At 38.5% G+C, this 72,089-nt stretch overlaps 4 protein-coding genes and 1 long non-coding RNA gene across 7 annotated transcripts; 3 read left to right on the top strand and 2 right to left on the bottom strand.

Moving 5' to 3' along the window:
• Nucleotides 1-16,192: 16,192 nt before the first annotated feature.
• LOC145789027 (small ribosomal subunit protein eS24z-like) lies at nt 16,193-18,844 on the top strand. Of its 3 annotated transcripts, none has more exons than XM_082906245.1 (6): nt 16,193-16,521; nt 16,614-16,692; nt 16,794-16,835; nt 17,265-17,435; nt 18,439-18,525; nt 18,613-18,844. In XM_082906245.1, the coding sequence occupies exons 2-6, from the start codon at nt 16,618-16,620 to the stop codon at nt 18,652-18,654; spliced, it is 417 nt and encodes a 138-aa protein (XP_082762371.1). In that variant the 5' UTR covers nt 16,193-16,521; nt 16,614-16,617; the 3' UTR covers nt 18,655-18,844. The 3 variants fall into 3 exon arrangements, with proteins under 3 accessions (XP_082762371.1, XP_082762372.1, XP_082762373.1); XM_082906246.1 differs by having other exon boundaries at nt 16,324-16,543; XM_082906247.1 differs by having other exon boundaries at nt 16,504-16,535.
• A 1,250-nt stretch (nt 18,845-20,094) lies between these two features.
• LOC114317647 (uncharacterized) lies at nt 20,095-42,063 on the top strand. The gene is made up of 10 exons (XM_028264414.2): nt 20,095-22,790; nt 22,933-25,125; nt 27,164-27,305; nt 27,428-27,510; nt 28,983-29,218; nt 30,459-30,545; nt 37,119-37,218; nt 38,843-39,056; nt 39,137-40,371; nt 41,745-42,063. The coding sequence occupies exons 2-10, from the start codon at nt 23,035-23,037 to the stop codon at nt 41,784-41,786; spliced, it is 4,230 nt and encodes a 1,409-aa protein (XP_028120215.2). The 5' UTR covers nt 20,095-22,790; nt 22,933-23,034; the 3' UTR covers nt 41,787-42,063.
• A 5,226-nt stretch (nt 42,064-47,289) lies between these two features.
• Nucleotides 47,290-49,737, top strand: LOC114317646 (small ribosomal subunit protein uS13z/uS13y/uS13x). The gene is made up of 4 exons (XM_028264413.2): nt 47,290-47,552; nt 47,652-47,812; nt 48,597-48,785; nt 49,405-49,737. The coding sequence occupies exons 1-4, from the start codon at nt 47,550-47,552 to the stop codon at nt 49,508-49,510; spliced, it is 459 nt and encodes a 152-aa protein (XP_028120214.1). The 5' UTR covers nt 47,290-47,549; the 3' UTR covers nt 49,511-49,737.
• A 16,336-nt stretch (nt 49,738-66,073) lies between these two features.
• Nucleotides 66,074-68,060, bottom strand: LOC145807664 (uncharacterized). The gene is made up of 3 exons (XR_014350935.1): nt 67,938-68,060; nt 67,690-67,805; nt 66,074-66,500 (listed from the first exon to the last, which is right to left on the bottom strand). It is a non-coding gene; the product is annotated as an uncharacterized LOC145807664 (long non-coding RNA).
• A 329-nt stretch (nt 68,061-68,389) lies between these two features.
• On the bottom strand, nt 68,390-69,474 carry HSP1 (17.6 kDa class II heat shock protein). Its single transcript, XM_028264412.2, has one exon. It carries the CDS (start codon nt 69,049-69,051, stop codon nt 68,530-68,532), a length of 522 nt encoding a protein of 173 aa, XP_028120213.1. The 5' UTR covers nt 69,052-69,474; the 3' UTR covers nt 68,390-68,529.
• Between the last annotated feature and the right edge of the window lie 2,615 nt (nt 69,475-72,089).

The raw sequence follows: 72,089 nt of genomic DNA on the forward strand, positions 1-72,089 counted from the left end.
TTCCAAAAATTTGACCCACGCTCGAGCGGGGACTTTCACGCTCGAGCGTGAACTCTGAGTACATGTATTCCGCTCGAGCGGCGAGAGTTACACTCGAGCGTGAAATGCATATACCCAGAAGTTTGTGTGTTTTGTAGTCCACTCGAGCGGGGGAACCCACGCTCGAGCGAGACTCTAAGTCTCACGCTAGTCTCGCTCGAGCGTAGGTCGAGCGCTCGTCGAGCGTGAAAATCTTGCATCCAGCACTTTTGTCAAATTTTACAGTCCGCTCGAGCGGGGAAGTCCACGCTCGAGCAGAGCTTCGACATCTGCATGTCCGCTCGAGCGTGGACCTTATTTCAACAAATTTTATAAAATGTTTTCCAATGCATTCTTGCATCCTCATTCCATCCTATAGGCCATGTTTAAGACTCCATAATGAGGATTGAAGGTTAGAAACACACTAAGAGCAAACGAAACAGGTTGTGTTCAATTCGAAAGTATGTTTCAAGTGTGTATCTGTTATGTGTTCTGTAGGTCACGCGCCATACACTGTTAACCAATCTGCTTCGTCTGTCTGTCTCAAGGCCAACTGTGAGTAATAACTTAGTAAAGTTATGTTCAACTGTATTTATTTTCTGTGTGATAAAATGAGATCTGTTTTCTGAAATGATATGTTATGTTCAATAAATGATGGTCCAATTTCTGATATGTATTTGTGACATCCTTAGCATCATGTGATATCTGTTGGCTGTTACCCGGTATCGGAGGTTCCTTTATGGAACTTAATCTGTTAGCACTCTGTTACCCGTACCGGAGGCCCCGTCACGGGGGCTCATCATATTTATGTTCTGTTCTGTTACCCAGATCCGGAGATTCCTTTATGGAACTGGTTATTCTTAACCTCACATGTATACGTTCTGTTCTGTTCTGTTAATGCTAATGGATGTATCACGTATTCTTGCGCATGACTTATGATTTCTGTCTTTATATGACCTGGACAAATTATGATTTTGATATGAAACTGAATTATGATTTCTGAATCTTTGCGGACTCATTCATTGAAACCCCTTTACTCTGTTATTGTTCACTGGGCTTTCGCTCACAATTTATATTATTTATGTAGGTGAATCGGCGTGTGACCAGGGCCAGAGTTGACAGCCTTCGTTTCTGTTTTTGTTAGCCAACCGTTGTGCCTCCTGAGGAGGTCCCGATTGAAGTCTATTTCCATGGTTGTTTTTGTGCTTATGCTAGTCTCTGTGACTACTTTGTAAAGTCAGGTCTTGGGAAGTTCACTTATGTAAATATTTTGTAAATATTGGTGTCCTTGACTGGCATGCTTATGTATATATATAAGTTTAGAAACGTTCTGTCCTATGTATGTTATCACAGCTTATTGGACCTTATTTATTTTGTATAACTGCTTCCGCAGCCCCTTACTATTTGCTAATCTGTTCAGAGGCCTTCGGTAATCCACGGATTACTGGCCGGTTACGATGCTAAACCTACAGGGGCCGGTTTGGATCGTGACAGAGTCGTATCAGAGCACGTGTTCTACCGCACACATAGGTCCGTATGAGCTTAGGATGTCCTAGTAAGAATTAGGGGCATTCTATCTGCATGTGTGAGTGTGTGGTAATCTAAATGAACATGAAAACTGAATGTAAATTTGAACAAATGAATTAAAGGGAACGAATAAGATTATGCCTGTGTTTATTATCATTTGATGTCTGTATAGTAAGATGGAGAATGCAAGGGGAAGTGATGTAAGTGAATCTTCAGAGGCTCGCATTGGCCGAATGGAACAGGTGCTTACAGCATTGACTGAAACCTTGACACAACAGCAAAGGTAACAACCTTTACCCCCTCTGCCTCCACGGGCACAAGTCGAGGCAAATAATAATGACATCATCAACTTGACACAGAAATTCATGAAAATGAAACCGCCGACATTCTATGGTGGAATTGAACCGTTGAAAGCAAAGACGTGGTTGCTTGAAATGGAGAAGCTGTATGAAGTATTACCTTGTTCTAAAGTTCAGAAAGTCCTCCTAGCCACCTATACTTTGAAAGATGAAGCTCGAAGGTGGTGGTTACTAATTCAAAGTGGCAATGGGAATATGACGTGGGCACAGTTTAATGCGGTCTTTTATGATAAATATTTTCCCCAATGTTTCAGGGATCGAAAAGTGTCTGAATTTCAGGAACTCAAGCAGGGAAGAATGTCTGTGGCAGAGTATGAAGCTAAATTCACCGAACTGGCACGGTTTGCTCCACATATGGTGGAAACTGATTACAAGAAAGCACGAAAGTTTGAAGGTGGACTGGATTTGGAAGTGTTTGATCGGGTAAGCGTATTGATATTGCTTACTTATGTGGAAGTTTTAGACAGATACTTAATGGCGGAAGCCACCATAGCCGCCATGAAACAAAGTCAAGCCCCAGTAGCTACAACAAATGATCGGAGAGGAAAAAGGTCTGGGTTTAGTTTTAAAAGGGGCCGGTCTTTTGTCAGTAAGAAGCAGAATACGGGGTCTATAAGCAGCTCGAGCTAGAGTGGTGGGTCTATTCTAGTCTGTGCTGATTATGGTAAAAGGCACAGGGGTGTGTGCTACCGAGTGTCCGGTGCTTGTTTCCGATGCGGCCAGGCAGGTCATGTAGTGAAAGATTGCCCACTCAGGTCTAAGACTACTAACCGTCCCGCAGCAAGTTCAACTGGATCCGTCTCTGTGGCCAAAACAAATGCAAAGGCCAATACTGGGAAAAAACCCCTGAGACATGGTCGAGTGTTCGCCTTAGTGCCCAGCGATGTACCAAAGACCTATACTGTGGTGTCAGGTACACTCCCTATATGTTCTCAAAATGCGTGTGTACTGATAGATTCTGGTTCTACACATTCCTTTGTATCACATGCTTTCTCTCAAAAATTGACTAGACCATTAGAACTTATAACATACGTGTTATCCGTGTCTACACCATCTGGGGATTCTATGATGTGTGCTCATGTTTATCCAGCATGTGATATTATGATTGGCGATATAATGTTATATGTTGACTTATTACCCTTGAACATTAGTCATTTTGACTGTATTTTGGGAATAGACTGGTTAACTAAATATTGTGCTACTATTGACTGTGCATGTAAATCTGTTGTGTTTAGACCACCGGGTATGCCTGAATTTATTTTTACTGGAGATGGGGTAGTCCCTCCCCCATATCTGATTTCTGCTATGAAAGCTGTGAAACTGTTTAGGAAGGGATGTAGGGGTTACTTGTGTTGTATACTGACTGCACCATTTGACAGTACTAATGTAGAAACTATCCATGTTGCTTGTGAATTTCCCGATGTGTTTCCAAATGACTTACCTGGGGACTTAGTTGATAGGGAAATTGAATTCACTGTTGAGGTGTTTCTGGGGACACAACTTATTTCCAAGACTCCCTATAGAATGTCTACCTCAGAATTGAAAGAATTGAAAACCCAAGTGTAGGAGCTGTTGAATAAGAAATTTATCCGTCCGAGCACTTCACCATGGGGTGCTCCGGTCCTATTTGTCAAAAAGAAAGATGGGTCTTTGAGGCTATGTATAGACTACCGGGAATTGAACAAAGTAACTATCAAGAACAAATATCCTCTGCCCCGAATAGATGACTTATTTGATCAATTTCAGGGAGCCCAAATATTTTCCAAAATTAACCTCAGGTCCGGGTATCATCAATTAAAGGTTAGAGCCGAGGACATAGAGAAAACTGCATTCCGAACTAGATATGGACATTATGAATTTTTAGTAATGCCGTTTGGGATGACCAATGCACCTGCTGCTTTCATGGATCTTATGAACAGAGTGTTTAAATCATTTCTAGATGAATTTATTGTTGTGTTTATCGATGACATTTTGATTTATTTCAAAGACAGGGAAGAACATGAGAACCATCTCAAAACTACTTTGCAGATTTTGAGAGAAAAGAAATTATATGCTAAATTGTCCAAGTGTGAATTCTGGCTTGACAGCATAGCATTTTTGGGCCATGTAATCAACAAAAATGGTGTTTCCATTGACCCTCAGAAAATCGAAGCTATTGTGGATTGGCCTAGACCAACAAATGTGACAGAGATTAGAAGTTTTCTGGGACTTGCAGGTTACTACAGGAGATTTGTGAAAGACTTTTCCAAGCTTTCTATGCCATTGACCCAGTTAACTCAGAAAAATATGCCATTTAACTGGAACGAACAAAGAGAGGCAGCCTTCCAAGAACTGAAAACCAGGTTAGTGACTGCACCAATTTTAACCTTGCCTAATGGTATTGATTGGTTTCAAGTTTACAGTGATGCTTCCTACAAAGGCTTGGGATGTGTGCTAATGCAAAACAGAAAGGTGATTGCCTATGCTTCTAGACAACTCCGACCTCATGAAAAGAATTATCTAACACATGGTCTTGAATTAGCAGCCGTGGTGTTTGCTTTGAAAATATGACGTCACTATTTGTATGGGGTAACTTATGAGGTGTATACGGACCATAAGAGCTTGAAATATTTCTTCACCAAAAAGGAATTGAACATAAGGTAGAGGCGATGGTTAGAACTAATCAATGATTATGACTTGCAGATCCTATATCATCCAGGGAAAGCTAATACCGTAGCAGATGCCTTGAGCCGAAAATCCAGTGCAAATTTGTTATGTTTGCTGCCCAATCGAAAAAAATTACTGAATGACCTAAAACAATATGGGCTGTTAACTGCTATTGCCGCTCAACCTACAATTCTTGACGAGATCAAACAGAAATAGTGCGAAGATGACTACTTGAAAAAGATCACGGAGGAATTTGATTCAAAGCCGAGGCCAGGATTTGTGTTTGAGAAGGATGTGCTGAAATTTCAGAACCGTCTTTGTGTACCCGATTGTGGTGATTTGAGAAAACGTGTTATGACCAAAGCTCACAGTAGTAAGTTTGCTATGCATCCGGGGAACACGAAAATGTATCATAATTTGAAACAGAATTTTTGGTGGCCTGGAATGAAAAAGAGTATTGCAGACTTTGTGGCTGGATACCTACATTGCCAACAGGTTAAAGCTGAACATCAACGACCCACTAATTTGATTTGCTACAACCACTCCCAATACTGGAATGGAAATGAGAGCACATTACCATGGACTTCATAGTGGGATTGCCTCGTTCTTCTCGAGGTATGGACTCTATCTGGGTTATAGTTGAACATTTAACTAAATCTGCCCATTTTCTGCCTGTCAAAACTATTTATAATGCTGACAAATTGGCCAAGATCTATATGACTGAAATTGTGAGATTACATGGAGTGCCAGTATCTATTGTGTCTGACAGGGACTCAAAGTTTGTATCGAGATTTTGGTAGAGTTTGTAACAGGCTTTGGGGACTAAACTGAGAGTGAGTAGTGCCTACCACCCACAGACAGATGGACAAACTAAACGAATTAATCAGACTCTAGAGGATATGCTCAGAATGTGTGTGTTAGACTTCCAAGGGAATTGGGAGACTTATTTGCCATTAGTTGAATTTGTGTACAACAACAGTTACCATTCAAGCATTGAAATGGCACCTTACGAGGCTTTGTATGGAAGAAAATGTTGTTCTCCGATATGTTGGGCTGAAGTAGGTGATCGACCTTTGTTGGGACCGAAACTTGTGCAAGAAACAACCGAGAAAGTGAAACTAATCTAGCAACGTCTGAAAACTACACAGAGTCGGCAGAAGAGCTACGCTGATGTTCAAAGAAGAGATAGGGAATACGAAGTTGGGGACCATGTGTTCATTAAAGTGACCCCGATGAAGGGCCAAATTCGGTTTGGTGTTAAGGGCAAGTTGGTGCCAAGGTACGTTGGACCTTATGAAATCCTTGAAAAGATCAATCCAGTATCGTATTGGGTAGCTCTACCACCGGTAATGGAGCATATGCACAATGTATTTCATGTGTCGATGCTTCGAGAATATTTGAGAGATCCACTCCACGTCATTGAGCCAACACATGTGCTTTTGAAAGATGATTACACCTACGAGGAAAGACCTATCCAGATTGTGAATCAGAGGATCAAAAGATTGAGAAATAAAGAAATACCGTTGGTAAAAGTTGATTGGCAAAACCATGGAGGAACTTATGCAGCCTGGGAAACCGAGGAAGACATGATGAAGAGATATCCAGATTTATTCCAATTAGACCCAATGTTGTCCCGGAATGAATGTAATTCGAGTTTGAAGGACCAATCTCTTTTAAGGAGGGAAGACTGTAATAACCCCGACCTCTGATTAATGTTAATTCGCACTTAATTATGCCTAACAGTAGATTAGGAGGAATTTGGAATTAATTTGCATGTGTGTTGTTTGATTTTTGTGTTCTATCTGTTCGGTGTAAAATGATCTGTTCATGTTTTGACTTTGAACTGCGAATTGAAAGCCTTATTGGCGCCCGATTCCGAAATTGATTAATGTTATGTGTTAATTAGAATTTATATGATTTTATGTTAGATTTAATTTAAATTTGATTTGGTATGATTAAATAAAGTTAAATTACATCAACTTGAATTAATTGCATCTTTGCCACTAGTGGGCACTTTAGGCCATTAACAGATTTTATATCTTTTTGCATCATTCCTTCATTCTTTCTTAGACCAATTCGAGAGAGAGAAGGAGAGTAGAAGAATTTGAGTTCAATAAGAGATTTAGCTTGGAGACTTAGAAGAAATTAAAGAAGAATTGCATATTTGAGCTCCTACACCTAGAATTCAAGACCTAAGGTAGAGATTTCATCCCCTTAAACTTGAATTTGAATTGTTTCTTTCAGGGTTCATGGTTAATTAGTGTCTAAAGCTAGGAATTGGGTTAAAATGTTGAATTGAGGATTAATTCATGCATGCATGCATGTTTCATAGCATTTTGAAGGATGAGTTTCAAGAATTTCTTCATGCATGTGTTGATTTCATTCTAATGTTGTTTGTTAGCATTTGATCATGTTTTGGAGAGCCTTAGCTCAAAAATGCACATGCATGTCATGTTTTGGATCATCTATAAAGTTTAAGTTGAGTTTGTGCCTAATTGGTTTGCTCTTGGACCATGATTTCTTGAAATGATGCTTTTAACATGTTATTTTATGGGTTACCAAGTGTTTTCCAAAGTTTTGGCCTAGAAAAATGAGTTTTGGATGGTTGAATGTTGAATTTCATGTTTGGAGGTCAATCTGGATTTTTCAAAAATTTGACCCACGCTCGAGCGGGGACTTTCATGCTCGAGCGTGAACCCTGAGTACATGTATTCCGCTCGAGCGGCGAGAGTTACGCTCGAGCGTGAAATGCGTATACTCAGAAGTTTGTGTGTTTTGCAGCCCGCTCGAGCGGGGGAACCCACGCTCGAGCGAGACTCTGAGTCTCACGCTCGAGCGTAGGTCGAAAGCTCGTCAAGCGTGAAAATCTTGCATCCAGCACTTTTGTCAAATTTTACAGTCCGCTCGAGTGGGGAAGTCCACGCTCGAGCGGAGCTTCGACATCTGCATGTCCGCTCGAGCAGGAAAAGCCACGCTCGAGCGTGGACCTTATTTCAGCAAATTTTATGAAATGTTTTCCAATGCATTCTTGCATCCTCATTCCATCCTAGGCATTCCTAGGCCATGTTTAAGACTCCATAATGAGGATTGAAGGTTAGAAACACACTAAGAGCAAACGAAACAGGTTGTGTTCAATTCGAAAGTATGTTTCAAGTGTGTATCTGTTATGTGTTCTGTAGGTCACGCGCCATACACTGTTAACCAATCTGCTCCGTCTGTCTGTCTCAAGGCCAACTGTGAGTAATAACTTAGTAAAGTTATGTTCAACTGTATTTATTTTCTCTGTTTTCTGAAATGATATGTTCTGTTCAATGAATGATTATCCAATTTCTGATATGTATTTGTGACATCCTTAGCATCATGTGATATCCGTTGGCTGTTACCCGGTATTGGAGGTTCCTTTATGGAACTTAATCTGTTAGCACTCTGTTACCCGTACCAGAGGCCCCGTCACGGGGGCTCATCATATTTATGTTCTGTTCTGTTTCCCAGATCCGGAGGTTCGTTTATGGAACTGGTTATTCTTAACCTCACGTATATACGTTCTGTTCTGTTCTGTTAATGCTAATGCTAATGGATGTATCACGTATGCTTGCGCATGACTTATGATTTCTGTCTTTATATGATCTGGACAAATTATGATTTTGATATGAAACTGAATTATGATTTCTGAATCTTTGCGGACTCATTCATTGAAACCCCTTTACTCTGTTATTGTTCACTGGGCTTTCGCTCACAATTTATATTATTTATGTAGGTGAGTCGGCGTGTGACCAGGGCCAGAGTTGACAGCCTTCGTTTCTGTTTTTGTTAGCCAACCGTTGTGCCTCCTGAGGAGGTCCCGATTGAAGTCTATTTCCATGGTTGTTTTTGTGCTTATGCTAGTCTCTGTGACTACTTTGTAAAGTCAGGTCTTGGCAAGTTCACTTATGTAAATATTTTGTAAATATTGATGTCCTTGACTGGCATGCTTATGTATATATATAAGTTTTGAGATGTTATGTCCCATGTATGTTATCACAGCTCATTGGACCTTGTCTATTTTGTATAATTGCTTTCGCAGCCCCTTACTATTTGTTAATCTGTTCAGAGGCCTTCGGTAATCCACGGATTACTGGCCGGTTACGATGCTAAACCTACAGGGGCAGGTTTGGGTCGTGACACCACCCTATATGCATACAAATGAATTTCAACTTTCTCTATGATTTTTTGAATATGTTGTTGCATCTATAACATGGACACCAAATCTTATCTGCCCCTGGTTTCATATGATCATGAGCAAACAAGATAAATTCCCTCAACCTATCAATGTATTGAGGTGACCTTTTATTGTGAAGTTGCATCCAACTTCTTCCATGGTGCAAAAGAACTAAAGAAGAGAGAGAGAGAGAGAGAGAGAGAGAGAGAGAGAGAGAGAAGAGGTAAAAGCTTAAAAAATAGGATATACTAAAAATAGGAAGTATGATGCTAGAATTTTCAACTCTAATAAAACAAGCGAATCAAAGTAAATATAACAGTGCAATCAATCGAATTGGCATCTACATTTCCAAATAACACAAATATAATCAAATCAAACAAATCAGGATTAGATCAGACCATATTAAGACAGACTTGAAATGAACTCACAGTTGACTAGACTAAACCGTCTAATTACATATTCCAATTAGGGATCATCTAATTCCATATATATATGTATATATATATATATATAGAGAGAGAGAGAGAGAGAGAGAGAGAAAGAGAGAGTAATAGAGTAAATTACAAATACACCTCCTGAAGTTTGCTTAAAGTACAAATTGCCCCCTGTAGTTTGAAAAATTACAAATACTTCATTGTTAGAATTTTTTATTTAACAGAATTAACTAAAAAAATTAATTCATAATTGCTCTCTTATATATTTATAATTTATCCTTACTAATATATAAAGCAGTCATCAATGTGAGTATATATATTACAAAAATAAAAATTTAAAAATGTACTAAAAAGTTATGATTATTATAAATTACTTCAATTATGTTAATGACTATTTTGACAAGAAGTTAAAATAGTCACCTCTGAGTTTTGCCTTGGTGTAAATTTGAAATTTTTTGAATTTTCACAATTCAAAGTGCTTTACAATAATTGTTATACTTTTCTTAACTTGAATTTTCCCAATTCAAAGTGGTTAACGGTAATTGTTAATACTTATCTTATACTGCTCTCTCTTTACAAATTTGGCTTTAGGTATGTATCTATATGCACATACATGTTCTTATATTTATATTTCTATTTATATATACTTGTGTGCACTTATATTGATTATTCGAAATTTAAATTAATGAAGAGAATTGAAACCACACATCAATCTTTCATTGATCTCGTTATTGCTTAATTATAATTTATTTGCAGTGTTGAAGCCATATATGTTCATCACCCTGTTAAGAAATTACAAAAACTAATCAACTAATACAATTTGAGATTGCTTCTAATAACGACAACATTCATTGTATAACAAAATGCTAATAATGATGTGATAAGATTAAAAAATGCACGATTTAGATATTTTCTTATACTATGAACCCTAAAAACCAAAAACGCTTAATTATTGACGATTACTATAAACACTTCACTGAAACAGATTGATTGAACAAACACATGAATCTATACATGTATACAAAATCATGTACGAAACCGAGGGCTAAAATATCAAATCGATTATACAGATATATACATATATGTGTATATATATGGTACCTGATCGGAATCGCTACCGGAGAGTCGTTGGGAAATCGGAGAATCGATGAGAGATGGGCGGCAACGGAGCATGTTTTCTGATCTCCTGCAAGTTTTTGAGGCTCCAAATAGCTAAAATATCTCCTTTTTTGATATACGAAAATCATCTGATATCGTCAATCTCCGTTGAATCTATACAGTACAAAGCAGGGAAACTTCAATAATCAATAACAAAACACCAAAAAAACTTTTCCAAAAAACACAAAGCAATACGCATTGCAATCTGCATTATACCTATAGACTTCAACAATCGATTAAATCCCACTGAACTGAGCCAAATCTGAATAAAAAAACATAGAATCACTAGATTAAAAGCATATCGTAATGAGGAGGAACAGTAGTAGTAGTGCCTAATCCACTTACCTTTTTGAGATGGATCATGAGAGGGGAGGTAGAGGATGAGGAAGCAAAAGACGGTGAGAAGAGGAATGAGGTGAATGAATTTCTCAGGTCTTGGAGGCGATTTGTGAGAGAAAAAGAAATTAGGGATTTGAGAGAAAGGGGGAGAGAGAGAGGGATGAAACCTGGATGCTTTTTTTGTTTTTGTTTTTGATAGTCCCAACTATTGAGTTCATAAATTAAGATATAAAATAATATACGATTTGGGTTTGTTAGGGACCAATTAAAATTGTAGGTAAAAGTGACTAATCTTTTTACAACCAAATAAATTTGTCTAAAAAATGTAATAACATAATTAAATATATATATTTTTAAATTATTTCATTTTGTCCTTAAAAGTATAATTTTTGCAGACAAATTATTTTTGTCTTTAAAATCTTAATTTCTTGTAGTGTATAGACCAATATCATACACTAATTTATGAGTAAATCTACATTACATGGGTATTACCTTAGTCAAGTAGAGTTTGATTTATTTTTGCGTGATGAGGACTGCGACATATAAATGGATTGTAATAAGAATGAGAGTTTGTAGAAAGTTATAATGACTTTTGGTTGGCATGTTTATTGTTTTATCTTCATGTTTCTTTCTTAAATGAAGGTTAATTTTTCCTTCCTTTTATGAAAGCTTTTTATCTCGTTTTTGTTATGTGGTTTCACTTTTCAATTTGAGAACTTTATTATACTTTGATATATTTAATTGATCAATTTATGATTGGATGTGCAATGAATTGAGACTTTTCTTTCAATTATTTATTTAAAAAAAAATTGTACTATATTAAGAGTTTATTTTAGATCCCTGTAACATGTCCGCGAGGGACCCCGCTACAGTTCGGACTCGATTTGTGTCACGGTTCTAAATCTGAACTAAAGAGTCCAAATCCGGCAAATCGTTTTGAGAAATAGATTTTGAAAAGAAGTGCGAAACATGGACTGCTTTGCCAGATACAGAGTCGCCACCTAAATATTTTTTATAGGGGAATTTAGGAAACCCTGACTCGGTGCCAAAGGCCACATGTCCGTCATCACCAAAGTTGCCTCGGCTCGGGAGCTAGGGTACGATTGGGGAAGGTCAGCTATGAGCACCCCCTCTCGCCCGATCCGAAGATCGGCCTTTACTAACCGTGATATCCGTTTTTGAAAATGTTATGTGTTCTTATCCCGATTATTAGCCTAGAATTACTATGTTATGCGCACAACACAAAAGTATAGACTAGATCGCCTAATTTGGAAATAAGCATTGCATATCCGTTGTTTTGAAAAATGTTTTGGAATTTGCTACTCGTAAGTAGGCTTAAACACGGATTTCAATGAGCTATTCCAACTCAGACAATCCAACCTTCATCCGCAGGCATTAAGGCAATTATATCACATAAGCAACTAGCCTCATGGTAATCATGCTATCAATGGAACACTCACACGCATGCAAGGATGCTAAAGCATAAATACTTATATCGTACTCCGTGCCAAAACAAGGAACTCGTTAGCAATCAATGTATGATCCAAGTCCATGTTTAAATGCCTAATGCAACGCATACGGAATGTCACTAGAGTAGGCTCGGCTAGTCTATGAATGACATGTGAAAATGCACAGGTAGCATGTATTCAAGTTAGATTTGAAATACTAATGTTGTTAGTATGATGCGCCGAGCCCGGTGCATGCAAGACAAATGCATGAATGCACGCATGCATAGCATAAGGTATGCTAATTTAAATATGCCCTAGTCTACCATCATAAGCGGGTAAATAAAAGGGAAGAAAGACGTGGGGTTGGAAGACATACACACACTCACGCACACTTATTACACAATTGCCCTCACTCGGATGGTCCGAATAAATATTACAGTCCGAATAAATAATGCATTAATTATTTACAGAATTTCTAATTAATTAATAGAATGAATGCAAAAAGAAAGGTAGCCACAGCCCCCGCCTCGGGATGCGCGAATGATGCATGCTTGAACCCGTCTCGTCCGGAAAGTCCGTACCATACCACTGCCGCCTCGGTTTACACTGCCTTGCTTCTCTGAAAATTGCCAAAGTTCTGGGACAGGTCCCCTGAACATTGTGGAACACCATCGGCTAAAGGAAATGTCCACCGGCCATTGAAGATATCCATCGGCTTCTGATGAAGTAATCGGCCATTAACCAATGGCTGGTCGGCACTCTATACTACCGGTCGGCCAAAAATCCCTGCAGAATCTGGTTTTTGACAGCAACAAGGACAGACAGTGTATGGCATGGAATTTCAAGCAAGTGTATGCATGGCTACTCTCCCAATCATGTATCGGACTCAAGGGAGTATGGCCCTCAACCCTCGGGCTATCAATCGTGCATTTGATGCATGATAGCCTAAGGAGCCAAGGTTGCAATTCAATGTAAAAATGCATGCAACACACAAATGAGGACCAAGATCCTATCATGCCAACGTCAAGGGCCTCGGTGACCAAGGGTTGAGGTGTGTTTTGCCACTCGAAGTACAAGCACCCCTCATCCTTCAAGTTTGGTTTGACACCCCAAACCAAACAATGTAATGCATGTATGCACTTGTGATTCAAATTGTGCAACATGAGGCTAAGTAAACAAACATGCCAAATGCACAATGCTAGGCATGCAAGGTGTAATGCGATGCATTCAAACGTGTGACCTAAAACATGACATGCAACTTAGCCAATAATATGCAATCGTGCAAATAAGATACCATAGGTAACATGAATCCTATGCAACATGATCATGCGATGGTGGATCCAAACCACAAAAAATGAGGGAGGGGGACCTCAGCCCAGCCAAAACAGTGACCAAAAATGTCCAAAAAAGTGGACAAACACCCAATGCAAACAAGCATGCCAATAGGCCCAAGGACTAAGGCACAGAGTGGAGCACTTTGTTACCACTAACAAGGCCACTCATGGCATGAACTAAGCAACAAAAAAAAAAGGGTTTTAACATGTGAAATGAGTCCCCGCGGCCCCATGATATGGCAGCCCAAATGCTTAAGCATGGTAGCATACACAATGACCACCCTTTAAGGCGCAAAACTACAACACTTCAAGGCAATGAATGAGACACAAATGACAATGTAAGATCACATTATATGGATTGAAACATGATATTAAATGATGTCGAATGATGATAACAAGCTTATGCTAAGCATGTTGGTGACCCATACAACCAAGGCTTACAAGCCAAAATGCAAAGCAACTATGTCAAGCATGCCAAACATGACAAAATCAGTGGCCAACAGACTTTAAGCATGACAAAACATGGCCAAATACTTCACAAGGTTAAGTCAAAACAAGAGGATATGCTAGGCTAAACACATAGCACACTTCTAGGCAAGATGGAGAATTACAAAGCAAGTATAAAATGCATGCTAAGGGCCAACAAACCACCATTGGACAGAGATATAATATGACCCAAAACACCCAAAAAACTTCTGAAATGGGACCAAAAATAATCAAGCATGCATGTTGCCCTTTTAAGCCAAAACAAAGGTAAAAGAAGGACAAAGGGGAGAGGGGTGTCCCTCCCCTACACAGGACTTCAAAATCACTCCCTCACCACTGAAAATCCACTGGATTTCAGTGGTGAGAAGACCAACACAACAAAGTAAACAAAGCTTAAAGAAAAGGGCACCAAAATAAGCCAAAAGAGGCCTAAGGGGAGGAGTTCGACCCCCAATGCCAAAACACCCTTAATGAAAGATGTTAAGCAGGAAAATACAAGGCTTTTTCATGTTAAACACAAAGCCTAAATCAACATGCAAGACAGGTAGAAAACTAGTGCAAGATTGGGGAAACTAAAGCAAGTGTCTCACCCTTGAAGAAGCCTTGAAGAACAGATGATCCAGCCACTCTCTACTGATCAAAATCAGTCCAAAACCTCAACAAACAACCCTCAATGCCTCTCAATCTCGGAGCAAGGTGTAATGGTGTGTGTTTTAGTGCAAAAGTAAGGTCAAAATGCACTTTTAGGCTTCTAAACACACCCTAAGGATGAGAGAGAGGGAGATATAGAGAGAGAGGATAATATATCAGATATATAGATACAAAAGCTCTGGTTTTTTGGTTCAAAAGCTCTAACCCTGAACAAAGGGAGAGGGTGAGTGCTTATATAGGCAAAGGGCCATGACTTAAGCTTCTCAAGGAAGCTAAAGGAAATTGGCAAATGGTGCAAAGGAGTCTTGGCTTCTTGGAGAAGCTAATACAGCTGGCCAAGCTTCCCTAAGAAACTTGGCCAAAGGGTTCAAGCTTTTAGAAGAAAAGGGGGGGTCAAAGGTTCACACCAGCCAAAAACTGCACGGGAAGGAGTGATGGTGCATTCCAGCTGGCACAGCTGGCATGCACCATGCCTTAAGGGTGCAAAGGAGTCACACCGACCAGCAAAAGAGGTCACCGGCAAAACAAAGTGCCGGTCGGCCAAATATAGTACCGACCGGCCATTGATTTTAAGAAACCATGGCCGGTGGCACCCATAAACAGCCGGTGATGCTAGGGGAAGGCCGGTGGAAAGTGGGGATGGCCAACAAGCCATTCCTCGCCCTTTAAGGCAAAAACACAAGTGTTTGGTGCCAAAACCAAACACGAAACAGTTGAGTTGAGAGATCCTGAGGCAAGGCGCGCAGCCAAGACTTTCGGGAACCCAAGACGAAACACAAACAAAGAGGATCACCGAGTGTTCCAACGGTGACGTCCAAGTCTTGAGGACGGTCAAAAATGGGGTGTCTACAATCCCTTAAAGTACACTTATTTAAAATAAAATAAAAAAATGTATTTATTTGGTACATATTATATCTCTACTTTTCTGTACATTTTTTTTCATAAAAAATCCAAAAATATTTATTTAGATTATTACAAACAACCTCTAAATTTAAATTTCTGCTCTATATATATATATATATATATTGGATACAAATGTGACTTGACGACTTGTTCAAAAAAAAAAAAAAAAAATGTGACTTGATGACATTTCAAACCATCTCTAACGCTTCACATTTTCTTTTATCAAATTTAAATTTGATGAAAAATTGATGAAAATAGTGTCATCAATTTGGTATCAAATTGAGAATATCTAAAATTTTTCATTAAATTGAGAATGTCTGGAACCTTCAATCAAATTATTGTAAATAGTAGTTAGTGTAAGAGCATTAAACGACCGGCCGGTTGTCCAGACATTCACTTCTTTGCAATTTACACTGGTCGGACATCTGTTTGGTCGATCGATGATCTGATGAAAGTTCAAAATCTTCCGTTGGAGCGCACGATATCAAATAGATTTTCAACTCAAATTTCAGTTTTGTTTGGAGCCTAAATATTTTAGTCAAAAAGACATTGTAATTTATCGCATCATTCTCACTATTTTTTTTTACATATTTTTTTTATAAGAATTTAAAAAATTATTAAAATAATTTATTCTCAAACAAGATCTTAATAAAATAAATGAGTAAACATTAGAGATATTCTCAAACAACCCAATTTGTGAACCGGATTGAACCCGAAACGGTCGCCAGACATCCGGAAGCCGGATATTTTAGTTTAGAATCCGGATCACTGGCCCTTCTAGTTGTGCTTATGGTTTCAAAGTTACTGCGAATTGCTGAACCCGGTCCGGCCCAAAGAGAATCACAACCCTTCTTTTTCCGAGATTGGGCTAGGGTTTTAGTTCGGCCAGGACATATATAGTCCATGTACCAAAATCTGAAACCCTAATGTTTATAGTCCCTCTCTGGTTCCTCCGATACGCGACCTCGCAGATCAAAGAACAGAGCACGGAGGCGCAGGAAAGAGAGAAACCTCACCGGAGTAACTCTCTCTCTCTCTCTCTGTAAGCATATCTATACATAGACAAATGTGTGTGTGCACTTTCTAGGGTTTAATGGGAAGCTTGTTTGTAGGATAATGGCGGACAGTAAGGCGGTGACCATACGGACGAGGAAGTTCATGACTAATCGGCTTCTCTCCAGGAAGCAATTTGTCAGTTTTAATTTCTTACACTTTTCATGTATTGATGATTATTGTTTGCTGTTAATTTACTTGTCACATTTTTTTGTTTTGTCTTAATTGATTGGATTCAGATCATTGACGTTCTACATCCAGGAAGACCAAATGTTTCCAAGGTTTGTTCTTTCTCCTTTTTTGATTTCTCTCCAACAGCTCATGGTTTGTACAACATGTTTTTCTATTTATTTTGTTTGCTATAATGTTGTTATTGCAGTATATGTGTAGTTTATTCACAAATTAGTGATCTAGTTTAACGTTTTATATTGTTGATCAATTATTCTTGAAAAACAAAATCATGGGTTTGTTTTACTGGGAGGTCATTTGTTTACTTAAGTTATGAAAGTGTAATGTGTTAATCAACTATTGTTATTCTGGTGTTGTTTATTTATTTAATTTAATGTGTTCTTGTATAGCCATTACCTATTAATGCACATTTTCAGGTTGTATTCTATTTCTGGTAGATTTACTTTGTTTGGTTCTACATATTATTTTTTGATTGGCTGTTCTACATTTTTGCCTTGTGGGTTTTCTTTTTTTAATTGAAGGCGGAGCTGAAGGAAAAATTGTCTAGGATGTATGAGGTGAAAGACCCAAATGCCATCTTTGTTTTTAAGTTTCGTACCCATTTTGGAGGAGGCAAATCTACTGGTTTTGGTTTGATTTATGATTCCGTTGAGAATGCAAAGAAATACGAGCCAAAATACAGGCTCATCAGGGTAATTTCTCATCTTTTCTTATTCTTGTATTATTTTTGTTTTCACCTGTGTACTACCAATTGCTATCTATTTAAATGGGCATCTGCATCACCTAAGTTGCACTGAAATGAACATTCTCTCTGCTATTGTCTGCAAGTTCTGTTGCTTCGGTATGTATGGGTTTCGTTTTAGATTCATTTATTCAGTATCTCTTTTAGTATCAATCATGCTGTTGAATTTTTTTCTACTTCTCTTATTTGACCCAGTGCAGTGCAGTGCAGTACAGTAATTCTCATTAAAACGTTGATTATGTTTGAATTCAGTGAAGAATTCAATCACAACATGAGAATAAGATGATAAGCTTTATTTGCATAGAGGATTAATGATGGCACATTTTTGATCCACCTGAATTCTAAAATGTTTAAATGTATCTTGAGTTCAAAATTGTGATGTTTAGAAGCAAACTTCAATTGTTCTGTGTACTATTTGATCCACCTGCAATGCTAAAATGGGTCAAATAGTCATATTCATCTCTAATGGCTTTATAAACTTTTTTAAGAGAACTCAATACATTATGTCCTTTATTTTCTAAATTATTTCTAAAGATATTGAGATCTTGACTACTTGTGCTTGGGAATTCCTGTATATTGGTTAGATGATTTTTATTTGTCTGGAAATTCAACCTTGATGTTTGAGTGTTCAAATGGTCCTGATCAGTTTGGTACACATTTGCATTTAAGGAATAATTGGGATCTAGAAAGTATTTATGCAAAATACTCAATCCTGTATGCATGCTTGTGTTAAGCTCTGAGTATGAACTATAAAGAATGGATTTTATGCAAAATCACTCAAGTGAATATGTTTGTTTTTGTGAGTAAATGGCAGTATCGAGTCATATTGAGGTTTCCTATGTATTCTTTTGTTATCATGATAAGAGTAAGAAAGTGAGCATATGGAATTTATCTTGAAAAGTTTTTCATTTTCTTTATAGTGTATTTATTTCATGTCTATTTCTCCTTCGCAGAATGGCCTGGACACAAAGGTGGAGAAGTCAAGGAAGCAATTGAAGGAAAGGAAGAACAGGACCAAGAAGATCCGTGGTGTAAAGAAGGTAAGGAAATTGCTTATCTTGGCCTCTGGGTACACGTACACTGGTCAATCTCTCTCACTCTCTCTCTCATTGTTACACAATGTGCAGACCAAGGCTGGAGATGCTGCAAAGGCTGGGAAGAAGAAATGAGATGTGGATTTTGTGGTTATTGCATGCCGGAAGCAAAAGCGAAGAATGGTCTTACGCAGCAGCTTTCTTCATATAGTTATTCTGTTATTTTTGGGTTATGGTTCAGTTTTTTTGGTGCTTAATTAAAACTTTGGCATGTATGAATCTCTCTTTCAATCAATTTTACTACTAAGAAATTTTGTTCCTACCAGAATTTAGTCTAATTCTATGTATTACAATGACGAGTCATTCATGTTGTAGATCTTTTGAGGTCTGAAGTTAAATGGGGCTTTTTATGTTGGCAATCTGCAAATACTATTAAAGCCATATTTGGAGGAGTTGCAAACCTGCACGTTTGAAAAAACTGGCTAATGGTGTATTTTTGTCTTTGACGTGAAGCATTTTTCATCTAAAGCTGGCCAATGGTGTATCCTTTTTTGGAATCTGATTGACACTCTTAGGTCTGTGTGCAATATTTTTAGTTTGAAAAATGCTTGGGAGCTTAGTGCTCCCACTAATTAGGTGGCAGTGGGTCCCGCCATTAATGATGTGATGTTTTGGTCTTGGAGGTGTGTTTTTTTTTTTTTTTTTTTTTTACTTTTTTAATGCATTAATGCTATTAGTGGTGATGTTTTTAGTGGGATGAATCATTGTTGTTTTAGTTTTAAAAATTAAAAAGATCATAACTTATATAAAAAAGTTTTTTTGCATAAATTTTTTGTAAAAAAATTTAAAGGTCATTCTAAATATATTATTTTTTTATTTTATATTTTAGTTAAAAATAAAAAAATTATTAAAATAGTTTATTTTATTAGTAAAAAAATATTTTCATATAAAATGTGTTTTTTATAAAAAAAAAAAAAAAAGTAGATTATTTTGTTTTTAGTTGCGAGCAACTTTGGTAATGATGATGATGGTTGTGGCAGTGATCTCATGGCCAATTGTTGATCACTTCTGTGCCAGCAGGAGGCTGAAATCACAAAGACATTGGTGGAAGGGTGGCTCGTTGGGTATGCTTATCTATTGAAGTCCAACAAAAAATGGTTTACTTTGCATAAAATATATCATTCTATCCAGTTATTGCACTTATTATGTAGTTGATTGTGTGATGATTCTGTAGGTTATATTTTTAACATATGATGATGTTTTTAAGTTATAATTTTAATTAATTTATTATTAAATTCATTGGAACCTTGTTTGAAAAATACAATTTTAAATTTGAAGAAATTTGGCTTTGATTATTTTTTAAAACATGCAGTTTTAGCAAATGATATACCAAATGACAATTTGTATAACAATATATACAGTGGTGATAGATCCCACTAAAAATGGATCACTAAGCCAGCTCTAATGAGCTGGCAGTCCAGAAAATAAAAAGAAAAAAAAAAAACAAAGAGCAAAACATCAAATCAATTAGGGGCACAGTGTTTTTAGAGCTATTAGAGCTCATTGTTTTAGTGGTCTCAAACAATTTTCTATTTATTAATATTTTGAAAAAATTTTATGTGCTGAATTTTCTGAAAGTAAGCACTTGATTTTCACATAAATGTCCCATAAATGAGTTCTCATTTGAGATCACCGCACCTAAATCGCCTACTGTGAAGGTCATTCGTTATTGAATAAGATATGAACTTGTGATTAATGTTTGAGATTACAACCATAATTGCTTAATTGTTTTAGATTCATACTAATATTTATATATTTTTTAAAATGTTTGGAGTAGTCCATTTTGGAATACAAATTTTGTTTGATTTAATTTTTGAAAATTGTTTTGTGATTTTTTTTTTTTCTGTATCGAGTTAAATTTTAATTCTTCATATTTAAAAAAAAATTAAATGTACTTATCTAAATATACTTAAAAATTAAAATATTTTTATATTTTTATAAAAAAATTCAAAGACAAAAAATGCATTTTTGAACTAGTGTTATATTGTTTTTAAATATTTAGTACAATAAAAAATAAAAAGTAACTTTTATTTTTATTTTTTATACTTCATTTCAAAATAAAAACATAATAATTTTAATACACAATTATCAATAATTTTGAATAGCATTTTCATATAGAACCATTATTTTGATGTGTTCATCATTTGATATATACGATTAAAATGATTTTATATGATTAATTCTATAATCAATTTTGTATTTATAAACTTGTTGTAAAGTAAATCTAATTTCAATTTGTAAAAACTTAATGTATAACATTTGTTTGTATTTTTCTAATTTCTAAAATAAATTCTTTAGTGTTTTAGGAAGCTAGTAAAAAGATGATTTTTTTGACTATTTTAGTCTAATTTATCTTTTTGTGAATAAAAAATGTGAGAAATGATATAATCCAAAATGAATAAAAAGTTAAAAATTAAATTTCTATTTAGTTGCCAAAGGACCTTACGATTGCATGAGTATAAAAATTTAAAAAAATTACAAATTAGCGAAAGAATGGAGAAGTATTTATCAGATATGTTATTGGTATTATTTTTTCCGTCTTTTTTTATTACACATACATAAATTTCATTAATATTATGTCCGAAAAAGACGTGGAAGGTCCTAGTTGGCCGTCGTTGTTTGTATGAAGATTCTGAACAATAGGGATTGGTCGAAACAAACAGAACGTGTACAAACGATATCCGATTAATTTAATTTTTTATAAATATATTTTATTTGATATATTTTAAAATGTAAACGGCTGATTGCTGTGCACCCCCATACAGCAGCCACACCAATTCCCCACACAAGGAGAGTGTTTGAAAAAAGGCTGGGCTAAAATAATTAATTAGAAGACAAAATAAATTAAAATGAGTAATGTTAAAGATTTAAAAAAATTTATTAAAAATTTTACTAAATATATGTCTTATATGGATCAGGTGAGACATTTGATAAATCTTTTGAGGTCTCTAATGGCCCCGTTTGGTGTAGCTATTAAAACAACTTATAAATTATAGCTTAACAGATTATAGATTATGATTTTAATCAGAAGTTGTTAATCTGTTTGGTGTAACTGTTGGATTATAGATTTAAGTTACTGAGTAGTGTTTGTTAAATAAGTTGTGAAATAGTTTTTTCAATTAATTTTTATTTTTTGTTTGCCTACATTTCTCATAAAAAATAATAATAATAATTTATAGTCCATTTAAGTCTTTTTCTATTTTTAAAAAAATAAAAAATAAAAAAAATTTAAGAGTATAACCATAAATTAACATGTCCACAGCAGAAACTGATAATCAAAAGCAGGGGTGAGCAGCTTCTCAGAATCAGTTTTTTTGAGTTAAAATAAGCTGTTAGAATCAAAAGCTGTTTGAAATAAGTTTAACCAAACAGTCTAAAATAACTTTTTCAAAGTTAAAAGTCATAAGTTGACTCTGAAAAGCTGAAACAAACACCCCCAATATTTTTGAATTAAAATAGTTAATAAAATAAAATATCATATTTAACTCATAATCATTTTAGTTTTTCTTTTACAATCATCAAATTAATTTAAAAAAAAAACAAACTTTTAAACATAATTATTTTAAATTTAAATAAATTAAAATAATCAAAAAAATTAAAAACCAACTAAGGGTTCGTTTGAGATGTGAGTTGATTTTTTGACTTTTTAATTTTTTTAGTTCGGCGTTAAAAAATTTCGTTTACGATAATTTTTTTAACTTTTATAAAAAAATAAAATAATTGTGAATTAAATATAAAATTTTATTTTATTTGATTAAAATAATTTATTTTACCCTATATAATTATTTTAGGCCAAATACAGATCCCAAACGGGGCTTAACTTCGCAAACCAGTCCAATAAGATCGGTTTTGGTGCAAAAAGGAGAAATTTTTTGAGAATTGCATAAATGGAGGGAAAATTAGTAGTGGTAAGACACATTCGTCAAAATTACAATCCCGCCCACCCTACAGCACCCCTACTACTCCGATCCCTACTCTGCCCACAGTATATAAAAAGTCTCACCAAAACCTCCCTCGTAGAACTTCCTCGTACCACCCTCTCTCTCTCTCTCTCTCTCGCTATCTATCCCGAAATCTCATCCCAACTCTCTTTCTCTCTCTCTCTGCAATCGATTTGCTTCGGACGCCATTGCTCTGGTTTCACGACCTCTAGATACAGCTCTCGTGCTTTTATTGGCAGGTCTACTGATGTAGATTTCGCTGTGATCGTGGTAAGAATGTTCTCCGTTTCCATTGTTTTTTTTTTTAAAAAAATAATATAAAATAAAACAAAATTTATTTATATATTAAATTTGTTGGATTTTGAGTGATTGATGAGCTTGTTGAGTTGTTTCTGATTTTGTGTCTCTGAAGGTTGATGATGCTTTCATGGTTATTTTGGTCGGTTGTCCGTGCTGATCTTTAAACCTGACGGAGGGTTTTGAAATTAGGGCTTGTGTGGGGTCTTTGGATGAGATGAAGGAGGGATCGAGATCCAGTGTTATGGCCGCGAAATCAGATAATGGTCAAGTGCTAGAGAAAGATACGGTCGATTCATATCTAAACAAGGCTGATGGAATCATAAACGATTGTGGCAACGACAAGAAAGGACCAGATTTAGTTTCAATTGAACTGGATTGCGTTAAAGAAATCATGGGTGAGTCTGAACATGTGGAGTGTGGAGAAGATGTTGATGTCGATGTCGATGCTGATACTAATGCCGATACAGCTAGGCCTAAAATTGGGAGAGGGCAACGAGGGAGGAAAAGGAGGAGGGTGGAGAGCTCTGATAAGCTGGAAGATGAAGTTCATTTGGGTATAGAGAAGGGTGATGAAACCAACAACACTGGTGGTAACGACAAGGGCGGGCAGGTTCCACTGGAGTGTGTTGAAGAAAGAAAAATGGAAGGGAAGAGAAATGGGTCTGAGGACTTTGAACACATTGAATGCAGTAAAGAAGCTGATGTTAATGGCATTGGTGACTACCATACAGGTATGTCTAAAACTGGGAGAGGGCGAAGGGGGAGGAAAAGAAAAATGGCAGATAGTTCTGGGGGCAATGTGGATAATGGTGCACAGAAAAAGAAGGTTAAGGAGGCCCCTTTTGATGGTAAGGCTGAGGTTGGCTGTAGAATTTTGAGGTCAATGACAGTGGTGATGAGTGGTGGTGAGAAAATGGTTGATGGTGGACTGGCTGAAGGTGTTGTTGGAGGTAAAGTGAAGAAGGAAAGTGATTCTTCAAGCAAGGAAATCGTGGAAATGGAAAAAGACTTGGTTGTCAGGCGAGGTCGAGGGAGACCCCCCAAGGCGCAGGGGAAAAGTGGGTCGTTGAAGGTGATTGGTTGTGAGAAACATAAAGAAATGGGGTCCAGGAAACCGAAGTCCAAATTAAAACGACATCGAGGGAGACCCCCCAAGGTGCAGGGGAAAAGTGGGCTGTTAAAGGTGATTGGCTGTGTGAAACGGAAGGAAATAGAGTCCAGGGACAATGATGATCAACCGAAGTCCACAGAATTTACTGATGATGGAAAGCACCATGGGCTAGCTGATGATTCACACCATGCAGGCCAGAAAATCATTGTAAATCAGTCAAAAATGAATAAGCACAAGGAAGGGGGAGAACTGGGGATGGGCAGACGTGCAGAAACAAAGTTATTGAGAGAGCGAATAATTGTTTTGCTTAAGAGTGCTGGCTGGACAATTGAATATAGGCCCAGGCTTGGCAGAGAGTACAACGATGCTGTATATGTCAGTCCCCAAGGAAAGGGTTACTGGTCAGTCACCTTGGCTTACAGAATTCATAAACAACAAGTTGAAGATGGTGATGCTGATAGTAGCACCATTTCTTCATTTACTCCAATACCAGATGAGGAATTCAGCAAATTATTCAGGGTAAGGAAGGTTAAAAGGGAATCGAAGGGACAAACAGAGGGTGCAAATAAGACAAATAAAGGAGTCACTCGAAAGAAGTCTTTTAAAAAGAAGCATGCTACAGGGAAAATAGGTCGCTCAAAGCACGGGCACAAAGAAAAATTGGGCTTAGCCATAATTTCTGGTGCTAAGTCCTTGAAAAGAAGAAGAAAACATGGATCAAATCGGGAGGATAGACAAAATAGAAAGAGATTGAAGGGGTTGGATCCTGACAGTGAAGGCTTTGTCCTATATGACGGGAAACGCAGTCTTCTCTCTTGGATGATTGACTTGGGAACTGTTCAACTTAATGGGAAGGTTCAATGTATGAATCGTGGAGGCCGGATAACCAGAGATGGCATTCGTTGTGACTGCTGCAATGAAACCCTTTCTGTTTCAGATTTTAAGGCTCATGATGGAAGTAATGACAGCCAGCCATTGCAAAGTATATATTTAGTGTCTGGAAGTTCACTTTTGCAATGTCTACTAGACACGTGGAATAAACATGAGAAGTCTGAATGCATTGGATTCCATTTTGTTGATGTTGATGGCGATGATCCAAATGATGATACATGCAACAAGTGCGGGGATGGTGGGGACCTAATCTGTTGTGATGGTTGTCCATCAACCTTCCATCAAATTTGCTTAAATATCCAAGTATGGATGCATTGCCTCATTTTATATAGTTTTGTAGATGGTTTGATTTAGATGCACAAAAACACTTTTGATGCGATTTTATCACTTTTTCATTGAATGTCTAAAAGTTGTATCCTTGTTTTTTTGTCGTTCAGTAGCAACCTTTTGGCTTCTTTATTTTAGGTTGCACAATTAAATAGCTGGATCTTCCCGGCAAGCCTGCATCAGCAGTTGTTCTTGAATTGCAATGGTTCAGTACAATGGCTGATCTAGGGGTGGGCAGAGCTGGGGAGGAATAAAAGATTTATTCATGAAAACATGTTCAAGTGTGGTCAGGTTGAATTTGAACTGAGCACAAACTAAGATGTCTAATATGTTTGTGTAGTTTGATTAGTTTTGGTTATGTTTTGTGCGTAATATGCAGTGTAAATGGAGAATGTACTCATGAACTTATCGTTGTGTGCTGGTGTTTTTTTTATTGTTTATTTTATTTTTTAATTATCTATGTTAGTATTGAATATTTTAGGTTCTAGTGCCACCTTCATAGTTTATGTTGTGAATATCTATGTTTTAGCATCTTCTTTGTGTGTTACCTTTACTCAAAATAACTATAACTTTTCTTCCAAATTTGCTTTCTAGTGTACATATCTTGTGCCCGCTCCCCCTACCCCTCCCCTTCCAAGGCTAGTTTCTAGATCTGTCACTGGTACTCTCAGTGGGTTTTTAGATGAAATCACTGGGTGTTCCTTGGCCAAGTGCAAAGTGGGAACTCTGCGAAGACCCTAGATGAAGCATGTCTATATTTTAGTGACATAGAACGCTACCATTATCAATTCTTGTCCTCTTTTATATCTATGCATGCATGCATAATACATACACATATGTGTGCTAATTGGTGGTTAAAGGCCTAAACCTGCAACCTCTCCTACCCTTCAACTGGGATGCTAGTTAAACCTTATTAAATAAGTAAGAAATACATACAAAGCAAGTGATATAGTACAAGTGCAGGTAAACACATTCCTACAATTTTAGTTACCAAAATAGATGGTGTTACAACTGAAATAATGATATTAAGAAATCTAAACAGCAAGCTTTTGGGATTGTGGTACTGATTTGAGGGCCCAAAACAAGCAAATAAAGGCTGAGATTGGTTAAATTTTATTTGGGTAAGTTTTTGTGATAATCAAATGTAAGAGTTTAAAGTCTTCCTGGATTAATTCAACGCTGTGAACAGTAAGTTCGTGAACAGTACTAGTTGCAGCAGTGCAACAGAGAATAGAGTGCATAAAATAGGAAAAAAGAAGAAGAATGAGCCCTTGCAAAAGTTAGGAAACATCTCACAACCACAACACGAATTCTTATTAAAATCAACTCTATTGAATCAACGAGATTACTAATATATTTATAGGCTAAAAGAACTCTCCTACTAATATAAACTTTTAGGAGGTTTAGACCGCTAATTTAGAAACTAAGAATATTTGGTAACTATAAAGATTCTAGACCAATTATGACTATGACTTCTAATTTTATACCAACTATGATATGAATTCAAAGTTGGGGACCTTGATGCTATTGTACACATATAAAACTCATTTATAATGGCCCATTTAATAACTTGATCCATAAGAAAATCCATTAGTTACCCCTACAGCCCGTGTCCAACAAAATAAAATAAAAAAATACGGAAATTTGATTAACTACTAAACACTACCATGCATTGATGGGTTGTTTACGCCTGCATCATAGATGTATGGGTTCCCAAACACAATGTGTGAGATATAAATAATGTGTAACCATCTGTGTTGTATATTCAGGCAGCCAGTTTTTAAATAAAAGCTTTGGGCATCCAATTAAATTATTCCTCCGAATATGTTTGGAAACGCTTGTTGAGTTTCTTCTATATAATGTTATCATAATGTTTATCCAAAATAGGAATATCTTTTTTGCTGTGCAATTGAGATATTTCATTGCTAATAGCACATGTGGAAATCTGTTGGCCGGGATAAATATAAATATTGTTTTTTTTCCCCCAGTAATTGTTCTTTTCTTTGCATTGCAGATGTTCCCTTCTGGTGACTGGCACTGTGTGTATTGTTCTTGCAAATTTTGTGGGATGGTTGGTGGGAATACATGTCAAACAGATCAGAATTGTGATATACCTGACTCTGCATTACTTGCATGCCGTTTGTGTGAGCAAAAATGTATACACTTCAATTATCACAGTGCAGCAAATTCTTTGGATTATGCTCAATTCTGTACTTTATTTTATTACATAAGATGGCTAGTTTTGGCCTAGACAGCAATAGCTTTTTTCCTTTTGTAGATCATCAACTCTGCATTCTGAGGAAGGATGCTGTACATGTTGATTCCAGTTGTACATCCTTCTGTGGGAAGAAATGTCAAGAGGTAAAAGTCGATTAAATTCTACAGCTTAAATACTTAAAAGTTGTGTTGATACAATGTAGTTAAATTGCAGTAGTCATTAATTTTATTCAGGTCCCTACTTCTGTTCTTTTGTTCTTCATGCCTGAACTGAAAAGTTGTAATTGTTATTAGTAATTAGTATTTCCTGATATTTGTTTCAGCTAGAAATCTTGACAACATGCTACTACTGTGTTGTAAGGTTTTGTTTGATAGTGAACATAATTGGTTAGATGAACTTTCTATGCTCTTATAGGAACTAATATGTGTCATTATGCATATAAGAGATTAAGGTCTTCTACTAAGGGGTTGTTTGGGATGATCTAAATAATTGTACTTTTTGACTTTTTATGAAATATGGGTTGGGTTTGAAGTGATATGTTAGAGAGGTGATGTAACTTAAATAAGATGATGTGACTTAAATAGGATAGTGACTTTTTGATTTTTTGGCTTTTTTCAAACATGCCAAACCAACCCTAAGTATTGCAGTAAACTCAAAGTTGACTTGGGAGGTGCTAAATACATCCAAAAGTTTTTTTTTGTACACCCACCATACTAGAGTTTATTTCATAAGGTACAAGGGTCTCAGTGGGTTTGCTGTGTTTATCTAGAAATATTAGGTGTGCATTTGCAAGCCCCCCTAAAAGTTAGGTCATTAAGTTTTAGCAAGAAACATTGTCAAATTATTTGGTCCTGATTTTCATAGTGGTAGGGCAACCTACACAACAGTTGAAAAGCCGAAAATTAAGAATAGTGGGTGATTATTGAAGACGTGGCAACACAGAATTTGATTTTAATTAAAGACGCACTTATTTGTTTCCCAAACTACCTCTTAATTTGTCCTAGTCTTAGAGCATGAGGATATCGACACTGAGGTTTGGGGAGGCTCATCTGTAAACGCAGCCTTACTTGTTAATTTGTCCCATCTAAATTAATAAACAGAGCAAATTCATTCAAACTAAAGCTATATTTTTTGGATCCTCTAGTTTGACATCATTAATCAAAGGATCTTCTTTTTGCAGTTTGTTAGATTAATCCAGTTTGGTTGCAAGTGAATCCAACTTGATTAGTGATCTGTGAATAAGATATTCCTAATAAGTATTGAATGATGCATAGCTTAGACAAATTTTATTGTATATATTGCTGCACTTTTGAAGCATTAAACAAGCTTCCTAACCTGAGATAGAGTTCACATGACCAGCAGTTTTGACACCATATGTTAACCACCTCATTCATCTGGATCTGTGACATATTTCTTTATATACTACATTTCTCTTCTATTTTCATTTGACAGTGTATTTGGCTTCTGCCAATTTAAATAAATAACAATATTTGTTGTACTTTGTCTTCCGTCTTTTAGGTAGTCAATCCCCAATGATTGGATATAGATTTTATGAGTTGAGTTGTGTATCTCCTGTTTTCTATGTACTGGTTGCTGAATGGACTTAGTTCAACAGGTCTTTGAGCGACTACAGGTGCTTCTTGGGGTTAAACATCAGATGGAAGAAGGATTTTCATGGACTTTTATTCAACGTTCTGATGTTAGTGAAGATTCTCTCAGTAGTGTTCCTGAAAAAGTTGAATGCAACTCCAAGTTGGCTGTTGCATTGTCTATTATGGATGAGTGTTTCTTGCCAATTGTTGACCAGAGAAGTGGGATCAATATGATTCGGAATGTTGTCTATAGCTGTGGGTAAGCACTCTTGAAATATGTTTTGCTGGAAGCACTGTGTACGTGGTTGACAATGGCATATGGAGCTAAAACCGTTCAAATTATTAATTATGTTGTTATTGGAATAAATCTTGCTTAATTGTGTCTCCTCTTTTAGTGTCAATTGTGCTTAGAGATTTTTTGTTTTTGAATTTTATTCTAGAATAAATTTTTCGTGAACATTGCTCCAGCCTTGAGCATTGAAAGAATGCCTGCTCAAGTTGTTGATGAAGTTAGACAATTTTTTATTGCAACCTACATATTGCAAATATTTTGTTTTCTACCCATATCCTGTTATCCTTCCTGCGCATGCAAGTTTCCCACGAGATCAGAGTGCATCCTACAAATTGCCAATCAAAAAAAAAGAAAAGAAAGTGCATCCTACTAATCTTTGTCAGTAAACAATTTATGCTGTGCTCATGGATGTGCATACTTCATAGTTTTTGTTTTGTTTTTTGTTTGTTTGTTTTTTTTTTTTTTTTTTGTGCTCTTTCAACTGATCATCTCTACCCTCTAGCCAAAAAAGTAACATTCTGATCCGTCACTTTTGGAATGAGCACTGGTGCATGAATGCACCTTTCTAAACCCCCTGATTCATTGCAGTAAAAGATTTAAATAGTAGTTATAAGTAATAATTTTTCTTGCCAGGGTTTGTTTTGTGAAAACTTCACATTTTAATATGTTGTGTAATTAAGATGATATCTCTCGTGTGAAATATTTATTTGACAAATTTGAAAAATATTTAACTTATTCTACTTTAAGTGAAGGTTTGCTAGAGGATCTTCTAAATGCACACACCTTTTCCTTTGTTCCCCCACCTTTTAATTTTTTTATTACAATTTTGCCACTAAACATAATTCCCATTGCTACCCTCAACCCCTATCTGATGCTACCCACCAGGGTTCTGACTTCATTTGTCATATCTGCTCCCTATCATTTTTGCTCGACGATTCTGCAGTGCTTAAGTTTTTTGTATTAAATTGTTACCATAATCATTCTTTGGTGTTTTTTTTGTTTTGGTTCTCTTTTTTTGGGTTGTCACTTGTTATGTTGTGGTGTTTCATATATTTTTGAGGATTACCTTAGCTTCTGCATATCTTTGTTAATCAGTCTGTCTTTTCCTTGTGTAGTTGTGACTAACTATTTTACATCTCTATGATTGTTGTTATTTGATAACCTAACACTGATACTATTCTTGTCTCTTTCTGAAAAATGTTCCCAGGGCAAATTTTAGTCGGCTGAACTACAGTGGGTTCTTCACTGCTATTCTAGAGAGGGGTGATGAAATTATCTCGGTGGCATCCATAAGGTTTTTTCTGTGCCTGCATTGTGATCAATTTTGTCACAGTTGTACTCTTTAAATACAAATTTCTGTTGATGGTTATGTACTGATGTAAATACTTCAATACATATATGCATGTTTATGTCCCCAAATTGATATTTTAATGATCCAGTTTTACTTCATTCTCTTTGTATGGTCATATTGTTGTACAAGACCTCACCCCTCTTGGCCTCTTGGAGGCCTGATCTAGTCCACTGCCATTGACCATCTTCCCCCTTTTGTTATGAGAGGAGTATCTGCATTGAACCATTATTGTATTGTCTGTGACTCTGTGTTAAAACCTATCACCTACTTCACCCACTTAAACCTACTCCACTAAACCTAACCCACTACACCACTACCATCTCACCTACTCCACTAAACCTAACCCACTACACCACTACCACCTCCACTTCACCTACTCCTTACCTACTACACACTCACCCTCTTCTATATATAGGAATCATGAATCATTGTAATAAATAGAACATTATATCAATATAAATCAATCAATAATACAATTCTCTATTTCTCTTTATACATTAAATTTCTACATGGTATCAGAGCAAGGTTAAGCACTTAGTATTTTTCGTTTCACCGGCGGGCGGCAACCTCGCCTTGGCCGCCCGCCGGACCTCAACCTATTCCGCTTATTTTCTACACATACCTTTCCATCACTGCCTAAATCCTCTCTCTTGAGGCCAATGTGAATTCCTCTTCTTCATAATCTGCACTAACTGTGGCATCTTTTCCTGGGGCAAACTCTGCAACCCAACACTCAATATATGCTTCTCCTCCATGCTGTAACGCCCTCAAAATAATAACAATAAACCCATCAGGTAAGACATGCATTTACATTTAAACTAACTGCATTCCTTTCATTCATTAGAATTCCAAGACATAAGTATTACATGTTAACCTCATAACAAAATGCCCTACGGGCTTACAGCTTTCCAAGTTAACACTTGGTTACAACAAAGAGTTCTAACTCGTTTACACATTAAGCCCTTGGCTTGAAATTACATGTAATACATCAACAGTAAACGACAAAACTATGTCCGCCACTATCCTCCCAGCTATGTCCTTGGAGGTGGCATGCTTCCTGCACCTGAAAATGATATTCCCATATAGGGTGAGCCACAGCCCAGTAGAAACACACTAAACCAACCATGGACAATGACTAAAACATTAGCAATTGATAGTTGGTCAACACTGATTCAATCACATAAATTACATATTTATGTCAACGACTTACAAGTCCCAATTACTTTTCATTTTCCCTTTTTCAACAGATAAGCATGCTAGCTCTATCATCATTTCCACAGATATGTATAAAAACTATATCTCACATTCAGATAAGCATAAAAGCTATATCCACATTCTCAACAGATATGTATATCAACAATATCCACAGATAAGCATACAAGCTGTATCCACACTCTACAACAGATATGTATATCAACAATATCCACAGATAAGCATACAAGCTGTATCCACACTTCACTTCACAAAGATAAGCATATGAGCTCTATCTTCACTTCTCTAGACAAGCATATGAGCTCTGTCTACGGAGTACATCCCCTATCTCCTCCAAATACCTATCCGGTTTAGAGGTCCATCCCCTATCTTCCCCTAAACCGCGGAGTACATCCCCTATCTCCTCCTCTACACATAACGTATATAAACACATTGGTTCTATATACAATCACACAATACAAACAATTAATGTATTCTAGCAACTGTCAAGTTCCATAACACATTCCATTGATTAGTTTCTGTTTGCCTAATCAACATACATTGTCTACAACAATCACGACTATCCTCCACCGATAGCCCAAAGCAGTTATTTCTAAAACAGAAAATAAATGCACAAATGGATATTCAATCAACATTTCATTTCCTCATTTCTCATCAATTAATTATCCCAATTAATTAAACAATGCAATTAGACCATTTTCCATAATTACCATTTCAACCCTTAGGTCCCATTTTCTTCAATGATTCAGCAATCATTCCATTTTTTTTCATGCTAAACATGTATCTAGGTTTATTATGAATAAAACCCCAACTTTTGTAAAATTACACAAAAGCCCCAAACTTTCACAAAATTACCAAACCAAGCCCAACATCTCAAAATACCAAAATTTAAAGACAAAACCCATAGAGAGGAGTAGGATATCCCTACCTCAAATTCGGAGTCCCAAAGGAGAAGACGACAAAACCCAACGTGCTCCAAAACCCGAGATTTTCAGATTAAAAAGAAGCCCTCGACGATCAACAACCTTTTTGTAAAGGCCAAAGGTGAGTAAATCACTCCTACTAGATCAAAACCTAGAGAGAAGGTAGAGTCTAGAGTGAGAGGCTCAACAATGGTGATTTTGGAAAAGTAAGAGAGAGAAGAGAAAGTGAAAAAGTGATTTGAAAAGTCACAATTTCGGGACTTTAACCCAGGTCTCCGCTCGAGCGTAAAACACCCCGCTCGAGCGGTCACTCACAGACTTCCGCTCGAGCGGCCAACCTCCCGCTCGAGCGCAGAATGCACTCGCCCAGCACTTTTGCAGAACCAGGCCTCCGCTCGAGCTCCCAACCCTACGCTCGAGCTCACAACACTGCACAACAAGATACTGGATGGATGTAATCTACGCTCGAGCGCCAACACCTCCGCTCGAGCGTACAGGCCAAAAATCTGGGCAACTAGTTTTGGTTTCTAAACTCAACCAACCTGTAACAAACCCGCTCAACACATCCTACAACTCAAATACAAAGTAAGAAAGGATGTAAACAAGATAATAAACAACTACCAACATCCACGGACACATGTCCGGATCACTGTACAACAAGGGTAAACCCGGGATCGCTATACATGCTCATTTGCCTCTTGTTAGGATCCTTCGCCTTCAGCTTTGGTTTGGGCTTCGCCACAGCCTTGAGCTTCACTGCAGCTTTCAGCTTCACGGCAGCCTTCGGTTTCACAGCAGCTTTTGGCTTCGCAGCTGGCTTGGCCTTTGCCGCTGGCTTGGGCTTCACAGCGGCTTTAGCTTTTGGCGCAGCAGCTTTTGTCTTAGCCGGAGCCTTCTTTTCCTTTTTCGCTTTTACAGCCTTCGGCTTTGCAGCAGCCTTCGGCTTTGCTTCCTTCTGGTGGCTCCCCAGGTTCCACCTGAGCTGCATGATTCATTTATAGCTGCAATTGATAAGGGAAGTATTAGAACAATGCCCAATAGAAGTATGCCAGCTGCTCCTTACCCTACTCCTGGAGCACTATTAATAGGTGATGCTTTCAACATGCGTCATCCTTTAACTGGTGGAGGAATGACTGGAGCCCTGTATAAGGTGTTTTGTGCATCTCCTGATCAAGCAAGGAAGGAAATGCGTGAAGCATGTTTTGATTATTTGAGCCTTGGAGGTGTGTGTTCAACAGGACCAGTGGCTTTACTCTCTGGTCTAAATCCTAGCCCATTGAGCTTGATACTCCATTTCTTTGCTATAGCCATATATGGTGTTGGCCGTCTCTTGCTACCATTTCCTTCCCCTAAGCGCCTGTGGATAGCAGCTAGATTATTTTTGGGTGCATCGGCTATCATTTTTCCCCTCTTTCTCTCACATGGGCTTGTCCCCTCTCTCTCCTCCGTTTGATTTCAAAATCCATTATTTTTATTTATTTTCTCCAAACCACTTTCCTTATTTCCCCCATCTTTCATTTTGATTTCAAATATATTTTTATTATTTCTTTCTTTATTTTTCTTTCACATTATTTTTTAATCTTTTTTCAAATTCCATTCATACCATATAGCTTTGCACACCAAACCATCTTTTATTCATCTCAGGGATCAACCCCGATCACAATTTTAACAAAAAAAAAAAAAAAAAAACAACAACACAAACCACAACACCACAAGATTTGTTTTCTTTTCTGCAGACGGCCACCCACCGACCTCACTTTTTCGCCTATTCCGCCGGTCTTTTCTTCTTGCCTCCGTCCTGGGCGGCCCTTGACGGTGTTGCCTCCGTGTTTCCCACTCCACTGGGCATGATCACTACACCCTGCTCCTCCACTACAGCATATGGCGGACCTCCAAATCGGAACATAACGGTGGCCTTCCGCTTCAGCTCCTTATTTTCCGCCTTTAGAACACTTATCTCTGCTCGCGCATCCTTATACATGCGTTGGAGCAGAGTCAGTTGGGCGTTTAACTGCTGCACCTCATTTGTCCTACTCTGCAGCCGGTGCGACAAGTTTGTGACCGCAGTCATAGTTTCAACACAGGACTTCAATGTATACTGATTAGCTTCAATATCCGTTTGCACTGCCATTTTTTGCTCCACCGACCGCATCGGAAAGTTCAACGGAGCAAAACCAGAGGTGTTTGGTTGAGGTTCACAGGCCACCGCACCAGTTATCTCTCTTGTTGACTCGTTGAGGTCGGGAAAGAGAGTGAGCAGACCACGGGAAGAAGAGGCTATGTTCTGGGTAGCTGAACGGGAAGAAGAAGCCATGTTTTTGGGTTACTGGGTACTTTCAGAGAAGGATTGGTTACAGAGTGTTACAAAGTTTCTCTCTCCGAAAACGCAGAGTTTTTCAGAGAAGGGTTGGATCCAGAGTATTATCAGAGTGTTTCAGCGAAATAGCAATTTCAGACTGATAATTTTCGGAAGGGGAGTGTTTCAAGATTTGCAGCTCTTAGAGGCAATCTCTCAGAAAATGAAGAGTTTTTCAGAAGTTTTTTCCCAAGTTTTTTTTGTCTTCGCTTCTGCCTCAAGCGCAGCCTCCGCATTGGTTTATATCGACACTGACGACGCGGCCGACACGCCACTCTGTCGCTCACGTGCCTCGCCGCGTCTCCGGCTCACCTTTTGATGGCTCGACGCTTTCTGTCGGGCACGCCTTTTGATGAAGTGGGCGCGCCTTTTGAGGGCGCGACTTTTGAGGGCTCACTATATATATCCATATATATATATTTGGGCAGCCTATATACACCATCATACAGTGTATTTTTTAAGGGTCCGACAAGACTCTGTAAACTGTCCCGACATTGATTCCGGTTAGCTCCTTCATGGGTCCGACAAGACTCTGTAAACTGTCCCGACATTGATTTCGGTTCGTTTCTACAAGGGTCCAGCAAGACTCCGTAAACTGTCACAACCACTCTTATAACATTGTCTGCTACAACGGTCCGACATGACCCCATAAACTGTCTTCTACATCGGTCTGACACAACCATCCAGTGTCCTCTACAACGTTATGACACCACCGTACAGTGTCTTCACCATCGGTCTGACACGACCATACAGTGTCTCCTATCCTCTTTTCTTTTATGTATTCGTCTATTTTCTTGTTTTGTTACTCTCTCCAAACTCAAGTTGGCTAGTTCCTATCCCCCTTGAGTTTGCGGGGGGCTGTTAAAACCTATCACCTACTTCACCCACTTAAACCTACTCCACTAAACCTAACTCACTACACCACTACCACCTCACCTACTCCACTAAACCTAACCCACTACACCACTACCACCTCCACTTCACCTACTCCTTACCTACTACACACTCACCCTCTTCTATATATAGGAATCATGAATCATTGTAATGAATAGAACATTATATCAATATAAATCAATCAATAATACAATTCTCTATTTCTCTTTATACATTAAATTTCTACACTCTGGTATCGGCATGGTCATCAATAATCACTACTGTCACTGCTGAGCAAAATTCAATGAACAAATAATACCTAAACACTGTTTAGTGTTGTTTTGGGAATTGGTTTTTTTAGTGAAGTTTTGGCTTTTTATGAAAAGACGTGCAAAAAAGTAGAGAAAAGAGTGGACTATTTTGTAGTGACTTTTTTGGCTTTTTGGTTAAAAGTTTGTTGCCAAAACAGGCCTTTGTAACTGTTGTTTCTGGGATTGGGGTATTTTTGTCCATTGTGATTTGTGTAGAAAGGTTAACTTTACCCGTGTTGTGGGGATGCTGGCATTTTAGGGGCTTTTGAATAGTGAAAAAGTTGTATTAACTAGACTTTCGTAAATTTAGGGGCTTTAAAGTAATTTTCACTAAATGCTCTCTCTCTCTCTCTCTCTCTCTGTGTCAACACTTCTAAAATTTTGCCCATGTCAATTTATCTATATTCTTCTTTCATCACCCAAGTGTATTGCATTAGCATGTTTTGTCATATAGTACAATAGTCAAAATGTAATATCTGTTGCTACATGTGTTTTTCTTTTGTTTGTTCATTGTACTTGGTATTTAATTCGAAAATTAAATGGTAAAAATATTTGAGAATGCAGCTTGTTTTGTTAAGTTTGATCTTTCTTAATGTAATGAAATGGAAACACAAAGTACAACATTTTGATTGTTTCTGGAAAAGTAATTGAAAATGTATTAAACATTGTTACCTTGTTTTTATCTTTTCAATATAGCATAAACTTCTCTCATCCTTGCTAATTTCTAGAATTACCAATTGAAATCTTTTGTTGCTAGTTTGATGTGAATGTTTGTGCATGCTTTAAGAATTTTAATGCTAGTAATTACTACATTTACAATATTTCCCACCTTGTTAAATAGGATACATGGGAATCATTTAGCGGAGATGCCATTCATTGGGACTCGCCATATTTATAGGCGTCAAGGAATGTGTCGTCGGCTTCTCAATGCAATTGAATCGGTATGTTGTGAATTATAGGCAAGCTATTTTTACCATCATTTGTGCCTTTTTGGCAACTGAGTAAATGACTATAGTGGGTTTAATTTAATTGCTTTTTGTTAGAGGTTTTCATCTGATTTTAAACAACAATGTTGTATTTTAACTACTAATGAATCTTTGACTATATAGGATTTTTGTTTAATTACTTGGGAATGCATAAGATGTCAGTTTATTTCAGTGTTTTGTGTTTTTACATCTTTATTGTTTCAAGCGATTCATTCCGGTCTGGATGGTGGAGCTGCTAAACAAGTACAGAGTCTGCACTTAAGTGCCACACTATTATAGACTGTTGGGTTGTAATTTTAATAGAACATAGTAAAATAAGAATAAGAATAAGATGCAAAATTTATGGGAAAGCGCTGCAATAAAAGTAATATTTATTGTGGATGCATGTTTCAAACATGGAATGCTTCTGTTCCACAACATAGAATTTAGTAATGCAAATATTATCTCTTTATTCTTCAAATCATTTTCTTGTTTAATAGATTGAATTTTAAGAATAACTAGAAAAGGTAAGAGAATGGGGAGATTTGTTGGAGAAGAACATTGAAGGAAAAGGCCATAAGCACATCAAGATATGTTGGACGAACTTAGTTTAATAATTCAAATCATATTAGTTATATATAATTAGTTCTTTGTAACCAAGTTCTAATACTAGTTGAATGACTATACATTGTAGTTAAAAATATTCATGATTGATTTGATGGTTGAAAGAAAATCAGTCATGCATTAGAACTAGTTCATCACATTCCAATTATGTGATCCATTAATCTTGTCTCCATAATACCACATTTTAGTCTATGTAGCATGCAAGGTTGTAAAATCGGGATCCTAAGTAGGATCGGTGAGAGAGTCTGGTGGATTGGATCGTAGGATCGGATCGATGATCGTAAGATCCTACTTTCTATTAAAAAAAAAGATAAAAATTAAAATTAAAATGATACATATTAAAAATAAGGTGCGAAATCATAAAATCTAAGATCCTACTTGCGATCCTACCTACGATCCTATACAATCCTACACGATCCCATGCGATCCTACACGATCCTACTTGCGATCCTGTTGTAACATCGATCCTACAACGATCTGGATCGTTTTGGCAAAGTAGGATCGTACGATCCTACGATCCGGATCGCGATTTTAACAACCATGGTAGCATATCACATTCTTGTTCCCCTTTGTTGAATAATGATTGGCCTTCCATGAAAAGTGGATGGGAGCATAGTCACTTGCTAGCCTTATTTTTTGAGGGCTAGGCTTATTTTTCTCCTTATTGTTCAGCTACATGTTTCGATCTTTCTATTGAGAAGAGTTTCTCTTGAAAATGTAGGTCTTTGGATTATCACTTGCCATCTTTACCACCTTTCATCTTGTTTGTGTTGTATTGGACTCACACGTGCATTCTTTTATGTGGGTAAATATTTGTTTGTATAGTATACGAGCATAGTGCCATGAGTTTTCAGTTTCTTGCGTCTTTTTTTGTTCTTGTTTTTGTTTGCTTATTTCTATTCTCTGTTTTAAATCCAATATCTTTCTTTTGTTCCTTTAGTTTTACTGATTCTACCATTTCCTAACCTGTTGTCAGGCTCTCTGCTCTCTTAATGTTGAGAAACTAGTTATACCTGCCATCTCTGAACTTCGGCAAACATGGACTTCTGTTTTTGGTTTCATTCCCGTTGAAGAATCAAACAAGAAAGAAATGAAATATATGAATATGATTGTGTTCCCTGGTGTGGATATGTTACAGAAACCTTTGTTAAAGCAGCAGTTTGTTGGAGAGAATCTTATTTCCCCTGCAGGTATGTAACAAATGCTTATAGGTATTTTTCTCTCACAAACTTTTTCTCTGAAGTGTAAACTGTTTATGTTTGTATTGAAGCTGCAAAATCCGCTGAACCCAGAACCGAGCATCAGGCTACACCTGAGGGGTCAGGTGATTCTGATGCAGTGTCTGACTCCAATATTTTGCATGAGGTTAGCTCAGATCCTGCACATGGAATAAGTACTATAATTGCTCCTGGTGAATCTGGTTTGCAGCTTCCTGATGTTCACTTGAATGATGCATCTGATATAACAAGTGGGAGGGTGGATTTTCAAGAATCTGTTACCTTCAACAATTGTCATGTTCATTCACATCAAGACTGGGAAAACAAAGAAATTAAGGATTACGAGGCTTCTGGCAGGGATGCTCTCAAACTTAATGGACAGCATATTATGGAGGAGATTAATAGACAAGAAAATGTTCATTCAGGCTTTACTTATGTGCCCCCTAATGAGTACTCCAAGTTGAATCAGCTCAGTACTTCAAGGGTGGAACACAAATCATCTTCTGTTTCCCAGATAGCATCTGATGCATCAAATTGTGAGAAAAAAACTCTTAATGCATCAGATGGTGAAGGTAAAGAAGGTGCTGATTGTGAGCTAAATGGACAAGTGAATGCTGTTATTGAGGGCTCTGTACACCTTTCTGCTGAAGTTATGACTCAACCTCAGAATGAAGATCTTGTACCTGGATCTGAAATTTCCAGTAAGATTTTTGTTAGTCAGGATTCAGTGGCTACAAATCTTATGCCTCCTGATGTACAATGTGAAACACAACTAAATTTCAAGTCCCATGATATACTGGTTAATCCTGCTCCACCATCTCATTCAGGAGCACAAGACATTGAAAATGATTGTGATGCGTCATCTCCTGATGATAGTAACCTTTGTTCTTGTCCGAGGGAGGTTGCTGGAAGTCGTGAACCAGAAGAAATTGTGTCAGTTCACAACAATTGCCTTCCTCTTGGTGGGGCTTTCGATGATGCTTCTAAACCTAATTCTCAGACTTATGTTAGTAATGGACTTTGCCTGTCCTCTGTTTGCCGATCAGGAGTTGATATCCATGATCTGAGAGAAGAATTTGCTGCTTCTCATACTGATTCACATTCTCTTGACATCGATTCTCTTCCCAACAGGCCTCAGATGAGCGTCAAGGAATCTGAGTCTGGTTCTCAGGTTGATCACACAAGTATCTCATTGTATCATTCTGAGCCCCTGTGCAACTCAAGCTCAAGTCCGGATCTAACTTGCCTCTGTACCTCTGACAGTTGTAATGCATCTGGTATTCCTGAGGTAATTATATTATTAAAATAGGCCTCTCTTTCTCTCTCCAATAAACAAACATCTACTGACTATGTTGTAAAGGTGAAATTGAGTGAGTTTAGCTTATTTATGTGAAATTGGGTTTTCAATTAAAATCACTTCTGTGTAATAACTCACTGGTGCAACACCTCCGTCTCCTGGGAAAGGAGGAAAAAGGGGAAAGAAAGGTTTTCTGTTTGTTTAGGTTAAATGGGACTTAGACAAAATATATGGAGGGTAACTTCAGCAAAACTAGAAATAGGGATGAATGTGTTGTAAAACTTGATGGGTTAAGAGTGATCATTTTTTATAATTAGGGTCAATTATTTATAAGATGGAGAGATTGAGGAGGACGTCGCATATAGAATTATGGCAAGACAGATGAGATGAAGGACTATTAAAATAGGCCGCTCTTTCTCTCTCCAATAAACAAACTTCTACTGACTATGTTGTAAAGGTGAAATTGAGCGAGTTTAGCTTATTTATGTGAAATTGGGTTTTCAATTAAAATCACTTGTGTGTAATAACTCACTGGTGCAACACCTCCCTCTCCTGGGGGAAGGGAGAAAAAAGGAAAGAAAAAGTTACTGTTTTTTTAGGTTAAGTGGGACTCAGACAAAATATATGGAGGGTAACTTCAGCAAAATTAGAAATAGGGATGAATGTATTGTAAATCTTGATGGGTTAAGAGTGATCATTTTTTATAATTAGGGTCAATTATTTATAAGATGGAGAGATTGAGGAGGACGTTGCCTATAGAATTATGGCAAGATAGATGAGATGGAGGACTGCATCTGGAGAGTAGTATGATTGTAGGATTCCTATTAAGTTGAGTGAGAATTTTATAGTACTTCCAAATACCTTTTGAGCTTTTACGGATGGTATTGAATGTTGAGAAGTTAATAAAGGCATGTTCAGAAAATGAGTATCTGAAATGAGAATGTTGAGATGGATGAACGGTGTTATGAGAAGTGATAAATTGAGAAATGCATGCATTGTGGAAAAAAATTAGAAGTGTTGTCAATTAAAGATGAGGGAAAAACGTTTGAGATGGTATGATTATGTGCAGTTGAGAGTGGCAAACAAAATGGAGGAAGGAAGGCATAAGAGAACATGTGTTGAGGTGATTAGAAAGGACATAAATTCATGTAGCAGAGTCAGTAATTGGGGCAAAGGCTTGTTGGGTTGAGTAGATTCTGTTAGAAATTCCATTTCTCTAAAAATTCTCTAAAAGTGATAGCTTGATAGCTGTTGCTGTTTTTCTCTTTACTTTTTGTTCATCCTCATCATGTCTTTAGTCTTAGTGGTTTGTTAAATACTTATACATTTTACTCGGTTTGATTGGTGAATTTAATTTGTTGCAGGTAGAGTCATGTAGATTGTTGAGGAATGGTAACCCATGCTAAATTTATACTAGCTTGATGCATGGAACCCCAGGGTTGAAAAGCATGTTTGCTTGTTGCTGTTTGGAGGCCATAATCAGTGGAGAATCTGTTTTTTTTTTTCGGAGATAGAAACTTTGTAAATAATTATTTTGTTGAGTATTTTGTAGTGCAGTTCACTGAAGAATAGCAAGAAAAGAAGGATACATTATGTTTCTATGATCTATGTAAAAGATTGTTGTGTCTTTTTGTGACAAATGTGAATATTTAAACCTGAAAGGCTAAAAAGGGAATTTCTTTTCGAGGTGTGTTTTACATTCTTCTCTCATCACCTTAATGGTCTTCAGTAGCAGTTTTAACATATTTTGATGTTGCCACCTTCTCTGTCTTGCTTTTCCTGTAATTTTCTTTTGTCAATTTTTAAGTTACTTTTTTCCTGATCTCTTTTGACTATTTACTGAATGAAGAATGGTTTCATCCTACAACCATATATTTGAAATTTACTTTCATTGATTCTAGTAATTTTGATCTTGGTTAACTGTGTTGAGTAACACAAAATGTTTTCCATGTAGTTTTGGTTACCTTGTGTTTCTAATTTTCATGACCACATAATGGGTGACTGGTTTTTTCCACAAATCAATATAAATAATTTACATTTTAGAAGCACAAAATTCACTTGCGCAGTTAAATTTGTTGCCAGTTGTGTTGTGCTGCAAATGCAGGCTGACATTTCCGTTTCTATTTCTGCAGCATTGGTGATTTTATTTTCCAACTTCCCTATGGGATTTTTTGTTCACTTTCATGTGCACGTATTAGTCAGTTTGCAGTATTATGATATTATCTCACTAATTTTCAGGATCTCTGTCTTTCATTTACTAATGTTTATTTTCTTTATCTTCCTGCAGTAGGCGGTGCCAGGTTGAAAAGCAGAGGATCATTTTTGCAGTGTATGTAACCAATCCAATCTCTTGACTCGGATGCAGGTGACGTTTTCGTTGCATCATTTTAAGGGGGGCCAAAGCTGGAGCTGGTGATAAAAATAGTTCTGTGATTTTCGTTTTCTTCATGTTGTTGACAATGTTCTAGACCTTTACTAAGTTTTTAGATAAGAATGTTGTGAAGAATTGAAACTTATAGCCAAATGGCAATCTCAACTCTGGCCAAAAAACTGCCCTGTTTAATCTTCCCTATGCTCGTGTAAATGGTACCAATTGTTGCCTAATTATAGTTTTCCCCCCTTTAAATTATTGGGTATTTGGGAATGTTTAGAATGTTTTTTAAGGCTAAATTACATTTTATTGTTTGAGTTTTTGACACTTGTTTTTGGTATGTTTAAATACAATGATGGGAATCTCACTTCTGAATTTAGTTCTTGAGTTTTTCTTATTTATTTATTTATTTATTATTATATATAATTTATTTCAATGATACTAATGCCACTGTTTTTCCATATTGCGTTACTTATGTTAGTGTTTGCTAATATGGTCTTGCCATCTTTTGTCTAGGGTAGGGGGTAAGAAAAGGCAGTGAGAAAATGATTGTTGTATTGTATTATTACCATTTCTTTCTTTATTCAATGGTGTAGTTGTATATTCATTCTTTTTCATTTATATTTTTAGTTGAATTGGGGCAATTGCATAATGTAATATAGGATTTTAAACTTTCATTCAAGGGGTAACTTTTGTTGAATTGTTGGACTGATTAACTCAGTAACTTTTGTCCTAGTAATAACACTGTTAATGGAGGGAAGGTTGTGAATTTTTTTTTTATTTTTTTTTCCAAAAAAAAAAAAAAAGGGAAAAAAAAGTAGCAAGAGTAGTATAATTTTGAAACTAAGAGGAAATTAGCAGTTTTGTTTTTTAATTTTACATATAGTTAAATTTTAATTTATTTTTTTACCTATCCAAATGAAATACTATGTTTGGATTGAGTGATTTGGAGAGAAAATAAAAGAAATTAAGAGATATGTATTTCTCTTATTTGTTTAGATAACTTAAGTGGAGAGAAATGAAGAGAAACAAAGAGAAATTTATTTCTCTTATAATTTTCATTTTTAATCTTTTCAAAAGTGGAGAGATTAAGAAAGAAAAGAAACCAATGCATTCTTATATTTTCATAATACTAATTTTGTCCCTGTAAAAATAAAAGAAATAAAATGATTGAAAATATAAATAGGTTATTTTGGTAATATAACATAAAATAATTTTTTTTCTTTTCTCCTATGAAATCTAACCAAACAAGAAAGAGAGAAATCAAAATCATTTTTTTTTTTTTTGATTTCTTACTTATCCAAACAAGAAGGGAGAAATTATAATCATTTCTTTTCTTTTCTTTTTCTCTTATAACCTAAATAATTATTTCTTTTATTTTCTTTTCTCTTATAACTTAAATAATTATTTCTTTTCTTCTCTCTCTTAAGTTCTCAAACATAGTAAGGGCAACTTCAACTATATTTTTCATTTTTTAATAGATAAAATATAAAAAGAGGTAATTTTTTATCTTCCTTAATTTCTTTTGTATCTATGTACTAACGGTACTCTTTATGTTACCTATTTATACATACAAATTATTTAAAGAGTATCTCAAGACTTTTCAAATATAATTAGTTTTGAAAATTTTGTTAAAATAGTTACTATAATAGCTAATCTATTGAAGTGATTAAAATATAATAATGCTAGTTACTATAGATAATAAGTCTTATTTAAAAAATTCTTTGGAGATGCTCTATTGATCCGCTTAACCTATTTATTCATGAAAATATTTTATTTCCAACATTTTTATATGAAATTTCAAATTAGACTTCTTTTTTTCATAATTAATAGTCGTTGCAATAGATTCTTTGTTTAAAGCAATAAGTTCACATCTAAACAACCTAGTTTCTATATAGATTTATTTGTATTTGTATAACATTATTTTTTATTGATTTAAGTTAATTTTATGAAAAATGATTGGTTGCTTGAATTTGAATTTGTCAGAAAGTTGGAATTTGTATATGCCGGTCGATCGCCCGAACGATCGATGCAACACTTGTTATTGCGGTTGTCATCCTTGTCGATCGCGGCTGTCATCTTCTTACCAGATGATCGACAAGTTAAAATTCGGGCGATTTGAACAAATTTAAATTTGAACTGCCAATCAGTGTTGTAATTTTATATTGTTACATTTTTGTAGGAGAAAGTATCATTTAAATTAAAGAAATTGATATTTAATTTTACAAAAAAAATATTTGTAATTTGGATAAATTACACTGACACATCCCTTGAGATTTCTATTTAATACAAATTCTCTCTCACATTTGAAAAATTCCCTTGTCAGATTAAAATGACATGTTTGCCTCTTAGCCTTTATATATATAAAACAATATAGATATTTTGTTTATGTCATTTCAAAGGAAATAACAATCATTCTTTTTGGTTTAGCTCATACAAAAAATTAAATTTTTTTATTTTTCTTGCTTTTTTAACTTTATTGAATTTTTTTTACTATTTTAAGCAATTTTTTATTTTTATTTTTTAGATACACTTAATTTAGATATTCTTAAGAAGTATAATATTTTGTGATTTTTTTAAAATTTACCAAATACAAAAAATTAATAGATTATCTTATTTTGTTGTGTTCAATGAATTTTTTAAAAAAATTTTGAACAAATTTTATACTTTTTAAATATATCTTGATTAAATTGATTTAATATAGATGTAATAGTGAAAATAAAAATAAAAAATTATATTCATATATAAAATTTTATACAAAAAATATCATAAAATTATTATGATAATAATATTATTGTAAATATAAATCATGTTTATATGTGTTTTGTTTTAAGGTAAAAGGTTAACGTTAAGTTATATTATTGAAAAAATTTACTTTCACACCTACTTTGCCTAATGCACACACTTAATAAAATTTCATTTTGATGACAACAACACCTTGAAATAAATGACTATAGTGGACATCAAAACTGTAACCAATTCATTCTCATCTTGCCAAAACCACACCATTCAAGCAAGCCCCAAAGAATAGTAGATTATGGATGTTGCAACAATCTCCATCATTTTCCAGGAATGGTGCACCGAACGAATTCAAATCGACGGGCAATCTTTTCATAACACAAAAATAAGTTTTGTTAACATTGTTGTACATTTTTTCTCACTTAGGTTTTCCTTTCACTTTCTTCGTCTCTTCTCTGCAACTTTTTAGGTTGCTTTTACTGCTGAAAAAGTGTGAATATACTAACATTGTTCATCCAAAACTGTGGTATAATCTTATACTAGCACAGTCACTGTGATTAATTTGACCCGGTTTCATGATGATGGTGGTAAAGAAATGGAAAGCTCTTAGCTTATGATCTCAGAACCATAAATTCTAGGGTCTTGACGCTTGAAGCTCCAAAGATGGGGAAAATTAGGGCTATGGATGCTAAACAAAATACAGATTAGTAGATGAAGTTGAATTGGGTGTTTGTTTGGATGAAAAGTATTGGTGTTGTATCTAAATTAAGTAATATAATTAGAATATGTGGTGTGTGAAACGAAACAAATAATACCTAATCAAATTCATAAGTGTGTACATTGAAAAATTATGTGCACAGAGATAAGTACGTGTGTGGAAATAGAATTTTCCTATATCATTATGTTTGAAAATTCAATAAAAAACTTTATGTTTGTATATCATCACTAAATAAGAATATATTCAGATAGAATTTAATAATGAAAATTTGTAGAGTGTAGTATAAGAAGAAGGAATTGTAAAAAAAAGGGCAAGATGGTAATTTAAAAAATTTTAGGACATGACATCAATAATTCAAGGGATAATTTGTAACGAGATTACAAATATTAAGGATAACAATATAATTTTTCAAATGTAAAAATAAAATCTGTATTAAACATAAATCTCAGGAGTGCCAGTGTAATTTACCCTTGTAATTTTTTGCATAATGTTATATATACAAATATCAATGGAGGTTGGTGTGGAAGGAGACTTGAGTTGCTTAAGCAAAGGTCTCGAGTTCGAGACTTTGTGGATGCAACAAACCCCTTTGGGAGAAGACCCCGCATATGCGCCCAGCAACTTCCTCGGCAGATTAGTCCTAGGTCAAAAAAAACTGGTGATACCGTAGGAGACCTATAAAAAAAAAATGTTTTATATACGAATTAGTGTACTAACTAATGTACTAATAGATGATGTGATATCATTTTCGAGGTTTTAGATATTTGTAATGTGTATAATAAATATGATTAGTAACAATGTCATAAGACTAATTGATTGGTACATGTAGCACCACCGATTATATACATGAAGTAATATTAGATATCTCAAAAATTCTGTTAAAATTTTTACCAAATATCTCACATGAAAGTAAAACTCATAGAATGTGGGTTCTATGTGAATCCTACATTCATATGACGTATTTGGTAGAATTTTGAAATCATTTGCTTTGACAAGTTAATAAAAAACTTGTTTTTGGCTTTTTTTAGCAAAAAAAGTTAATTTTTTTACTTAAGTCACTATCCAAAAAGCTAATTGTTTTAACTAAAAATGTCAAATATCAATTTTTTATCAACTTCTTAAAACACAACATATGAGATGGCACGTCGGGTCGGGTGCGTTGGCACGTGAAAGTGTACCGAAATTAGTAAATTTACATATTTGCCCCATTTGTTAGTATATATATTATCATTGTTCACCCCGGTATTAGGGTTTTGAGGCTTTGTCTGTCCAGTCGAAGTTGCAAGCCGTCGCAGCGAGTAAAGAAAGAGCTTTCGCAGAGCCCGATCTGAAACCCTAGCCATGGTGATCCATACTGAAACTTCTTAGATTTTCAATTCAATCTCTCTCTCTCTAGCCATGTATTTGATCTATTTGTGTGTGTGCGCGCGTGTTGATTTGCAGTCGCTGGTAGCGAATGAAGAGTTCCAGCACATTCTTCGAGTGCAGAACACGAACGTGGATGGGAAACAGAAGATCATGTTTGCAATGACATCCATCAAAGGTATCGGCCGTCGTTTCGCCAACATCGTCTGCAAGAAAGCCGATGTCGACATGAACAAGAGGTTATTTTTACTGTTTCATTATTCTCTGCTATATGTCATGAATTTGCTCTTATTTGTCTTGTGATGGCTATCTGTAAATGGTTGTGTGCAAGTGTCTTTTATCTTTTTGTTTGGGTCTGGTTTGCTGCAGTTGTTATACATGTTTTCCTTCAAATTGTAGAGAGAGGGAGCTATTGTAGGTTGATTAACTGTTGCCCAGTGGTTTGTCCATTACATGAGTGAGTGACCAATTGAGTCTTGGCCAAAATTGAAAATATTGAAATGAGTAAAATTGAGAGAATTTTGGAGGGGCAGTGCCAAAATTACTTGGTGACTTTTCTATTATAACCCAAAAAAGTATATAATTTTCTGAGGTTTGGGGGGCTATGTACCCTGCCTGACCGGCATTGCGAGCTTACACGAGCTACTTCTAGTTGCCTTGAAATGCCACTTTAATTTATCTGCCGAATTCTTCTAGATTACTGCCAAACTTTTTCCTATTTATGTGTTTTCCCATTATTTGAGATTGCTCTTTCCTACACCATTTGAAGCAGTGTAGATGTTGAAGTTTAATTGGTGTTTTAATGCTGCCATTCTATCTTTGTAGCTGTGTAGAGCCTGGATTTTATCAGCTTAATTTGCTTTTAGAAAATGATATTAACTCTTATTTATCTGTTTTCTAGTTTGTTTTTAAATTTGCTTCTTAAATATTTTGTGCCTGTATTATGTAAGATGTTTATGAAAAGGCAGAGTTATTGGGGAATGTATGGGATCTCTTATCTGGTACTCCAATTTTCTCTAACAGGGCTGGTGAACTCTCAAATCAAGAAATTGATAACCTGATGACAATTGTTGCGAATCCTCGCCAGTTCAAAATCCCTGACTGGTTTCTAAATAGGAAGAAGGATTACAAGGATGGGAAATTTTCTCAGGTGACATCCAATGCACTGGACATGAAGCTAAGGGATGACTTGGAGCGATTGAAGAAGATCAGGTGTGCCATCATTTGTGGACTGATGCTAATACGTTTCTTGGATTGCATGAAGGAATTATTCACTCTTTTTGGTTTCATTTTTCAGAAAATTTTACGTTTTCATTTTTCGTAATTTTTTATTTTCACTGAATTTTTTTAATATTTTAAGCAATTTTTTTAATTTTTACACACACCTAACATAAATACAATTAAAAAGTATAATATTATTTTTTAAAAAAAAAACTCACTAAATACCAAAAATAAAAATAAAAAACGAAAATTCAATATATTTTTCGTATTTTTGTGTATTTATTAATATTAATTTTTAAAATATTTTTTACAAATATTTTACTATTTAGATGCATCTAAGTAAAGTTGCATCTAAAAAAGTAAAAAAATTACTTAAAATTTTAAAAATATTCACTAAAAATAAGAAATCACGAAAAATAAAAAATTTAATTTTCAGAAAACTGAATTGAGTAAATTGAAATAAAAAACACTGATTATTGTTTTCTTTTACTTTACCTGTGTATTAAAAGTATAATATCAACTTGATAATGTCATTCTACTTTATGTTTTTGGTGGTGTTCATTTATACTTGCTTGAGCGCTTCGATGCTAATTGTTTGTTATTTGGATAGGAATCACCGTGGTCTCCGTCACTACTGGGGTCTTAGAGTGCGTGGGCAGCATACCAAGACCACTGGCCGCAGGGGAAAGACTGTTGGTGTATCCAAGAAGCGTTAATCTCATTCTCAAGTTTTTATGGTTCTTGCAGCTAAGTTTTGTTGAATAACTCTTCCCTACATTAGTACTCATTGAGAGTTTTATTATTGGCTGGATTGTTTGTTGGTAATTTTGGTATCATTCTCAGTTACTTATCTATATGTTTTTTCTCTACATGTTTATGACTTCTGGTTGATGTGGTTGTCTTCTAATTTAGAGTTTAATATGAATAGATTTGATTTTGGAGCCCATTGGGTTTCAGAAGCATTAATGTGTTACAACTGGTGTTATGAATGGGATAGCAGTTTTGCTAAACTACCTATTGAGTTTTGAAATGCACATTCTTCCAAACATGATTTCCATGGAATAGCTTTACAATTAGTTGCACCGAAGAGTTCTCTATTTTGCTTAAGCTTAGAAACCCAAAAGCCCAATGTGAATGTTTATGTAACTTCTGTTTTGTCACTAATCTGTATTGAAAGCTTTTATTATCTATATTTAAGGTTCAAACTTCATTTTTTAGTAATGTGTAGTAATATATGGAGAAGTATTAATTTGGGGTAATTGCACTGTAGTGGAATTCAGGAAAAAAAAATACATATTCATGAAAAAATTTACAATTTTAATTATTAATATTTATAAAGTTTCTAACTGGTTTGTAATTATTTTTTCAAAAGCCCACTTCTGCGATATTTTCCCAATTAATCAGTGTTTTTTTTAGGACTAAAGCAGCCTAGAGATTGCATTAATTATCAGAAGCAATTCTTACAGAAGTTGCAAGAGAATGAGCAGAGTGTATCTCGGCTCTGTCTACTTTTTCTAGGACATGTACAAATTTTTTAGAGCATAACAAAATATTACTATAGAGTGAAGTTGCCAATCACTATGTTGATTAGAGGTATGCAGAAGTTGCACCAAAACCAGGCAATCGGTTTGCAAGAGGAGACATTGGATACCTTGCTGGGATGCCCAACGCATTGCATGGAGAACCGAAGCAGCCTCTACTTGTTGAGGAGAGAGCATAGGAGGCCCCAAAATGGCTTCATGCTTGACAATGTGGTTATCGGCATCCAGCCAAACCCAAGCCAACCCAGTTCTGTCCGTAACCGAGATCCAAGACCCCAACCCAGTTCTGTCCGTAACCGAGATCCAAGACCCATAGACAACAATCCGTTGTTGTCTAAACCAACTTACTGTTTAAGGAAAAATAATATTAAAAAAAATTAAAATTTCAATAAATATTATATATATTATCATATATTGTTTATATTTTTTAAAATATCACATAAGTCGGAGAATACCTTATTCCCTAATTGGCAATAAGTAATGAGATTCACGGCTTTTAATTCCTACTGTTTAACAATCATATTCTCTCTCCTTTTGTGTAAACACCATCTTAAATTCTATAGTGGCGGTGCTGAGTTTTCAGACTCTGTAAATGGAGTCCAAGCTCTCTCAGCACTTTTCTAAGATTATAGCAAAAGATCATTAATATGGTGATTGAATATCGTTTTTGCGTCCTTAGTATTACTGTAATTTTGTCTTGATAAGAACACACACATAGGATGCGAGTTTTTTTTATTATTATTGGGAATAGCTGTTTTTAACTTAAAACTAGACCTCCAATTCCAAATACTGAGAAAATTATTCAATAAACTTAGAACATAACTTGTAAATGCAAAGGAGCAATGTTCCACAAGCATTGAATAATTTCCCCAAATATTGTCTGCACTCTGGAAATTTTGCCTACTTGAAATCATCGTTTTAAAAAATCTGTCTCAGTTAGTCTATTAAACAACTAGTATTAGTAATGAAACATTTATGCACACTTACGCTGTGTTTGGTTGGAGGATTTGAAGAGGAATTTGAAAAGGGAAATGAAAAAATTTGGTGAAATGTGAATAAAATATATTTACATTTCACCTAGTTTCACATACCTTTTCTCTTTCCCTTTCCAAATTTCTCCCCAAATCCCTCAACCAAACGCAGCATTAAGGGGTGAGATTTTGACCTATTACGTGTTAATAACTCGAATTCTAAACATAACTAGAGGATAAATTGATCATCCATCGACATAAGAATAGAATAATTAGAAACATGATATATAATTATTAAAAAAATCAAAATAATGTTATTTTGAAATTTTGAAAATGCACAGAATTGTTATCAACATATTATTTTGGGTTGATTTGGCAAGGGCTCATTGGGCTTTTTTGGCTCAATGAGCCATAAAAGACAGAATAGGCTCATGAGCCACAACAGACAAAACATCCCATCTAACCCCATAATCATTACATTCTTCTCTTACAAAAAAATCAAAAAAACCAAAAAGTCAAAAGTCCTTCCCAAACTAAGCTTTTGAGCCCAGGCTCATATAGTCAAAAAAATCAAAAAGCTAAAAAGCCAACCTACTTCCCAAACGGAGGCTTTGAGTGAATTTTATATATAAAAATTATGTATGTTTTAACATTGAATAATTGAAATTCATTTTGATCACAAGTAAAGTCATCATAATAGATTTGAAATTAATATTATTTTGAGATGTAACCAAACACTACAATTAATCATCATAAACCGATCAGGATAGTTTGTAACGGATAACAATTTAGATCATAACTTACTTGGGAAAAAATTGGTTTGTTTGTGTTATTACCATCCTAAATTATAGAAGCTTATAATTTTCCAATAAATATAGGTATAGATTGGGCTCCCAAACTCTCTTCTCTCTGGCTTTGCTTTGCAACAAAGAGAGAACAAATGTGGAGCACAGTCAAACCTTAATCTCTGGTTCACAAAGATCAAACTACAAGCAACACCACCCCAATCATCATCTTCTTCATCATCTTCCTCTACTCACCACATCCATTACCAAACTCCGCCGCCTCATTCATCAAGAATTTCAACCTCACCTTTGATTCCACCCCCAACTCCAACCCTCTCCGCCACTTTGACACCAAATACACCGACAACATCTCTTTTTCCTCCTCCAACACCGAAACCGCCACTTCCGACTCCACCGCCGACTTCGCCTCCTACCGATTCTTCTTCTCTTCTCCCGACAGATCCAACTCCATCATCGACTCCCCATCTCTATCTCCGTTGTCATTTTCGTCACCATTCGATTAGTCAGAATCTGATACACTCATTGTCTGTGCTAGAACTGGCATTGCAGTCCTGACGTACTCGTTGGACCCTTACAATGTGTACGGGGAGCAAATATTCCGGCGAGCCCGTACTCCTTTCTTCCGAGCTCCGTCTCTGTCCGATCACCTGCGAGCCAATAAGGGTGAGCTACCCGGCGGTGTGTGGTCGGAAAAACCCTCCGACGATCAAGTTAGAACACACACACAGAGGATAGCTAGAGAGAAGGGAGAGAGAGTTTGGGTGTAAGAATTCCTTACAGAGATGTTCGTGTGTTGCGTATGGGGGGCGCAGACATGCTTATATACCTACTGAGCCCCATATCCACTCCCTGCCATCTCCTGACACGTGGCTCTGCTATCCCATCTGTCAGCATAAACCATGCCATTCATCACCTAATCTCAACTGCCTGTCATCACAGCTGGAGCTCGGCAGCCGAGCTGCCCTACCTCGGTCATACCATGCTTCATACTTCAAGCGCCTAACCGGATAAACACACGGAGGACCGGGCTAAGCGGCATCCCGGCCGAGCCTAGCCCGGATATTTACTTTGATCGGCCTTCCTGCCGGTCATACAACTACCTCGGCTGACCACGCCTTTCCGGGCGCCGGTCACTCGGTCTGTCTGGCTTCGACCATCCTCGGACCGAGCAGCCTGGTCCGATCGGTCACTTCCTGGCCGAGCAGTTTCTGTACGGTCCGGGGTGGCACACAGTCCAAACTCTGCCCGGCCCAAGTTCTGGCAGCCCCTTTCCAGGCGGATAGCTGTTCAGCTCGGCCCCATGCACCGTTGGGCCCTCAACCTGCTCGGCCGTTACCTCGGCCCAACTCTAGATCATAAATTACCCTCTCAATTGCCCCTTAATTCCATCCGCGAAAGCGTGACTGGGATTACTCACTTTGACCGAGATGACGTTTCCCCGGTTCCCAAGATGCCAAAGCTTCACCGACTTAATCTGCAATCCTTCCCCGGTCATGTTCCTCGGCTTACAGCCTTTTCGTCAAAAGTAGCTCGGTTGGCTCTTCGTCTCTTCAACCCGTCGCTTCAGTCCCGACGTAGCCATAAATGGTGACACGTGGCGAGCTCCCATTGGTCATCGAGAAGCCAACCCGCCACTTTTGTCAGATTTTGAATTTGGGCGGACTCCTTCCTGTCTATACATACAAGACCTCCCCCAAACTCCAACTCCTACTGCCACTTCGATATTCAACCTTAGAGCTCCAGCACTCTCGACCTCACCTCTTCTGCCATTCTTGCATTCTTCGTGTTTAGGAAGAACACCTTCAGCCCTTCACAGGTAAGATACTCAATCCCTCTTACGCTGCTATTTTCTTTTATTTTACACACGTTAGGGCACAAAAACGTAGCTTTTAGGGCATAGACCATAGAAAACGTCCCAAACCTCCCACTGTTCTTGGTGTTCTTCGTCTTCCTGAAGAACACTGAAGAACTGGGATGAACCGGGCTCTGGGCCTTCTTTTGATCCAAAAAACCAACCAAACCGGGCAAACAACATGTTTGTTTCAACCACAGCAAAAACCGAGATAACCAAAGGACTTGGTCGCTCAACCAGGCTAACATCAGGTCTGCTTGGGCGACCGAGCTCCTTAATTAGACAACCGAGGTGGTTTGGCATCCTTACTGACCGAGCTGAAGTCTAGCTCCTATTGCGAAACCACGCTCACTTACACTTGCCATCCTTTTCCTGCAGAGTCCAAGGGGACCACTGTCATTCCTGAACCTCTCAGGACCGAGCTGCAGCAGTTTACCACCGTGCCCAACCCATCAACCGGGCTATAGTAAGTCGGCCACAAATGGGGAAATTCCGCTTCCTAGTGGATACACCGGCCGCGCTAGCCGCTTTCAGAGAGGAGTACGGCGTCCCGGCCGACCTCCATCTCGAGCTGGCCGAAGAAGAGACCACGCCTTGGGGTAGGGAGGAATGCCCCTTCACCGTGCTGTCTATTGTCGAAGGGGGCCTTCGTTTCCCGCTCAACCCTCTTATAACCGAGTTTCTCCGCCGCACCGGGCTGGCACCCACACAGGTGTCCACCAACACTTATAGAATAATCAACGGCGTTCACGAATTGAACAAACGGCTAGGCACCAACTCAGGCCTAGCCGAGATATTGAGGCAATACACAATGGGCCACACCGGTGACGGCCTAGCTTACTACTTGAAAATAAGACCGGGCAAGGAAAAAATCGTAACCGGCACCCCGGATAAAGATATGCACGACGATGATTTTTTCTGGGTGTCCGGCAATTACGAAACAACCGAGGTGCCGGGCTGGTTCATAAGCAAGGACTTCGGTTCTTCATGTAAGCCACTCAAACTTGCTCGGTGAACTTAATTCTTTAGTTTAACTAATCGGTTTCCCTGTTTCTTTTGCAGCTATCCAAGCCTTGCAAGCCAACTACCAATTCCCCAACGTCGAAGCAATTCGGGCCGTGCTTAGGTACCGTCACCGGGATTGCAACGATTTACTCGGCTATACCCCGACGTATAGGTATTCTGCCCCGCGCCGGAGTAGAGTAACCGACTTCCTCAGAGCTCCTTCGCCACCTCCAGATCCAACCCTACCTGACGTCCCGCTAATCCGGCTGACAGACGAGCAAGAGATGGCCAAAAGAAGTCGAATCAAAAACCTGCTCACCGCCACATCCGCCGAGGTGCCGAGCGTGGTAACTCGGTCGCCGGCCGCCGGTCAATCCAGTGGCGCTGTGGTCGCCCTTGCCACTCAATCCGCCGGGCAATCCAGCCGAGAAGCCCCTGCACGTCCGGCCGGAAAAAGAGCTCGGGCAGACCCGTCCGCCGAGCTAGTCACCGAGCTTACCACCGAGCACCCAACTGACGCCCCCGCCCCAGTGCCGGCCTGGCGCCCACATTTAAAGCACCGGGGTCAGGACATCCCGGCAACGGCTTCTATCAAAGCTGACAAAGAGCATTTGCTCGCCTTTGATCTGTCCAAGGCCCTGCTGCTACCGAGCGACGTGGTCGGCAGCGACCACGTCCCAGACACCCGGTTGGTCAAATCGTCGGTGAAGTCCATGGCCAGGGTAAGTGGATGTTGCTTTGAAAAATTTCATAAGTGTTTGTTCGGTTTCCTTCCTGCTCGGTCTCCTTTCTGATCAACTTTGCTTCTTTGTGCAGGCCATTCAAAAACAACACTTGGTTTTGGAACGCATCCACCGGCTTAGGCAGAAAGCCAACGACACTGCCAGCCAGGTTGAAAGCCTTCAAGCCGAGCTCGGCCGGGCTAAAGCTTCTCTCGAGATGGCCAATGCGGATAATAATAGGCTGCTCGGTCAGCTTAATGCAGCCGAGAAGAAACAAAGTGAGCTCCAGACCGAGGTGGACACCCTCAAGAAGTCAGAGAAGAAAGCTTGTCGGGCTGCTAACAACGCCGGTTTTAACGAGGCCGAGCAGAGCTATAAAAAGCAAGTCTTCGCTACTCAAGACATCTACTTCAAGGCCGGCTGGAAGTCTGCCTGCGAACACCTCGGCCAAGGTTCCGACACCGACGTATTTGCCAACCCTCCTCCAGCTTCGCTACCGGTCTATCTTGTGCCTTATGCAAACGACGTATTCAGCGCCTTGCAAGCGGAAGCCGAGGAAGGACTTGAGGACGGAGAGGGTGACACAGATTCTGAGGCAGAGGAGGCCGAGGTGCAAGAGCAGCCCGGCAATGCTGAGCCCGGTGTCGAAGACGTCAGTCCTACCATCAACCTGGATGCTGGCGAGGACGAGTTCACCAATCTCTCCCCCCTAGTTTAGTTCTCTTGTTCTTTTTTTTTGTATTTTTGCTTTCAACACTTTTGATGTAACCGGGCTCTGTCCCCACCTTTGTACTGAATTTCTTATCAATGAAAATTCAAATTTTTGCAAGTGTATGCACGGTTGTAATCAGTTCTGTCTTCAGCAAAACATCTCGGTATAACTCATCGTTTGAACACTTTGTCGACCGGAATACGTAACACGGTCTAAGCACTTCAGCAGAACAAGACAAATTCATGAACCGAAATAGCCACTTCGGCTGTAACAAAGTCAAACAAATCAACTCTTCCAACCGGAGTACATCATCTCGGTTGGGAATCCAAAGTTGGACAAGACACCAACTCTTCCAACCGGAGTACATAATCTCGGTTGGGAATCCTAAGTTGGGCAAGACACCAACTCTTCCAACCGGAGTACATCATCTCGGTTGGGAATCCTAAGTTGGGCAAGACACCAACTCTTCCAACCGGAGTACATCATCTCGGTTGGGAATCCAAAGTTGGGCAAGACACCAACTCTTCCAACCGGAGTACATCATCTCGGTTGGGAATCCTAAGTTGGGCAAGACACCAACTCTTCCAACCGGAGTACATCATCTCGGTTGGGAATCCTAAGTTGGGCAAGACACCAACTCTTCAAACCGGAGTACATCATCTCGGTTGGGAATCCTAAGTTGGGCAAGACACCAACTCTTCCAACCGGAGTACATCATCTCGGTTGGGAATCCTAAGTTGGACAAGACACCAACTCTTCCAACCGGAGTACATCATCTCGGTCCGTAACATTAAAACAATAATACAAGTGCTAAAGCAAAATTACTTCTATAATTTTGACAAAAAGAATTACATTCTGCTTTGCAAGCCAAAAAATTTCTTTACCAAAAAGAGGAAAGTAAAAGCTTAAAAATAATACAATTTCAAGTTGGCTGCATTCCATGGCCGGGGTATGGCTCTTCCCTCTAGATCCTCCAAGTGGTAAGCCCCCTTGCCAGCCAGACCAGTGATCTTGTAGGGTCCTTCCCAATTTGCCCCTAGTTTGCCTTCTCCTGGCACTAGGGTGTTGCCCATAATCTTCCTCAAAACCCAATCTCCAACTTTGAACGGTCTGGGGTGCACTGTCTTGTTATATTTCTTGGAGAGCTCTTGTTGGTAGGCGGCCACATGGATGAGGGCTTTCTCCCGGCGCTCCTCCGCTAGGTCGAGCTCCAAGGCAATAGCCTCGGTATTTAGCTCAGGCTCGAAACTTTCGCTTCTAAGGGTGGGCATTCCAACTTCCAAAGGTATGACCGCCTCCATGCCATAAGCCAAAGCAAATGGAGTTTCCCCGGTCGAACGTCGCGGGGTTGTTCGGTATGCCCAAAGAACGCTAGGTAATTCTTCAGCCCATTTGCCCTTAGCCTTTTCCAGCCGTTTCTTCAACCCATCTAGTATAGTCTTGTTTGATGCTTCGGCTTGACCATTGGACTGCGGGTAGGCCGGGGTGGAGTTGTAGAATTCTATCTTCAAATCTTCACAAAATCCTCTGAATAGGCGACCGTCAAACTGGGTGCCGTTGTCAGAGATCAAAATCTTGGGGACGCCGAACCGCGTAACCACGTTCTGCCAGACAAATCGCTTCACGTCTTTCTCTTTGATGGTTGCCAAGGGCTCAGCTTCAACCCACTTTGTGAAGTAATCTGTGGCCGCGATGAAGAATTTCCGGTTGCCCGGTGCTGTTGGCAGTGGTCCCACTATATCTAGCCCCTACATGGCGAAAGGCCAAGGATTGGTGAGGGGAAGAAGTTCCCTGGCAGGTTGGTGGATCTGATGGGCGAATTTCTGGCATTTTTCGCACTTGCGGACATATTTTTGCGCGTCGGCCTGCATGCACGGCCACCAATATCCCTGCGAAATAGCTCGGTAGGCCAAGGACCTGCCCCCTATGTGGCTGCCACAAATGCCTTCATGAATTTCAAACAAGAAGGCCTCCACACTATTCGGGTGCACGCACTTGAGGTAAGGACCGGTGAAGGACTTCTTATACAACGCGCCAGATGGAGAGAGCCAAAACCGCTCTGACTTCACCCGGATTTTGTGTGCTTCTTTCTTGTCTGTTGGAAGAGTCCGGTCTCTGAGAAACAAGATCAAGGGGTCCATCCAGGAAGGACCTAACTCGGCGCAGAGTACATCCGACTGCCCGGCGTTTTCAATGCTCGGCCGCGGAAGAAAGTCAATTAACAGGGGGTTTGGAGACGTACTATCTACCATGGAAGCGAGGCCGGCGAGTTCATCAGCTCGGCTGTTTTCTTCCTGGCCAATCCGTTGGACTCTGATTGCCTCAAACTGCTTGATATGGTCCCTGACCAGAGCTTGGTACTTCGCCATCCTATCGTCCTTCGCTTCATAAATCCCCGAAACTTGGTTAACCACAAGCTGGGAATCACTGTATACCAGGAGCTCGGCAGCCTTCATTTGAATTGCGCTCTTGAGCCCGGCGAGAAGCGCCTCGTACTCAGCCTCGTTGTTAGACGCCGGGAAGCCAAGTGTGATAGAATGCTCAATGGTTAGGCCGTCCGGGGATACAAGAACAATACCTAGGCCGGCACCATGGCGGTTGGACGCTCCATCAACAAAAAGCTTCCACATGTCCCCCACAAAAAGCTTCCAGCAGTCAGATGGGTCCTGAGAGTTGCGAAGGGCAATGGGATCACAACTGCTCGACTGTGCGGTGTCAAGTTTGGTGTTGACCGGTTCAAATTCAGTGCCCCTTGGTGATTCGACACCGGACTCAGCAAGTTGGTCTGTAATGCTCAAGTCCGTAGGCGAATCATCAGGTTGCGGTATGAAGCCGGCCGCAGGTTCTGAGCTGTCTGGAACCATTCCTTCCCCCCTTGATGATTCGGCACCGGACTCAGCATATTGGTTCAGAATGCCCAAGTCCGTAGGCGAATCATCAAGTTCTGAGCTGTGTGGAACCATTCCTTCCCCCCTTGGTGATGCGGTACCGGACAGAGTGGATGGGTTGGTGATACACAACTCCGTCATCGCATCACCGGGTGGTATGACCGTGCAAACTGAGGGAACTTCGATGGTGCGCACTAACTCCGCGGCGCTGCCTTCTTCAACTGGTTGTTCCTCGGTTGGCATTGCGTGCGTCTCATCATCTGCCTCGGCAATGTCGACCGGGCATACCGGATGAGTGCCAGGTGAGAACTCGACAACAAAATCGGCCAAGGTTTGGGCTTTGATTGCGGTGCGCGGCTGGAACTTCACATCGAACTGTTCCAACTCGACCGCCCATTTTAAAATTCGGCCTGAAAAGTCTGCGCGTTCAAACAAGGCCTTGAGGGGAAACTCGGTCAGTACGACGATGGTATGGGCGTGAAAATAGTGTGTCAATTTCCTCGAAGCCATCATCAGTGCCAACGCAAGCTTTTCCAGCGGCAAGTACCTCGTCTCAGCCGGCAGCAAGGTCTTACTTACGTAAAAAATTGGGAGGTGCTTGATTCCTTCAGCCCGGACTAACACCGTACTTACTGCGTGCTGGGAGACGGCGAGGTAAAGGTAGAGTTCCTCACCTGGCTCTGGTGTAACCAACAGCGGCGGAGAAGACAAATAATCCTTGAGCTCGGCTAAAGCTCGGTCACACTCGTCATCCCATGAGTACTTTGACTTCAATGCTTGAAAGAAAGGGCGGCAGCGATCTGATGACCGGCTTATAAATCGATTAAGCGCGGCGGCCATCCCGGCCAGATGCTGCACGTCCTTAGCCGAGCTGGGCTGCTTCAACTCTTGCACGGCTCTGATCTGAGTAGGGTCTGCTTCAATGCCTCGGTTCGTGACTAAGAATCCCAAAAATTTCCCGGATCCCACGCCAAAGGCACACTTCGAGGCGTTCAAGCGCAGCTTGTGCTTCTTCAGAATGGCGAACATCTCGGCTAAGTCGGACAAATGGTTTGCCTCATGTCAGCTCTTTACCACCATATCATCAATGTAAGCCTCCATTGTCCGGCCGAGCAAAGGAGCAAACATTTTGGTCACCATCCTCTGAAAGGTTGCTCCGGCGTTTTTCAAACCAAAAGGCATAACTCGATAGCAGAAGAGTCCCCTTGGAGTTGTGAAAGAGGTGATCTCTTGGTCAGGCCCATGCATGGCAATCTGGTGATAGCCGCAGTACGCATCCAAGAAACTGAGCCGATTGTGTCCAGCCGTCAAATCCACTAGCTGGTCAATGCGCGGCAAAGGGAAGCTGTCTTTTGGACAAGCTCGGTTGACTGTCTTGTAGTCGACACAAACTCGTCACTTTCCATTCTTCTTAGGCACCACTACCGTGTTGGAAATCCACCGAGGGTAGTGCACTTCCTGTATTGCTCGTGCCTCAAGCAAGTTCTTTACCTCCTCTGCTACTACCTCGGCGTGATGCAGCGCCGACCTCCTTGTTCGCTGGATGACTGGCTTTGCTCCAGGGAAGACATTGAGGTGATGGCAGATAAAGCTTGGGTCAAGGCCAGGCATGTCGTAGGGCGACCATGCAAAGACTTCGATATTCGCCATCAAAAACTCAATCATCTCGGTTCTCTCCATGGCCGAGAGACTTGAACCGAGCAAGAAGAATCTGTCCGGCTGCTCAGCATCAATCCGCACCTCAACCAATTCTTCAACAGCCTTGTCTTCGGCTTTGGTGCCAACATCATCCAAGACACTCCGGTCCTCCGGTCCCTCGATCATTTGAACGAATCCTTTAGCAGCGCGGCTCCCGTTGACCGCCACGAAGCATTGCTTGGACATGACCTAATCACCCCAAATCTCCTCGATTGCCCCCATAGCCGAGGGGAATCTCATCACCTGGTGGTAGGTCGATGCTACGGCTTGCATGGCGTGAAGCCATCCTCTTCCAAGGATAAGGTTGTACGTTGAAGGCACTTGTAGCACCCAAAACTCCACTTGTTTGACCACGGATCCCGCTTTGACCGGCAGGATAATCTTTCCCAACGGCCACTCCGGCTGCGAGTTAAATCCAACCAGTGGCGAAGTGGCCGGAGCCAAGTCTGTCTCACGGAGTTTGAGCTGTTTGAACGCATCATAATACATTATCTCGACCGAGCTTCCCTGATCGATCAAAATTCGTCTAACATCAAATTCTTTGACGCGTAGTGTTACTACAAGAGCATCGTTGTGCGGCGTCTGGATACGCTCTAAATCCCTTGAGGTGAAACTAATCACGTCTTTCTCTTCTGTCTTCCCCCTTTTGATGGCAGGCTGTACCGACAAAACTTCCCTCATATGCTCTGCCTTCTTGATCATGCCCCGGAGTTCGCAAACACGCTCCGGTTCCACGATGCCGTGGATGACATTAATAACTCCTTGTGGTGGTGCATCTCGGTCACCCTGTCCCCTGGGATCGACCGGAGCCTGATTCGGTTTCACGCCGCCATCAATGTAAAGGTCCAGATGTCCGGCCGCAACCAGTTCTTCCAAGTGTTGTCGCAAAGGCAAACAATCCTCAGTCCGGTGGCCTCTCTCCCGGTGAAACGTACAACGATACCGCGGATTGTAGCCCTTTTGTCCATCGCCCAGCTTAGCAGGAAACCGGACATACTCCTCGTCTCGGATTTCACTAAGTATGCGATAGATTGGAATCTTGAAGACCGTGGTTATGCCAGTCCTCGCCTTCATTCTTCTGTTTGCGTCCTCAACGTCATCTCGGGGGTAATCATCCCGGTCATTCCGACGTCCTCTACCCCGGCTTTTACGATTTGAACCTCGGTCTGATTCCTCTGCTCGGTCATTTGAGCGGCTGGACTCTTGCCCAACTGCGTGCACTTTGCCTGCTGTCTTCTTGTCTGTTCCGACCGGAGTGGCCTTCACGGTGGAAGCTGACGCATCATCCTCTACTCGGATGTGCTCATTGATGCGCTGCATGAGCTGGCCCATGGAGGTCGGCTGGTGCATGGTAAGCGAGTCCCGCAGTCTATGTCCGACCGGGAGACCACGCTTATATTGCGTGATTGCAAGGTTGACCGGGCAATCCAGGATCTCGTTGAAGGTCTCCCAATACCTTGAATTGTATGCCTTCAGTGTGTCGCACGGTTCCATCTTGACACTCAGCAAGTGATCGACTTCCTTTGGTGTTTTTGTGTTGGTTTTGAAGTGCGTAACAAACGCTTCGGCCAACTGATGCCACCGTTGTATGCTCCCTTCCGGCAACCTCTCAAACCACTTTAAGCCCAGCTCACCTAAACTGGACGGGAAGATTAGGCACATGAGTCCGTCATTTCGCCTATGTCCGGCCATGACCTGTCGGAAGTGGCTCACATGCATATAATGATCGGTTTTGCCGTCGTAGAGCGTGAACTTAGGCTGGTGGAAGCCTGCCGGAAGCGGTGTCATTTTTATTTCCAGGGAAAAAGGGGTGGCACTCAGCCTGGCCAGGTCTGTATCTTCAAATATTGGCACTGCTTGGCGGGGTGGAGGCATTCCGACCTCCTCGCTGGCGTGAACCCCGTAGGAGAGCCGCTGGAAAGCTGGTATTCTCTGGGCTTCGCGCCAGCAAGCCCGCTCCCTTAACACTGCCCGTAGGTCCTCTGACTGAGCAGAATAAGAGTACCTTGACGTCGTCGCCGGACGTGAGGGTTTGTAGGTGCTGTCTTGCGCGCTAGACTTTTCTGCATGCACGTCGGAATCACCAACCTGGTAACTCCTGGTGATGGAAATGGACTGAGTACGTCGCTGACTCTGATCGCCTGTCCGGCGGGATGGGGTGCGCTCACTGTGGTCTCCCACTCCAGCTACACCTTTCCCTTTGACATGCCGCTTAAGATCCTCCATCCCCGCCGCCATCCGCCTGATGACAGCGTCTTGGTCCCTTAACTTGTTTTCCAGTCGCCTGGCGTGCGAGTCTCTCCTCCGCCGGTGACCGTCTGGACTCCGTGAATGACCATGACTCCTTCCGCGCTTATCCCGTGCGTCTCCTGACTGTCCTCCAGTGGGCGCCCCCAAGTCAGCCATTGGATGGACGGCAGGAGGTCCCTCTCTCCTTCGGGTATACTCCGGGGTGGCTCCGTCGATGGCGGACAATGGAAACTCGTCGTTGTTCGTCATGGACAGCGATCAGACGAGCCTGGAAGACAAGGTTTTGTCTGAAAACTTCCCACAGACGGCGCCAATTGTACGGGGAGCAAATATTCCGGCGAGCCCGTACTCCTTTCTTCCGAGCTCCATCTCTGTCCGATCACCTGCGAGCCAATAAGGGTGAGCTACCCGGCGGTGTGTGGCCGAAAAAACCCTCCGACGATCAAGTTAGAACACACACACAGAGGATAGCTAGAGAGAAGGGAGAGAGAGTTTGGGTGTAAGAATTCCTTACAGAGATGTTCGTGTGTTGCGTATGGGGGGCGCAGACATGCTTATATACCTACTGAGCCCCATATCCACTCCCTGCCATCTCCTGACACGTGGCTCTGCTATCCCATCTGTCAGCATAAACCATGCCATTCATCACCTAATCTCAACTGCCTGTCATCACAGCTGGAGCTCGGCAGCCGAGCTGCCCTACCTCGGTCATACCATGCTTCATACTTCAAGCGCCTAACCGGATAAACACACGGAGGACCGGGCTAAGCGGCATCCCGACCGAGCCTAGCCCGGATACTTACTTTGATCGACCTTCCTGCCGGTCATACAACTACCTCGGCTGACCACGCCTTTCCGGGCGCCAGTCACTCGGTCTGTCTGGCTTCGACCATCCTCGGACCGAGCAACCTGGTCCGATCGGTCACTTCCTGGCCGAGCAGTTTCTGTACGGTCCGGGGTGGCACACAGTCCAAACTCTGCCCGGCCCAAGTTCTGGCAGCCCCTTTCCAGGCGGATAACTGTTCAGCTCGGCCCCATGCACCGTTGGGCCCTCAACCTGCTCGGCCGTTACCTCGGCCCAACTCCAGATCATAAATTACCCTCTCACAATGATTTCCGACAATCGATGCAAGAGATGATGGAGGCGAGTGAGTTTATTGACATGAGATCCAATTGGGAATACTCATAGGAGCTTCTCACATGCTATCTTGCTCTGAACCATAAGAGCACCCACAAGTTCATCATTGGTCCTTTTGCCGATCTCGTAGTTTTTCTGATGACATCGCCGCCAGTGAATTGTGGTGGCCGGACATCTTATCGGAAGTTAGTATACATATGTGGATATGAGGGGTGGGGGATATTCGTTCATTATTTGGTCCCATTTTGTCTTCAATTTTTGCCCACCTCTTTTTGGTCCTTTTGTTAACAGCCCAACTATTTAAAAACTTGTATTCTTGAGGGTGAGAATTTTTATTGATTAAAATAGTTATTAAATTTATTATTTTTACAAAATTACTATGAATAACAGAATTTCATTGATTAAAATACTTTCTAGTCTAAAATAAACAACTCGACAACAAAATCTTAGAACATAGCTGTAAAAGATTTCTTTGCCGAGGAATTATTGCCCACTACCCTAAGCAGCTTGTTTCTCTTATTTGTTCCCCCAAAAAAATGAAAAGAAAGATAGGGACAGGTGACTACTTTTTAGGAAAATAGGAAATTTTTGTAGAAAAATAGAGATTAAGGTCATGATTACTTAGGAATTGAGGAGGTGGTTGGATTGTTAATCCAAACCGAACCATAACCGTGACTACACAACTCTGTTATTAGATTAGACAATATGATATTAGTAGATTAGTAAGTTAAATTACAAAGACATAACTGTAAATAAAATAATTTAGATAACAAGATAATGCCCTACTTGATACCCAGGGATTACAATGAACCAAATGAACATTGGAATCAATCCCTCTGTTGAAAGTGTTGGACACCTAAAGAAGGAATTAGTCATGGGCTAGGCTGCAAGTTCAAAGCGAGGTGTGCCAACCAAAAAGTAGCCATGGGTTTAACTTATTTACAGTCAGCCCAATTCAAGGAAAAAATATATATATATTTTAACTTACTATCTATAATTTTTAATCTTAAAAAAATTTGATGTGAATCCAAATTAGGATTAAATTAGATGGAATTGTAATATGAAAGACGAAAACGATACCCAAACTTGTCACCATTAACAAAAATTTCTTGAGTCATTACTGCAAATTGCACCTATATTTATAGGATATAAGAATTGTGAATATCATAAATTTGATTGGATGTCACTTCAGTGCCTGCTTACTTCACGGGAAGTGATTTGAACTACATTTTGGAAGATACTCTACGTGGTTTCTTTGAATAGGACTTTGGACAATTTTACCAAATAATATGTATAATTAGGAATGACTTTGAAAAGTCTCGGCAAATGATAAATACCTTTTAATATTTACTTATAGAAGTGTTTTTTTTTTTAAATATAAAATTTATAAAATATAGTTTAGTGCCTCTATTCATTATTCAGTGGATTGCTAAAGTCCAAATCTGATTTTGTTTACCCATTTGATAAATTGATGAACAAAATCCTCATCTCTAATTGATTAGAGCAGTGACTTTGATTATTTTAAATGAAGCCCACCTCACTATTTCAACTGATCAAAGAAAAAACAAAAGAAAGTGTTCAATCACCTAACAAAATTGTTTTCGTAGGTGGGTGATGACAATTATTTTTATGATTTGATCAAATGTGAAGATTGATGGGTAGGGATTTAACATAGTGACCTTTCTATCATCAAAAAGAAGAAAATAGAGAATAATTTTTGGCAGGGAAGATGAAAACAGACCTTTAAAATGACTCATGTCAAAAGGAATATAGCAGTGCAATTTCCCCCAGACTCTTGAAGGGAATATGTGCTTACCCAACTTGAAAGAAAAGCCTAAGGGAGCGGTCCAACCTCGATAGCACTTGACAAACCAAAAAAAAAAAAAGTCATGAATGCTAAAGCAAAGAGATAAAAATTCCATGTCAAGATAAAAAGCAGAGGACACTTTCCTTGCACTTTCCTAACTTTAAAAAGGGCCCATTTCAATTTTGCCCCTTTGTGTCAACGGCGAGGAGATAAGTCGCCACCAGTGTCATGGGCGCACACACTACGTGTGTGGCGGGACAGAATAACAAATTCAAGACCCCACACTTCCCTTTCTTTCATCACTTCAAGTCCATGACTGGGAAAGATAAAACAGGAATAAAGAAGACAAAGTTGATGGACCAAACTATCTATAATTATCTGATACGTCACAATCTTTGCAAAACAAAGAATATAAAAAGACAACCATTAAAAATTTGACAAAGGAAAAGTGGAGAAAGTTGGAGAATCAATTTGGATTTTGATACACGTTTACAATATAGTGATGGAGGCCATTTTCAAGACTGACTGGTGCTTTGAAGTAACAAGTAACCAACGATCCCACAGAAATGATTATGAAAGACAAGATAAAATTTCAGCTCTGCTTTACCCTATTCTATGCAAACTCTATTGACAATGAAGTTCAATGTGAAGTTGATTTGTGGTGTGATTTCGAATCAACTCTTTAGTGCCAAATCTTATTTGTGCTTTTAAAAGAAAACTACCATAAGCCATTCAAACTCATAGCCTACAAAAAAAGAAAAAAAGGAAACTTACTCTGTGGCACGCAATCATACGGGCCTTCAGTCAAGGCAGCAGTCGCAAATAAGGGCAAATTCATTTAGACAATTCGTAACGAGATAACTTCTTGAGCTTCAAGGAGTTAAATGTTACTAATTGAAGGCCTTAAGAAATATCAATTGACCATTTTTGAAGAATTTCTAAGCGAGGGTGGAAGAGGAACCAGGACACATCACAGTCTTAATTAAAGGTTTCGGCGTAAGCAGTCACTTGATAGGACACCTTCATTTACAGATGGGCGCTAAAGATCCTTGGCACTTTGAAACATAACCCTAGAAGCACATTCACAAGGCATTATAATGGACTTCTCCTATTCTAGCTCTACTATTTTACAACCATGGATGAGAAATTCAGTCACTGGTATAAATCATGGGATGAGGCTGATTTGCTTCAAACGTCCTTAACAAACCAGCCTGTTTGATTAGGCCGAGACTCCCACCTAGTAAATAAGTGTGCACTTACTAATCTGAAATGGACACTAGCACCAGTCTACTATTATGCCCAGGATTAAACTATAAGCCTTTAATTCTATTCAACATACAAATTAAACTCTAGCCTATCAAAGATTTAAGACAGGTCATTTAGTGCAAACAGTAAGAAATATGACTCTGATAAAAAGGCACTGAAAAAGAGGAGAAAAACTAATCTTCCGTTCAAATGTAAAAGTGATCATTACCCAGCAAATAGTGACTAGTGAGGGTGCATACGGTGGGGTTTTGTGCCTGGCAGTTTCTTTCTGAAATCTTGTTTTCTCTTTGTTTCACAATCATTCCCCTTATCTGCATCTTGGTTAACAAGAACCCGTCCCTGTTTCTCCAAAATTCTGCTTCCAAATCCATTAGAAACTCATTACATAAAGAGCAACTAAACAGGACAGAAATTCAGGGAGATCCGCATCTCCATAGGAAATTCTGTACTGTAAAACATAGCTGGCAATTCAATACAAGAAACTTACAGCCAATAATGATAAGTTGAAGCACCGACATGATGTCCATGAGGAACAGTGACGACAACCATCAAAAGACTTAGAAACGGGACCCAATTGAAACATCGTACGAGACGATAAAAAACATGGAACCTGATAGACATCAAGAGGTTTAATAACCCTAACTGAGTTACAAAGTTGAATTCAAATCAAAATGATTTCTAATGTGCTCCTGCTTTCATCACTACTTTCATATCAGCCAAAAAATATAATGGTACAACTTAGCCTTCTTATGCACAAATTATGTGCAACTAATTCAACCGACCATAAGTTTGTTGCAAATCAAATAATCATAATTTGAAATTACTGCATGTTTCAATACAAACTTTGTGCAATTTTCTTTTCTTTTCAATTTTATATATATCAGAGAACTCGTTGGAACCAAATTGAACAAGATTCAAGATTTAGAAGCACATATTATATATATAACGAAAAGCAATTCTTCATTGAAACATTAAAATTGTTCAGAACACATTCCATTCCAAGATAAAAACTTCAAACACGACAACTGAACTTTTCTCAACCAACAGAAATTGAAAATCAAGAGAGGGTGTATATCGAATTACTGTACAAGAACAAGCCGTCCCGCTCCGATATCACCATTCCCTTCACCCCAAACTTCTTCTTCACGATCAACAACATCCAACCCATTAAAATTCGCATCTTTCGGCACCAACACCACCAGCTGTCCATCATTATACGCAGCACTAGCAAGCTCGGGCCGAGTCGACGCCGGAAGTCGAAAACGCCACATGTCAAGCTCCAATTCGTCCATGGACAAATCAAGAACGTTGGTTCCTCTGATGACGATCTTCGTAACCCCAGGGTAGATCTCAATCGTCTGAGCCCTGATGTCATCGCCGATATCGTCGGTGTTGACTACGAATCGGAAACAATCGGAGGTCTCATCGATCAAAACATCGGCGTCGGAGTGGAAAGGAAGCTCGAGGACTTTGGCGAAGATGTGAGGGAGGCGCCGGAGCTTCTTCTGTCGGCAAGCGAGAGCGTTCGCTTGGGAGAAGGTCGAAGCGATGTTGTATCGTATCGTGATGTTTCGCTTCTTCGGGGCTGGGTGAACCTTCATGGTCTCAGAGAACGAAACGAAACTGAAAGTTCCTAATTCCAAAACCCTAATTTGCAAGAGTAATCAAAAAATAAAAATAAAAATAAAAATAAAAATTGATTGATGAAGAACTGATTTGAAAGTGGGAGAAACCCTAGCCCTAATATATAACGGAATAACATGTAGATGCAAAATTTTCTTAGCTTAGAGTGGGAGAGATTTGTGGGAGAATCATATCGAGCAGGAGCACAGCGTTTTCAGACTGGAGAGAGAGAGAGAGAGACGGTGTCAGTGGAAGTTGGTTGGTTCGATTGGCTACCAAGAGAGAGAGAGAATCGGTTGCAGACTGCAGTAGATAAAATGGCTATGGCATTTCTTATTGGAAAAATATTAGAGATCCCTACTAATGTTTTATTTGAATATAGTATTCACACTGTAAATTTTACATAGGGCTCTTTTGGGAACAATGGTAAAAAGTTAAAAAGTTGGCTTTTTAGCTTTTTTAGCAAAAAAAGGCAACTTTTTTACTCAAAACAACCCAACTTTTTGCCAAAAAAGTCACTAAAAAAGTCAAAAAGTCAAAAAGTCAGCTTTTTACCAACTTCCCAAAACACCCCATATTTGACAAAATTTTGAAGGTATCTAGGATTAATCTTTCTTATTGCCATCTTCTTTCCGTTGTATAAAAAAATAAAAAATAAAATTCTTATTGCCCTAAATTTTCGGTCAAATTACTGAATTATGCTGCCATTGTTAAAAAAATAAAAAATAAAAAAAAATCATAATCTAGGACAAATTACATAAAAAAATTCCAGAACTTTATATGTTATGTAAATTAAGTCTCACAGTTCAATTTTAACAATTTAAATCCAGATTTTAAGGTCTTGTTTGATTTGTTTTTGAGAAATAAATTTTAGAGAAATTTTTTAAAATTTTGTTTGGTTTAGTGATTTTAGAAAAAAAAAATTTAAAATCTCGTTTTATTTTCTACATATCAATTAATCACTTTTTATCTCTCATCTCTCATTCTCAACCATTTTTTCTCTCACATACATCTACTTAATTATAATAAAATATCAAATCATTTTAGGATTGGTTTGGGAAGTGGATTGACTTTTTGACTTTTTCGGCTATTTTAACCTGGGCTAAAAAGCTTGGTTTGAGAAGGGCTTTTTGGCTTTTTGATTTTTTTTTTGATTTTTTTTGTGAGAGAAGAGTGTAATGATTATGGGTTGAATGTGATATTTTATTTTTTGTAACTAAAATAGCCTATTTTGTCTTTTGTGACTAAAATAGCCAAAAAAGTCCCTAACCCAACTTGCCAAACGAACTCACACACTTCAAAACTATTTTCAAAATATACAACCAAACAAATCAAAAAAAATTCTAAAGGCTTGGTTTGGGAAGTGGGTTGGTTTTTTTTTTGCTATATTAGCGTGGGGCTAAAAAGTCTAGTTTGAAAAAGGCTTTTAGCTTTTTTAACTTTTTTGTAAGAGAACGAATGTTATGATTATGGGTTAGATGTGATGTTTTATCTTATTGGAACTAAAAAACCTATTTTATTTTTTGTGACTATTTTAATCCCAAACCCACATCCCAAACAACCCCAAACTCCTTCCTTAAGATTTTTTTTGAAAATTTTTCTCTCAAAATCAAACCAAACACACTCTAAACCTCTCTACAACGTGAGTGTCTGAAAAGTTATTACTTTAGTAGTTATTTTAATTTTTGATTATCTTATGTTAAAATTTTTGTATTTAAAAATATGATTAAATTTTATTTTTTTTTGTAGTTGGATGTGATATTTATAAGAAAAAAAAGTAAAATGATTATAAATTTGATGTGATATTTTATCTTATTAATTATTTTAACCTATTTTATTTTATTTTTTTTGGTTGAATTTTAACCTAAATTGAGTTAAAATCCCACTTTCCAAACTGATGTAAACCCTCAATTCATTTTCGTTTTATCTCCTCAACGGAGCAGTTTCTTCAGCTTTCAAATTCAAACGTTAGGGATTTTAGGAGGCTGAGATTGGCAGCTACATCCTAATAACAAAATTACTTTAAATTGCTCAAACTATTGAAATTCTCTTAACTATTATCAAATATGAACCAGATTTTAGTTTCATTTTGGGTAAGGAAAAAAAAAGTTTTATTTTATCTGCATTTCATCACAGCGCTTTCAGATAGCATTATTGGTGTAAGATTCGAGCGCCGCCCATATTATTGATCACTTTCTTGAATTTGAGTTTCTTTTGCTTTATCTTTCTTCTCGCACTTATTCGATTGGCATTGGAGGCTCTTCGATGTGAACTTGAGCTCCATGATCTGGTTCATCAATTTCTTTGTGTTTCCCATATCTGATCTAGGGTTTGTAGAGATTGAAAAAATTGAAATCTACGATTTTGATAGTGGTAGGGAAAATTAATGATTCTTCATAAGTAAATCGATCAATAGGAATAAAAATTAATGCGAAAAAATTAAATCAAAGGCAACACAAGAATTTTTACGTGGTTCCCTCAATGTGAGGTACGTCTACGGGATCGAAATCCGATTCCACTATCAATCAAATAGTTTTCAAACGATTACAAACGAGACACGAATGGTATCAACCAAATAGTTTTCAAACGATTACAAACGAGACACGAATGGTCTCACAAAACCACCTTTAGATGAATTCTACACAATGAATTTTAAATAATCACAAATAAATAAAGATGAAAGAATTCATCAAATAGATAAACCAAAATCTTCAGAACCAGAGTTATAGAAGACCCAAAATAATTAACCCAAATCAACCGAACACACCACCAAATCAGCTGAACGCACTGACAATTCTTTAAAGCATCCAAAGATTGAAAAATCAAGAAAGACTTCCAAGCATGAGTCCGAAACAGCACCACCGAAGAAGAAAAGTCTCTCTCTGCGGCACTTCGTAAATATATATATATATATATATATATATATATATATATTATTAAATCTTGAGCTTGTTTTATCAAAACCCTAATTGTTATCAAACTGAATTAGGTCTCCAAAAAATTAGATATAATATAT

Source organism: Camellia sinensis, chromosome 14 (genome assembly GCF_055761805.1).
Source record: "Camellia sinensis isolate YWXY chromosome 14, ASM5576180v1, whole genome shotgun sequence".
NCBI lineage: Eukaryota > Viridiplantae > Streptophyta > Magnoliopsida > Ericales > Theaceae > Camellia > Camellia sinensis.

Coding starts and splice junctions, on each gene's coding strand:
- LOC145789027 (XM_082906246.1), top strand. CDS start 16,428: ATGTTTATAGTCCCTCTCTGGTTCCTCCGATACGCGACCTCGCAGATC. Junction 16,544..16,613: donor AACTCTCTCTCTCTCTCTCT/GTAAGCATATCT, acceptor GCTTGTTTGTAG/GATAATGGCGGACAGTAAGG. Junction 18,526..18,612: donor AGATCCGTGGTGTAAAGAAG/GTAAGGAAATTG, acceptor CACAATGTGCAG/ACCAAGGCTGGAGATGCTGC.
- LOC114317647 (XM_028264414.2), top strand. CDS start 23,035: ATGAAGGAGGGATCGAGATCCAGTGTTATGGCCGCGAAATCAGATAAT. Junction 29,219..30,458: donor AATGTTGTCTATAGCTGTGG/GTAAGCACTCTT, acceptor AAATGTTCCCAG/GGCAAATTTTAGTCGGCTGA. Junction 37,219..38,842: donor TTCTCAATGCAATTGAATCG/GTATGTTGTGAA, acceptor ACCTGTTGTCAG/GCTCTCTGCTCTCTTAATGT.
- LOC114317646 (XM_028264413.2), top strand. Junction 47,813..48,596: donor GATGTCGACATGAACAAGAG/GTTATTTTTACT, acceptor TTTCTCTAACAG/GGCTGGTGAACTCTCAAATC. Junction 48,786..49,404: donor GAGCGATTGAAGAAGATCAG/GTGTGCCATCAT, acceptor TTATTTGGATAG/GAATCACCGTGGTCTCCGTC.
- HSP1 (XM_028264412.2), bottom strand. CDS start 69,051: ATGAAGGTTCACCCAGCCCCGAAGAAGCGAAACATCACGATACGATAC.